This window comes from Brachyistius frenatus, unplaced genomic scaffold, assembly GCF_029030835.1.
Source record: "Brachyistius frenatus isolate BFR_SWC_R1_liver_20210118 unplaced genomic scaffold, ASM2903083v1 Contig_44, whole genome shotgun sequence".
Classification (NCBI taxonomy): Eukaryota; Metazoa; Chordata; class Actinopteri; family Embiotocidae; genus Brachyistius; species Brachyistius frenatus.
In genome coordinates, this window is record NW_027210643.1 from 111,667 (window position 1) to 172,614 (window position 60,948).

The window sequence follows — 60,948 nt, forward strand, 5'->3', positions numbered from 1 at the left end:
GACTGACTTCATAAACACGGCAATGAGTTGAGTGAAAGTTAGTGGCCTATTCTGTCTCCAGTTCACCTTTTGGATTTTGTAAAACAGGTGATTGTTAGCTGACCAATCTGCAGAAATAATGTGATTCAATCATGCCAACATGGAGCAGAATCTTAAAAATGGTTCCCAAAAATGTTGTGGAATCCATGACAATAAATTTGCAAAGTCAACTATGATCTTAAACAGCCTCATTTCAGCCTCAGGCATTATTACACCTTATTTAATAAATTTTGTTTGCACATTAGTCAGTTCAAAAGGGGGTCAAGACAAGTTTACTTTTAATTCAAAATATCTGGCCTCAACACTGAAATGGTTTTGGGGGTGAAGACATAAAAAAGAAATGGAAGCCATTTGTTAGCTCTTCTTTTATGGATCAAAATTCATATTTGTACATTCAAATATGCAAACTATTTCCTACAGTTGTCGCATTTTAGGGAGGTTCACCGTTATACCTCCAGGCCGGTGACAGCTATAGAAATGTGTTCCTCTCATGACGGAAACCATCAATGCTGCTACTGAGGAGATTTACGGAACACATAATAATAAAAGCAGCAGAGCTAAACTTTGCGGTCATGCCTGGAGGATAAAGCTGCTGAAATATGGCTGTAGTTTAACACCCTGTATTGACTGGGGAACTGTGGGGTACAGTGTATTAGTATCACTCCCTCTGTACCACTTAGGAAGCTTTGACAAAGCCATTGAACCCTTAACTGCTCCAGTGTGTTCAATGTGGCTTCTGAACCAGTGAAGCTTGATGGTTAGTTGACGTTCAAAAGATAATTGATGGAAGATGGCCATGATGGTGCTGTGGATGAGGGTGGAGATGGGTGGAGCAGGCTTTGGAGGTGGCTGGTGAGATGGTGGAGGTTTTGGCTGCAGAGCAGGGAGAAAGGTGAGGGGAAGCAAGATGAGGAGCTGGCCGTTATGAATGTGCGAGTTCGAAATTTGGCTGGCGACATCTTGCTAGTTCAGAGCGGTTTGGAGCCAGAAGTGAGCATATTTGGACGAGCTGGTGGGGGTGGGGTGATCTGACTCAATCTGACTGGAAACGATACTACATCCCGCCCACCTGTAGATGTAACCTGATTGCACCACAGGCCTGTCAATCAAACCACGCATGCCCCCAAAAGCACAGCTTTTTTAAGCTAATTTTCTAATTAATGATGGGATTATTTTCAGATGGACCACTAAGAAAACTAATAAGAAGGAGCGACTTTAACTATGGGCAGGTGATAGAAAAGTGTTTGGTGTGTATTTCAGCACAACTCAAGGGCATGTATTAATCAGATCAGAATCACATCAGGAGAGATGACTGCTCTTATTGTGCTGAGAAGGAGACGCAGGGGAAACCAAATAATACGCAGATAATGTGGTTTTACAGCTGTTTTTTCTGTTCTTTTTGTTTTTTCCCACAGCAATTTCTGATAATCTCCCATATAGATTTTCCTTTTCTTATATTTATATTTATTTACTAAACAATGTGCTTATTGGCCTCCTCTACTTAAAACAATGGGATCAAATTTCCATTTGTTTTTGCGGCTGTTCTGTTTCATTCATGGCCGGAATCACTTTAAAACAGGCACACATCTCATTTAAATAGAGCAATTTGCACCTGATATCAATACTAATTAGTAAATCACCAAAAAAAATGGGTGAAAAATAAATGTGCAAACTTTTGAAAGAAAAACACAATTCAGTGACCTTTAGTTGAGATCTTAGTAAATCAGGCCCAAAAAGCATTAAAGTGTTGACTGACTGAAGCTGAGGCTTTGATCCTATAGGATTGTCGTGATGAGAGTTAAGTATTTGTAGAGGGCTGGAGCCCGGGGAGGAGGCGCAGCTGACTTCACCACAGCTGCAATCAGGCAATCACAGACACAGTGAGACAGAGGCAGAGAGAGCCACAGGGGAAGTGACACAAAAGGAGGCGTGGAGGGAGTGTCAGGGGAGGCTGCTGAGGCAGATGTGACACAGTGGAGTCACCCAGTAGCTGATAATGAAGCTGTAGCTGTACTGGTGAGTTTGCAGGTAGACAATCCGAGTGAATACCAGGAAGTGAATGCTTGGAATGAAGAAAAGATTTATTTTTAATTCTGTCTGTGACCCCCTCTTTAAACAGTTCAGAATGGAGCAGCCACACAGCAGACCAATTACAAAGGACGGACTGACAGACTGGAGTGTGGTGCAAAAATGGGTGGTCACGCTGACAGACTGTTGCTCTGGAGGTGATTCATGGTGTGTCAGCACAAATGTGAGGAGGAAAAGGTGACAAGGATTCCACTCATGGCTGCCAGCACAACTGCTCCTCACCTCCACAGAACAGAAGGAGAGGACGAACAGGGTGTGTGACACCAGTTATGTTTTATCAAGTTGAAAATCCTCCCTGCACGTACTGTATCTGCTACCTGCTTAGTCCCCCTCTCATAAAGACACTGCTCAGTGCTTTCTGTTTCTCCCTGCAGGTACAGGGACATGATGTAAGAGAGCGGCAGTGAAGCTGGGAGGCCAGAGACATGCCAACTTTGTACAGGATTTCCTCCATCCCCCACACAGCAGCGGTCGACTTCTATCATCTACCTCCTACTTTTTCTCCACTCCTTTGCTCTGCAGCTCAGTCTCTGAGGAATAAAAGCTCTTTTCATGTGGGTGAGTGGTGGAAGAAACCCAGAAGGATATCTCTAGCCTTCTCTCTCTCTCTCTCTCTCTCTCTCTCTCTCTCTCTCTCTCTCTCTCTCTCTCTCTCTCTCTCTCTCTCTCTCTCTCTCTCTCTCTCCAACACAACTTTAAATCCAGTCCCCCAGGGGATTGTTGTACATTGCATCTGCATCGTTCTTAAGTGTGAGCACTGCTGCATGTTCATATGGCTCCTACATGAATTATTAACACCAAGCATTTGTGTTTCTACAGTTCTATTCTGAATGGCAACAAGAGGAGAGTGAAGAAAGAAACAAACACATGCTTGAGCATTCAAAAGACACATCAGAAAACAACAAAACCATGGAAAATAAGACTTGTGTTTAGCTGCTGCTTCTAGTACAGTAAAAATAGATTGGGCAGTTTCATGCTAGCAATCCTCTTACAAATACATTTAAAACATTTCTTGTACTTATTTCTCCTCAAAGATGTGATAGGAGCTGCCTTAAATATACAATTCATGCTTCAAAGACTAGCAAATATTATCTTATTGAATATATTGCGTGTGTATTGTGCTGTATTTGTTTGTGTATTGTATTGTATCTCTATGCTGTCCTTTTCTTGCTCTTTCCATGCTGTTCTTTGTTCTCGTCTCTCACCCCAGCCGGTTTAGGCAGATGGCTGCCCACCTCTGAGCCTGATTCTATCTGATGTTGTTCCTTCCAGCTGTCGCTAATAGGAACTGTTGAATTATTAGGTTCCTCTCCAAAGGTTCTAAGAAGGTTCTGTTGTAGGGAAAGTGCCATGAGATTACATATGTTGTGATTTGATGGTATATAAATGAAAAATGAATTGCTTCATTTGCTCATTTATAGAACTCCTTTTTTTAAATGTAAACACCCATTTTGACACAAGTGTCATGATCTGCTGTATTAAGTTTGTCTTTCAATGTAAAAATGTGCTATAGTTCCTCATTCACTCACTCAACTTGTAGATGCTATAGAAAGACATGTAAAGCAGCTTCTTGCACCTCTGCGAAATTTCAAGTGAATTGGAGTACATGTACATGTATGAATACCTTCCTTCACCATGGTGAGCATCTGTTTTTCATTATTATGAGTAACTTGATCTTGCTCACCTGTTTTCATCACCTTTTTTCATTTTTCCCATTGTCAGTTTGTCCTTTCCTGTTGCCATGTTTGTGGATCTCTGTCAAGTTCTTTTACATTCAGCCCCTTATTTGTGCTTGGATTTCATTGCATCTCCATGTGTTTCTGTTAGTGGGAACTTTCAACCTCTTTGCCAGCTCGTCAGTTTTGATTTTGGACTTTGATTTGGATTCAGTCCCATTTGAACTTGCTTTACTTTTGTTATATTTCAACTCCTGTTTAGTTAAATTAAACATTTTACTATTAATATCACTTGGAGACTCCTGGTTTCCCATGTTTGGGTCCTCTATTTTTGTAAAAAAGCATAATATCCATGGGTCCAACTAGCTCTGAAGTGTACCCATAGAAAACCTACCTAAATATGACAGGCAAGTCATTTTCCAAAAAGATAGATCTGATTCGAGGGGCACCCAAACGCAGCCACATTCAATTCAAACAAGTCTGATAGACTCGACTGGACTGGGTAGAATTTGGCTCTGGTCTCACTTTGGCACCAAGTTGGGTCTTTGAATGGAGCTGTTAAGGCTTACCCGGTAATCACCTTCACACTTGTGAGTTGTTATGTGACCCCTGCCTTAACCTGATGTCCAGCCTCTGGCTCCATTCTTAATGCACGGACCTGAAATTTAGAGAAGATATTTTTAATCTCAGACTCAAAGTTGAAGGACATAGGTGTACTTCAGGAAAATGTGACAGAAGTGCATCAGAAAGATGTCCAAACAAGATGCCTGTCAATGCTATATGGAGTTCATTGTCGTAGACGAGGGATGATTAGTTGAGGAGAGCAGGGTATGATGGTCAGTTAATGACACCTAAGTTAGGTTAAGTGGGCTTCACTATGAACAGTAGAGAACTCATTAGAGTCCAGCCTGTGAGGAACAGTACAGTACAAGAAGAATCAGTCAGTGACATCCACTACTGAACCCTCATTAACCAAACCTTGTGGATTTTTTTTTCACCAAGTCATATTATTAGCCAGATGAAAAAGTTTTATCTCAAGATTTCTGGAGAATAAATTGCCTTGAAGGCTGCTAAATTTAGCTAACGCTGGACGATTGTGCAGATTAATGGTCATTAGGGGAAAAGCTGAAGTGAATAAGAAACAGGAATTCAGTGACATAAGGTCTGTTTGTTCTTGGCATAATTGGGTGGAGTATGTGGGTCTGTGTGCATTTTCTGGGGAATCAATGAATAACAAAATGACAGCACAAGCTGCGTACATCAGGCAGTGCTGCTTTGTCTGGATTCAGCAGCTTTAATGTGGGCAGGAAGGGGCAATCATTAACTGTCACTATTCCCTCATGTTATTGATAAAGCAGGGATAGAAATAGAATCATAAAGCCTCATTATTTGTAGGTATTTTGGGATCCGAGTGACACTTCTATGACATCCTTTGTGCTTACTGTGAGCTATTTTCAGGCATACAGATGTTTGTTTTTTTTAGTTTCAGTATCGGGCGCTTTTATGTATCAAATACAATGAATCAGCAATGTACAATACAAGCTGACATTGAAGATTAAACAAGAGAAAATAAGTGCAGTGCAAAGTTCTGTACTGCCAAAAAAATACATCTCAATCAAAATCGGGGCATATTATGTCAATGCAGCTTCAGTTGACCTAAAGAGCAACTAAATACACTTTCCAATATTCGGCCTCTCAGTGACAGTGATAGATTTGGGCCGGGATAAAGGAGGTCGAGAGATGAGATGAAGGGGGTCATGGATAATAAGATGGAAACTTACCATAAGGATGTAAGACCGAGGTTTGGAGCGCATCTAACAAAAAGTTATATAAAAACAGCCTCAAAAGGTGAGATTGAAATGAGTTTTAATTAGTAACTGTAGATGTAACAATGGTAAGTTTGTAATGACTAATGGTTGCGGGTTTTGTCTGTGTTATGAGGTATTCCATGCCTACGTCCAATTCAGAGGGAGTGATCAGAGTAGCATTCTGCTGTAATCTCTGAGTTGGCTGACGTCTGTCAACGATTGGTGGAACCAGAGGCGTGCTTCCATAGGACGTAACTGAGGAAGCTCGGTAGACTGATCTAGCGTTTACGTGTTTTTATATTTTCCAAAGAGGTCAGATATGTGCCTAGATGGAGGAGCAAATATGTTGGGTGATTTCATCTTCCTAATCCCCGTTGCCAACTCTTCATAAAACGTTTAGGTCTTGGCCTTAAATGTCCTGGGATAAGTAATGTGGCTTTTTGATGTGGTTATGTAAATAAAATTGAATTGAATTCATCAAAGGACTATGAAAAGCAGTACCCCAGCTTGCTCCAAAAGGCTTACCCCTGACTTCAGATCCCCTCATTTGCTGCATTTAAAACCTTTGTGTAGCTAGTGAGGAAATGTCCCTCCTGGGCTGCTGTAGGTTCAGGCAGGCCTTGGCACCCCCTACGTCCTGGGTCACCCATTAAGCAGGGTATAAAAGCTGCACCAAATGAGCTGCTGTCAGGCTGCTTTTCCCATCTGGTGTCTGAATACTAAATAAATTGAGATTTGCAATGATCTGGTAGGTGTTTTTAAGATTCAGTCTTGAAGTAAAGCTTGGCTGCTGTTAATTACCTTTTGTTTGTTTGTACTCCAGACCCAGCTCCTCAGGGAGGCCCAAACCAGGTGTTAGCCTGCTTTGATGAAGGAGGCATGATGTTCAGGTCAGAAATGAAAGCCACTGCTGTTTTGTTTTGCTACAGTTTTGTGTTTCTTTATTTCTGTGGTATTGTTTAGGTAGGACTTTTGTTGGTGTTAGTTTCCTGTTGTTGTTTTTTTTAACTAAACTGCTTTTGGTATTTTCCCCCACAAATTTAAATCCCATAATATTGCACTTGAGTTCAGTTTGATTTTATTTTTCCTTTTAGGAGTGTTTGAGGATGGCAATAGCGTGGCTGTCCAGACGGGGGTGGGTTTGGTGACTGGGCCTCTTGCCTGCTCCTCATATTCTCAGTTGTGTGGTTGGTGGTATTTTGTTTTTGTACAGCCTACCAGTATTTGCATGCTTTTGTTATAATTTTGTATTGTTTGATGTGTGTAGAGCACAGAAGCTGGTGAAGGCCCTGTCTCAGAGCCTGCCCGCCTGTAATCTTGGGGGAATTTGTTTTCTCAGTCCATTAGTTTTATCCAAAATCTAAAAAGAAATAACCTACCCTGCAGTGGCGGTGGCCACATTCACATAGGCTACCATTTTCCTTCCATCAACTCGCAGGGAGGCACGGTGGTGCAGTGGTTAGCATTATAGCCTCACAGCAAAAAGGTTCCGGGTTCGAATCTGGTCCTGGGCCTTTCTGTGCGGAGTTTACATGTTCTCCCTGTGCTTGCGTGGGTTCTCTCCGGGTTCTCCGGCTTCCTCCCATCACCCAAAAACATGCACCTCAGGTCAGGTTACCTGGCGCCGTGCTAGTGGCAGCCTGTTGCAGCAGCTCCCCCCTGAGAGCCCCCCTGCTGTAGCGAAGAAATTTCCCCTCGGGGATTAATAAAGTGAAATTAAAATTTAAAAAAAAAAAAACTCGACACAAAAGTGGTTCTTAATCCAAGTTCAGTTAAACCAGGGAGGCTGGAATGCAACACAAAATGCACTGGACTGTGTGTAACTAATACAAAACAAAGATTATATACCAGGGTATTTAAAAATAAGCATCCAGCCTTAAAGGGTAATGGCAATCTAAATCCAGCTAATAGGCTAGAAAGTTCCTTTAGTGGAAAAGAAGTAATAGTTACCTTATGAGACTCTTTGACCACATTTCTCTGCCATTTTTCTTTAATCAGTGCAGCTTTCTGTCACTGGGGTCATGATTAATTTATACATAATTGCATCTCAACAACTTTTCCATTACAGTATAATATGAGCTAATTTACAACCAGGTGTTTGCAGAGTCTGGGCACTACTGGTACATTGCCCCGCTTTCTTGAAACCCCTTGATTCCTGTGTGAAACTATAGAGGAGCTGTTATGCTGAGGTAAGCTAACTAAGATGTGGGAAGTGTATTGATCTTTTTTAATAACTGTTGGCGAGAAAAGTATTCCCAGTGTGTCAAATAATAACGTTCCCATTGTGTCAAATACTGACATTTTATCCAAACCATTTAGGTCTCACATGGACAAACAATGTGCCATGGCCTTATGTTTAGGTGCCAAAGACAATGTGGTTATGGTTACAGAAAGAGTATGGTTTTGGTTATATGCATGAAATGAACACTGGTCTCTTGGGTTCAATTCCAAGGTTCATTCCATCCAACTAGACCTCCTCCCCTTTCTACTTCATCACATGACCTTTTTCAACCTGTCATAACACATAAGGTACCATGTGCATATGTCTTAAATGCCAAAGGGCACCTTGTGCATATCTCCCTGACATCAATGGCTGTGACAAAATTGCAATATTGTACACCTGGGGGAATGAGACCAGTCTGTCGCTGCCAACAACACAACAACTTATGTGTTTTCCAGCCAACATCACATTTACCTGACAAGCACAACTAATACAAATCAGCTACACCCAATAAGCTTTTCACATGTCAAATCAAGTTCTGGATTGTGTCAATAATTCATACGGAAGTATTAGTGTCAGTTGAAAACAATAAACTATACTTTTCTTTCTAAATAATGTTCTTTCTAAATATGTCTTGCTAAAAGACAATATGAATTTGGAATTGATTCATGAGCACAAGCTATGTTGCCACTCAGAAAAACCCTGCAAATCCTACCACACCAATGAAATTCCGTTAGCCTGCAGAAAATTCTAACTTTGTTTTCTTATATTATATTTACATTTGTATTACTATCTATATTTTGACAAGAGTATTTTGTTACAACTCTAGTTTCCTCATTAGTTGGAGTGTGTTCTATGGGGAAACAATTATTTTATCTGCCAGAGGACACAAGACTCCACCAGAGTCCTTGGTATGTGGGTGTGATCATCAAGCATTTGTGGATTTGTTCCCGGAAAACTGTCTTTATTAGTGCGCATGCATGCAGGCATTTGTCATTGTGTTTCTGTGCATACTGTTGCATTTGAGCTTCCGCGTGCAAGAGCTGTCAAATGTGCAGAATGTGTGTGCAAGTATTTGTGGAGGTGCTGATGAATGACTCTGATTAGCAGTGAGGACGACACCAGTGCCATCGGAAGAACCTGTAGGATTATGGGACATCGCCGGCATTTGGGAAACAAGCACTCAGGCAGAAAATCACTCTCATAAAGTTACACAGATACAAACACACACGCAAGCCAGTACAGACAATACGGACATACTGAAGCCACCTCGCCCGGATCAGGCTAACCGGGGCACCCTCCCGGAGCCAGACCCAAGAGGGGAGCTCTCCGGCGAGCGTCTGGTGGCTGGGCCTTCGCCCATGGGGCCCCGTCGGGCACAGCCCAAACAAACATCATGGAGCAGCCACCCTGTCGACCCACCACCCGCAGGGACAAGCATCGGGGTCAGGTGCATTGCATACAGGCCGGGCCAGGGGCCCGGGAGAACCAATCACCGGCAGCATAGACTAGGTCTAGGGACGTGGAACGTCACCTTGCTAGCGGGGAAAGAGCCAGAGGATATATAGGTGCAGCCGGGGGGAGGAGCACGTCGGGTTTGGGGGTCTCCGGATCGCATCTCTGCTGTTTGCAGATGATGTGGTCCTGTTGACTTCTTCAGACCGCGACCTCCAGCACTCACTAGGGCGGTTTGCAGCCGAGTGTGAAGCGGCGGGGATGAGGGTTAGCACCTCCAAATCTGAGGCCATGGTTCTCTGCCGGAAACCGGTGGATTGCTCCCTCCAGGTGTGGATGGAGTGCCTGCCTCAAGCGAAGGAGTTTAAGTATCTCAGGGTCTTGTTCACGAGTGAGGGGAGGATGGAGCGGGAGATCTACCACCGGATCAGTGCGGCTGCAGCAGTACAACAGGCGCTGCACTGGACCGTGCTGGTGAAAAGGGAGCTCAAGCCGGAAGGCGAAGCTCTCAGTTTACCGGGCGATCTACATTCCGACTCTCACCCATGGTCAAGCTTTGGGTTGTGACCGAAAGAACGAGGTTGCGGCTACAAGCGGCCGAAATGAGTTTCCTCCATAGGGTAGCTGGGCTCAGCCTTAGGAACTTGGGGTTGAGGCACTACTCCTTCGTGTTGAAAGGAGTCAGCTGAGGTGGTTTGGGCATCTGATTAAGGTGGTTTGGGCATCTGATTAAGATGCCTCCTGGGCGCCTCCCTCTGGAGGTTTTCCGGGCACAACTGGCAGGAGACCCTGGGGAAGACCCAGGACACACTGGAGGGATTATATCTCCCGGCTGGCCTGGGAACGCCTCAGGATGCCCCAGCATAAGCTGGAAAATGTTGCGGGGCAGAGGGAAGTCTGGGTCAGCTTGCTTGGCCTGCTGCCACCCCGACCCGACCCCGGATAAGGGGAAAATGATGGATGGATGGATGGATGAAACTGGTTTTGAAAATCATTGATTTTGTAGCATTCATCACAACAAAAGAGTGCACAATTTAGTACTATAGATTAAAATTGCAACAGGTAATTCATCAGTGATTTGTGTTTTTATATAACCGCTAACCACCATTGGTTGGTTGCATTCTTGGCAGCCATCCACTTTATTTAGATGAACTTGTTGTTCTGTGGTTTGGCATGGAACCAGAACCATGAAAACTTTATGGATATAACCTCGATAACAGTATTCCCTTTTAATTACAGTAAAAAAACATGCTTGTACACAGTGGTTTACTGCAGGACACTATCATCATGCTACATCAGGTTACCAACAGCGACCCTCTACCCACTGACCAGAGTTTCTGGTTTCTAAAGGAAAGCACTTGGCATCCGATCAGAGGCTAAATGGAACGTGGTAAGTGTGTGGCCTTTAATTAAGTCCTTCCAGAGGGGAGAATTTACTGCTCTGGAAGGAGAAGAGAAGGAGTACCCAGTATTTTGTCAGCCATTTAGGCCACTAAGTCATAAAGCATTTGTCATAGCAAACTGTGTGTACAGATGAAGAACTCTGCCTTAGTGATGCTATCGACAGCGCTATTATAGTGCAGTGTATGTGCAATGGCATATCACTGAATAGCTGGACCGGAAAAGACCTTCTCTCAGAGGGTAAAGCATTAACATTTGATATAACACCAGAATGCCTTGTGCCCCATTTCTGTCTCTCATGGCACTGCATGGTCTTTGCCAACCATGAGCTCTTTGATACCAGTGTTTTGCGCTTTTGTAAAAGCTACTCCAAGCTCCGCTGATAGTATACCACAATAGGAGGTTGTTTATCTCATGTCCTCAGCAACGGATGCTGCAATGAAGAATGAGTTTTTGGACTTGGATTTTGCTGAAATTCTAAGGGAAGATTTATTCAACAAAAGTGCTCGGACATGAACTGCGCGGCGGTCTAATGAGCAGCGTCGCAGTTCTGTCGTTTAAATTGGCAAATACATCCAAACAGCTCCTGACAGTCAAAGAAAGCAAATAAGAACAAATGAGGCTGCTGCCGTCTTTAGCTCAGGAGGGCTTTTTGGCAGACTGTTGAATGAGATATCACTCATGCCAAGAAATTATTCAGGTGCTGAGGTAGAGACTGTACATGCCCTACTTTTTATGCTACTTCTCCACCGCTGTTTCTACAATCGAAAGAGGCACCGTTTTGAAAACCAGGCTCTGCTAAGGCAGGATTAAGTTCTGGGTCAACAATGACAGTCTCCGACACTTGAGATTACACTTTGACTCCCTTTGTATAGAGACTAGGAAGGGGCTTCGACAATGATTACCAATGTAAACTCAAGAGTATACAAATGGTATTTAAAGTGTAACAGGCATGTGTTAATCCTAATCCTGAGTGTTAATTCATTTTCCAGTGATGAGCTGTTCACTTGGAGATGTTGGACTAGGACGAGGTTTAATCCTTGTCTATGAAACTGGTCAACAAGCAGAAAGCTACGTGAGTGGGCCAAACACTGCACCTACTGTTGTTGTTGGTGCATAAATTAATACTGTACAAGGTTCCATTTAGTCAGTACATTTTAGCTGAACAGTAACATGAACAAATTCAATTCATTCTTTCCATCAAAGCAGAATTTGGTACCAAAATTTTTAAACCCAAAATGTCAATCAGTCCATAATTTTGTATGCACTTTTGTGCTTTTCTTTATATTATCTAACATTATACTGAACATCTTTGGGGCTTAGAATTTTTGGTTGGACTAAAATTATTTGATGACATCAGTGTGATGCTCCAGCACACGCTTGTAAAAATGTAGTTTGGCTTGTGATCATTACATGAAAACCTCATCCTGATCAGGACTGCTGTATCTAGATGGCTATCTGATGGAAGCTAGAGATTTCAGTTCCTCAGGTGTCAATCAGATTAGTACCAAGAAAGAATGATGAAAATATGTCCAAATGGATGTGTTGTGTATCATTCAATACCTGTCGCACACAACAATAGTAGACAGTGGTTTACATGATGACGTTGACGCCATCGAGATGATGCTGGTGTGTGGGCTTGCACAGAAAACAATGGTTGCGTCTGTTTAGACACAAGTTAAAACGTTTGCTATGCACAGAAGACTCTTGTAAAAATGCATATAAAGTATTAAAAAAAAAAAGTGTGATGTTATAGCAGACCATCAAAGCCCATATGGACAGAGGGTCAAGATGAATAAATGGGTAACTAATTTTCAGACTTGGAAATCAGTGTTGGGTATTTTAAACTCTAACAATGAAGAAACTTTCATACTTAAATCCAACCAGACCATAACTACAGCTGCATCAAAAACTACAACTGTATTGTACAAATCCTCCAACTAGAAAAATCCTATTTGTCCAAGAGACATGACATAAATAAACTGTTAAAATATATAACTAAATATTTTATGATGTCTTAATTCTCTTGTAAAGGTTTGATTTGGTCTATTCACAAAAACATTTTAATTAGGTTTTGGAAAAGATCCCGTTTTGAGTAGAGATAATGACTTTGTTTAAAGTAGGATTTTTTTATGTCATGGTTACACTAATGAAGTTAATAATGTCAATATTACCTTAATAATGTTACGGTTGTGGAATGGCCCTAGTTAAAAGTACTAAAGGCACCCTGATAACTGATCCTTCTGCCTGAAATGCGATTTCAAAACAAAATTGTTCTCAATAATATTGGTAAAGCTGTGATACTTCTAAAATAGTCAGGCCGAGACCTACCATGATAAGGAAGTGTCCCTCTAGACAGCTTTAAAATGTATATATATATATTTATTTATTTTTGCATGTTTGTCACACTTAAATGTTTCAGATCATCAAACAAATTGAAATATTAGTCAAAGATAACACAAGTAAATACAAAATGCAGTTTTTAAATGAAGGTTTTTATTATTAAGGGAGAAATAAAATCCAAACCCGCATGGCCCTGTGTGAAAAAGTGTTTGCCCCCTAAACCTAATAACTGGTTGGGCCACCCTTAGCAGCAACAACTGCAATCAAGCGTTTGCGGTAACTTGCAATGAGTCTTTTACAGCGCTGTGGAGGAATTTTGGCCCACTCATCTTTGCAGAGTTGTTGTAATTCAGCCACATTGGAGGGTTGTCCAGCACCAACCGCCTTTTTAAGGTCATGCTGCAGCATCTCAATAGGATTCAGGTCAGGACTTCATTTTTACAGCTGCCTATTTTGTAGTTGGTATGTATTCTTTGGTAAAAAAAAATAAAAAAAAATCTGCTGCTGATTTTATTCTTTTGTTTGTGATGCTCTATTGATGATAGTGTTCCCTTAACATTAACCATTAATGTTCAGGAAATTCTCCATTCAAGATATTTACCAGAAATAAAATACATTTAAAATGTAGATGGCCTTCAGCACATCTCTTAAGAGTTTACCAGTCTTGCTTCAAACAGTGAATCGCACTGTTGGAGTCAGCAAATATATATTTCCAGTGTTGTTGTGGCCTGTGTTGGTGAAGTACAAAGATATATTTTTTTCACAGGGCCCAGAATCCTGGCTGTGCCCCTGGCATGAAGGGCAACAGGAGATGGGTTATCCCCATTCATGAAGCCAACAGTGACTCATTCCTGCAAGTGCTGCTGGTCATTCAGCCACCTGCAGGAACATTTTTACAACTCTCATGTTGCCTGTTGCCTCCACTGTTCCCAAAATAACCAGGCATAACCCCCCCCCTCCCCGCTCTCCTCCACTTTCTCTTCTCTTCAACCCAGCCACATGGTTACAGTTAAGTACATAAATCAGGCGCCACCGCTGGTGTGAGAGCTGTAGAGGCAGACAGGAGGCACACATGCACATCGTACCGCCGCGGCTCATCGCTGCTACTGCAGCCGGTGCAGCAGCGAAGGAGACTTACGGCTTTCTCTCCGTCACACGGAGGCGGAATGGCTTGAGAGCAGACACGGACTCGTCTCGATTTCCTGCTGCACGATGATTTTTTGACTGTCTGCCTGTCAATGTGTGTCCGCCCGTCTTGCCGCGAATTGCTGCAGTGCTGTTTTTCCAGGTGTTGTGTGTGTGTGTGTGTCTGAGTGAGTGAGTGAGTGAGTGTGTGTATGTGTGTGTGCATGCGTGCGTGTGTAAACGTGTGTACAAGCTGGTGGTGTTGTAGCTTGGTGTAATTCTCTAACGAATTTTACTAAACCGGGGAACGGAGTCTGATGTCACATGTGCTTCATCGGAGGACACGGGGCATCTGCAAGCTGGATTTTGTGGAGGATGCTGCGGCAAGTGATACACAGAGGGCTCAAGGCTTCGTTCTACTGGCTGGGCTTATTCGTTAGCAGGCACCCCGTTTTCTTCCTCACTGTCCCCGCGGTCCTCACCATCATTTTCGGATCTACCGTGCTGAGCCGCTTCAAGCCGGAGACGAACCTGGAGGTGCTGGTCGCCCCGACTCACAGCCTCGCTAAGATCGAGCGGAGTCTCGCCAACAGCCTGTTTCCCATCGACCAATCGAAGCACAAGCTGTACTCGGATTTGCACACCCCGGGCAGATATGGCAGGCTGATCCTTCTGGCCAAGTCCGGGGGAAACATCCTGGAGCTGGCCGACCAGGTCCTGCAGGTCCACAAGCAGGTGTTGGATTTGCGCGTCAATTACAAGGGATTCAATTACACGTTCGCGCACCTCTGCGTTTTGAGCCACAGGGACAAGCGCTGCCTGTTGGATGATATCATCACCATCTTCGAAGATATCAGACAGGCTGTGCTTTCCAACAGCACTTTCCATAAGGTGCCCGTGAGCTATCCAAACACCACATTAAAGGTGAGATTTTATTGCCAGGCCCGCGCACACATATCTACCCCCCCAAAAAAATATGTCCATCAGAGCCGTGGTGACAGTGCAGCAGCAGTCCGCATGTGAATAGCTGTGGCGGGCTGGCCCTGGGAGCTTGCAATAATTTCTGAATGAACGCAGTGGTATTGTATTCGCTCAGGCTGCGATGTGGGGCTGCAGATTGCAACATATATCAGCAGGGGAGGGAATCCTCTCCATAACACAGACAGCTGGCGTTTCAGTTTTCAACCTCCCTTATTGGTGCAGGTGAATTGATTGGCTGCATGTAGCCCCTGACTGCTCTGCTCTGTTCCTTCACACACACACACACACACACACACACACACACACACACACACACACACACACACACACACACACACACACACACACACACACACACACAGGGATATCCTGTGTCTTTTTTTGTGTATCCCTCTTTCCTTCTCCTTGTTGCACATAGCTCCAGCAGATAATAGACTCAGGCATCCTGCTTGCCTGTATCTTCCTCCGTGTTGCTTGGCGGCGGGATCTGACTGCACACATGCAGCTGTATCAATCACACACAGCCCTCTAGCAGCATTACAACACATGTCAAGATGCTGCGTGTAGACACACAGCTGCACATTCACATTCAGAGGTGCAGATGTGCCATGCAGATGGAGCTGGAAACATTTGATCAAGTGTTCATGTGGGTCTTTTAGGTTAAGAATCTGCTGCACACATGCATGATTTGCACACATTTTCCAAGCTGTATTTTCATCACTGCCACACCACAAAGCAAGTGCAATTGCAGGTTATGGCTGCTGGCTCCATGATATGTGCTTTTTGTAATTGTATAAGCCTTTTCTGTTGTAGTGCTTTGACAGAACATAGTCACTGTATCATTTAACACAGGGAGATTTAGATTGTGAGGTTCAGTCCATGCCGTCCTACACAATTTTTTTTTCTCTGTCTGCCTCAAATGCCGTATGGGCTCAGACTAGCACAAGCACAAATTCAGAGTATCATCTGCCTGTTCTACAGCATTGTCAGGCTGTAACTTCCACTGAGAGCTGCTACAGCAGTGTGAGCTATCTGTGCAGCATCAGTGTCTGAACAAAGTGCTGAGGCTATCCATCGTCCTGTTGCAGACTGTTCAGCTCCTCATAATCAGTTAAAGTTAAATGTGTTGTCTATGTCATGCTTTTTTTCTTTTAAATGTTGGGTGGGATTACAGAGTTTTTATTTTTTATTTTATTGCTTTCCCTTCTGGAAGCCAGTTGTTGTTTTTTTAATTGTAACACTCCTTCTCTGAAAGGAGTGAAAGGTTAAAATAATGTACATTCAAGTATGGCCCTGAGGGGGAGGGGAGTTTAAACAGGCCTGTTTTTCTGTAAAATGTTTTTTGGACATTAATCAGAATTCAATGTCATCTCTTCTCAGTGTCATAATACACAGAAAGCTGAGCAATCACTTAGTTAGGTTAAAGAAAAGATCATGGTTTCAGTTAAGATGAGTACTTTGATGAAGTTTGAGGACTTTTATCATAATAGTTGCAATTATAAACACATGGTTAATGTTATGAAACTGTCAAGGTTAAAGGGTACTGAAAGTATAATGTGTTGATCCTCGAAACTAGGAGTGCAATATGGTTGTCCCTGTTAAAGTGTAATGATTTGTTGACCCATCCATCCACCCCGAACCTCCTCCTAGTGTTGACTTTGTGGCTCTATAATACTGTAATGCCGTTTGACTTCGTTCTTTTCTTGTGTTTCCAATACAATGGCCACTTGATGGCGCTCTTACCTGCCTTTCCTGAAATTACTATTGCTTAATCAAAATAATGAAGTTTCACAAATCTTAAAACAGAACTGGTTTTATTTAAAAAGTTGGCCTTTTGCATTTGGCAATCATCAAATGTGTATGGCTTTACTTAATAACTGCTCATCTATAAATTATCTATTCATAGCAGTTTTATTAGAATAGAGATTCGACATTCGAATGAGTCACTTCACTGTCACTTCAAACTTGGGAGAGTTAAGTGGTTTAGTATCCATCATCGATACCTGCTGTATCCTGAACAGGGTCACGGGGGGGGGGGCTGGAGCCTATCCCAGCTATCTTTGGGCGCAGGCAGGGTACACCCTGGACAAATCGCCAGTCTATCACAGGGCCAACAAATAGAGATAGACGGTAACAAAGACCATTCACGCTCTCATTCACACCTAAGGGCGATTTTTCCATAATCACCAATTAAGCTGAGATGCATGTTTTTGGATAGTGGGAGAAAGCCAAAGTGCAGGCAGAGGGAGAACATGCAAACTCCACACTGAAAGGCTCCAGGCCGGGGTTCGAACCCAGAACCCTCTTGCTGTGAGGGGACAGTGATAACCACTGCATCACTATACTATAATATACCACAATAATATCTAATTGTTTCTTGTTACAGTCTTCCTTATATTATCATCTGCCACATTGTATCTCCTCAGATCAACTCAAAAATATGAATAGATATATTCCTATTTAGGAATGTAGTCAGTTGTAGACATTTCTGTGCAGTTCAGGTGAATGTGGCAAGTTTTTGAGATTTCATAGGGACTATTCTTCGGTGCAAAATAGTGCCTCTGAGTCTCCATCTTATTTGATTCTTTTGTGCATCCCTTTCATCGCCAAGTGTCAGTGTGCCCCAAATTACAAAAAGGCATTTTCTCACTTCTGGGGCTGCTTCTAGACACCTTTGCGTGCACAATTTGAGGAGAATGGGATTTTGATCACGGTACTGAGTCTTTGCAGAATCACTGGAAGTAGTTCCAAAGTTCTTCACACTGATGGCTGTGATTTAACGTAAATAGGACATTATTACACATGGTGTTGGAAAGAGAAGTTGCTTTTGAGTTTTGTGAATGGGCTTTTTCAACATTTCGAGCACCACACAGTGAATTCAGATCAGCTTCACTTTACTGGGTTAATGACAGAGGCTGCTGCTTTATGCATTGACATACTTTTTTTTTTTTTTTTTCCCTGTAGAGGCAGTCCTCATCTTTTCAATCTATTTGATTTTGATACCTAAACATTAGCATATAATGTGCAACAACAATTCATAATTCATCTGCCGCTTTTGATAAGTTTAATTTTGAGAGCAAACACTTTACTGGTTCGAGCTTCTTATATGAATTGTTATATCACGTATGATAGTAAACTTGAATGTATGGGTTTGAACACTGTTAATCAAGCTTTATGAATACATCGCCTTGAGATGTGAGACACTCTAATGGGAAGTTTTTACTTTTTTCAGACATTTTATTAACCAAGGGATCAATCAAGAAAATAATTAATAGATTAATATAATAAAAGTAAGCGTAATTGTTAGTCTCAGACCTAAACTCGACCAATACCCCTTATTTCTCACCTCGGACATACAATTGCCATAATTGCCATCAGCCTTGTCTTTCTGAATGAACATGCTGACTCGTGTCTCCCTGTTTAAATAATGTGAAAACATCCCTTGGAACAACTTTTTCCATATGTTATACAATATGTTCTTGCATGTTCTTAAGCACACTCACATCAGTGAATTTTCTCCAGCATTAAGCGCAGAATTTTGAAGGTTGACGTGACCTCCTTCCTCTCCGGCTCTCCTCACGCTGTATCAGTCACTCTGCACTCTCCATGTTCCTGAATCCTCCTTCTCTCTGTCTTTCTGGCTGATGAGTTGTCTGGGCTAATTCATTTGCCTGACTTCTTATGCCTCATCCTGCTCTTTGATGTCACAACTGGGGTTTATTTCTGGGCTTGTTATACAGACGTAATCTTTGGAAGAAAAAAAAAGTCCCACTTTTTGCTGAGCTAAACTTTTGCTCTATTCCCAGGAGAAAATGCTTAAAATATATTCTTTGTTTTTCCCTGTCTCCTGCATTCTCAGTTCTGTAATCTTTTGAAGCTGTCAGGTAAATAAAATATTTTAGAAAATACTCAAGAATAAGATGAAATACAGTAAATGGAGCTGTTGCAACATGACAACAGTATTAAGGGGAAATGTATGTAACATATACGCTAATGTAGATTTAAGCAATATCTAGAAGGGTAATGAGCAATGTGGAATATTCATACCCTCCAGCATTCATACTAATGTCCAATGGGTAATTAGAGCTTGTTGATTGCTAATTAAATTCCAAAGTTGTTGCAGCAACAGATTCAACATATGGCAACGCCGGTGAGGAGTCTGCTGATAGCCAACATGGCACAGACATTTGCGTTCACCTGACAGTTTGTCTCAGGTCATACAAATTTGAACTGCTGTTATCCTGCTGCTAAAATGTTATAGATTCATATGTGATCAATGGATATCCAAATTCAGAGAGGCCATGGTTTTCACACCTAATATCCTAAAATCACAAATTGGGTATCTGATGATTTTGACATAACAATTCTCACTTTAAGATCAACAATGACTTCATGTTGCCCAAAGTTTAAGCACATGATTGGACTTCAATATTGTGACTTGCATTGATACAATTTATTACCTAAGACCATAAATGCAACAACTAATATAATATTGTTTGATAAAAGGAGACCTCGAAAAAAGCAAACTGCTTCGGGCTTCCATATATCAAAGCTTAGATGTTATAACTGATTGTTGTAGAATGATACAGGTGCACCGTTTCTGCATCACATTTATTCCAACACTAAAACTCTTGTGTTTTGAAAAGATCGCGCTTCCTGTCATATTCATGCGAGGACACTGAAATTGAGTGCTGGACGGAATTAATTAGTTGGTAGTTTGGGTTATATGCTTCATGGCAATGTCAAGCTTAGGTCTGTGTTTATTGTACAACCCCCCTATTCTCTTTGATAAATCATAAAACCAGAGGTGAGAGCAGCAGCAGGAACACAGCTGACATGCAGAAGGGGGTCTGTGACAGTTTAAGTGCTTCATAAGGGCCGATGTGATTGGAGGAGAGGAGAAGCAGTGAAGCACAGGAATTGGCTGATGAGGTTCAGTATATATGTCAATAATTGGCTTAGTGTGGGGTGCGTTTAGATACACGACAACGAAAACTGTCAATAGATTCCTCTTAATGCATTAACTAAAACCTTTAATTCAGAATTTTCAGTTTAAAATGCATTGATACAGTATGTAGTTAGATAGATTGATAGTAGGACAGGGTTATACCACTGAAATCAGTATTTATGCTTTCAAAATCACAGTTGTGTATCTATATTAACCAAATTTGGAATCATTCATTTTGACAGTAGAATTTTGTATACTAAAAAAACGCACATTGATAATTTTCCTCATGATTGACTGCTGGATGGATAGATGCACATAGCTCGGCTACTGCAATCTTAATGGTCTTGGACTGTCGTGAACGCTTGCTGTATTCTACTGGTTAAAACATTAGTTTGCCAGCTATAAAATTATTATTAATGTAATTAAGGTGGTCTTCAAAACCCAGAGTTAACTTAATGAAAATAAACTGCAAAGTTCGCTTAAAATATCTGTTTGTAAAAACGATAAACGGCACTAAGGAAATATCCTTTGACATTCGTATGTACAATCGCTGAACAGATACATCAACGTGATAGGAAGTACTTAATATGACAAGACCATACTTGTAAAACATATATTTTAGGTGTTTTTTGACTGTGATTGGCTAACTTGGAAGGGCTGAGGTTTAGGAACTATTCTGCACCACAGGTGTGCACAATGTTAAACTGTGGCTTGTGTCTAAGGTTGTGTAACCACTGTAGAAGCAGGTTTACATACAATAGTCAATAACGTAGCTCAGATATTTGAATTGCTTTTAGTGAATAAATTCAATAAGATAATTATAGTATTTTCAACAGTTGCCTAAGATTACTCATCTAAAGTGTGATTGTCCAATTTCAAACACAACAAGTTACTTCAAATGTTTCATAATAAAAGCCTTGCTAAGAAATAGTTTGTTTCTTTCCACTGAAACTCTTGAGGGCTTTTAATTTGAAAAATATACAGGAAGTGCTGTGTTTGTAATAACACACAATGCATTGTTTTAATACAGCAAACGGTGGCAAACGAGTCTTTAAGTTGACATCGTGAGCCACTTTATGTCAAAATGACAAGTTTATTGGATGACGTATGCTTTAGAGATGAATGGATCTTCAACCACATTTAAAACAAATGTAAATTAATTTCAACTGGATCAAAAGAACATTTGTTCCCTCACCTAGAGAAAAAAAAGTGTCAGTACATTGTTCCATTTAGCACAATGCCTTTGGTCTCAAGGTCTGATGTAGTTACTGTTTCGAAAAGAAGTACGTCACTCATGGAGTGTGTGTAGGCTCCAAAGCTAACTGCTGAACATGAATCATGAATGCTCCTTTTGACCCACGCTCCAAAAAAACCCAGAGATCCTACAATTTCCATAATACGACAGTGTTTGTAACATACTTTTCTCATACAAAGCCACAGAATCACATTTCACTTTTGACGTAGAATTTGTGGTGTGTTCTTCTAACCACAGATGTTCATTAAAAAAAACAAAAAAAAAAAAAAAAACAGTTTTTTGAACTGACTGGTTTTATAGAAGATCTATGGTGCTTCTTTCTTCACCTCTCCCACCAGTCACCTTAATATCTCCTCAGAAAGCTTGAGAAGTGTCACTTGCCCCGTTTTCACATATCACTCAACACAGATATCACATATAGTCACAATTGTGTGGTGCCCCCTACCATCACTTACTCTCTGTCTCCCACACAATGAGAACTGTATCTTATGTTTTTAAAGGTGGCCACTAAAAAAAAGCTGAAGACACATTTCTGCAGATACAGAAATTGTTGCCCCGATTCTTTCTAATTATTCACTGTTAGAGATTGAAAAGGACGTTTGTATGTATTGTCTCAGTGTGGTATGAAAATGTTCATGCATAAGTGTCTCGTAATTGTTGAGATTGATGTGAAATGCTTTAGTGAAGCTGGACTGTCAATGCAGCAGATTCATTTGAGCTTTGTGAAATTACTCGAGTGAAATTGGAGCTAAAGATTTGTGAGTTCCCTCAGCAATTACTGAGTGATTACATTACATAAACACACTAGCACACAGTCATGCAATGACAAATTTGAAGCACTGAGTTGGATTGATTTAGAGAATCATGATTGAATATAAAAATAACATGCACATTTTGCCTTATTATCCATCCATCCATTATCTATACCCTCTTTTGACGTAGAATTTGTGGTGTGTTCTTCTAACCACAGGTGTACCCTGCCTTCTCCCAATGTGAGCTGGGATAGGTTCCAGCCCCCCCCCCCCGTAACCCTGTTCAGGTCGCCAGTCTATCACAGGGCAATCTTGCCTTATGAATTGATGTATTTGAGGCAGTCAGTTTTCAATTCTCTGACTTTGACGGGAAACCTGGCTGTTGACTTATGAATGGGCTCGCTAATGTGACTTCAAGGTGCAGTGTCCACCAGCATTAAATTGCCCTGCTACCCACGGAATGCCAGAAAGGAATAACTCATCCAATTTTTTTTACCTCACTGAAGTAAATTGTTTACAGAAATTGATGCAAACAGTCACAGGGATTTATTTATCGAGAAGCATGAGATTTATATCAACCTCCCTGCTGTGAAACAGCACATGGTGGCTGTTTGATTGTGCTGGATTATTGTGTTCATAACAAGATAAATCATAACTACAATAAGCTGCAAATTAAAGCTGAAATTGTTCTGGTTGCAGCAACAAAACAGTGTCGTGCAGGGGTTCAGTGTTGGGTGTTTCTCTTGTTTTCCAGATTAAATAGACTAAAGAAATATTTATTATGTCATCATTTTTTCCATTATTCAGTTAAATCTGGTGAGTAATGGAACTAAAAGTTAAACAACATACACTAGTATGTGTTAAGTACATTAACTAATTCATCTTTCAACCCTTAAGTTAACTGCTTCAGAGCTTCTGAGAAAGCTCCATTTTCAATTTAGCCCTGACATACACTATCTTATACTTATGCTGGTTAATAATGTACTCAATACTGAAGTTAGTGAAATCCAAGTAAAGTAGTGGATATTTGTTCATATTCTAAAGGAAGTTCTTTGAATTTATATTATGTTATTTAATCGTAATTATATAGGTTAAATCGAGCCAAAACATTGCTGTTTTTTTACAACAGTAGTTTGTATTTAATCCAAACAATGGCCTAATTCAGAGCTAAAAGCAAGTTGAAAGGTACAACTTATTTGACTATGGCAATGACGACACCACAAGCTCTCATCGTCTTTTGATTGATGGTTTAAATATACAATTCAATTTTATTCACTTGTTTACATAGCGCCAAATCACACCACATGTTTAACATAATAAAGTTATTTTAACATTATAGAGGGAAACCTAACAATTTAAGAATTCCCACAAGTGACAGCTGGGGGGAAATAAAACGACCCTTGAACAGGCAGAAAACCTCCCCAGGGCCAAATACCTGAAAAAAAGCACTGCTTTAATGTGAGGAATCGCATTAAGAGACAACAAACAATAAACAAAATATTTAGCTAAAAGATGGGGGGAAAGCTGGGGAAGCTAAAGGCATTAGGAAAACTGTTATTAATATCAATAATGGTTTATAACTATAAAGTAATAATGTTTGATATAGATAGCTAAATCTAACAGATAAATGTCTGACATTGCGAGCTAAAAGGATTGGAACAATGGTTAAAATGGTAAAAATAATGGATAATTGATAGCTAAAAGTACTTATCAAATTGTTGATAAGGATAGATAAAATTAACCTATTAATGGTTGGTTTAAGTAACTAACAGCAACAGATAAACATTTCAAACAGGTAGATCAAAGTATTGGAAACTGTTAAAAAGGTAAAAAATTTAAACTGTTAAAACAGTGTAACTAATCTACATTGTATAATAGTTCATATAGATAGCTAAATGTGACATACAGTATATACTTCAATTCTGAACTTGTATACAGCATTGCAGATTATTATTAAATGCAGCACCTTATTGCCACAATATTACGAATAGCGTTGGGAGTACAAATGATGTCCTCATGGAAGCTAGCATAGATACAGATAACAAATGTGTTCTCCGTGTATTTAATTAATTTAATTAATGACCAACATTGAGCTCGATGGCAACAAGTAATAATCCTTTGCAACATCCCATGGGTGAATCTACATGCAGTTTATATTGTTTTAAGGTTGCGACAGACCTTTCACACAACATCCTTTGGTCACCTCCTGCCTCAGCTGGACTAAACTGCTGTAACTTCTGGCATCGTGTATATCTGCACTGCTACCTTGGCCATATTTTCATCTTAAACATGACAAGTTCTGCCAACAATAACCTCATGTTCCTATTATATTCAGATTTTTTTCCTGACAGATTAATGCGACCCACTTTTATTGTCGCAGCTGCTTTATTAAACTCCTTGCAGCTCTGCACAATTCTTATTATATAATCACATTATTGTCAAACTGTTATCACTATGATGTCTTGCATGTAGTGTATAATTTGATGAATTAAAAAATTGCTATAAAGCGGCACATCGAGCTTGACAATACATCACCAGCTCCTTCCACAGCGGTAACGATACATCAAACATGGAGCAACTGCTCTCTGTAGGTTGAAGCTGCTCTTCATGTACGGGTGTCAAAGAAAATGTTGCCATTGGGAGTGTCGCCCTTTTCATGAAAATGGTCCGCAGAACTAATGTCATATATCTTTGTATTCCCTGCAGGATGGCCGTGTGTCCTTCATCGGACACCAGCTGGGCGGTGTGTCCTTCTCGCCGAACAGCCGCGACCAGCAGGTCAAGTTCGCCCGCGCCGTCCAGATCACCTACTACCTCCGTAACCACGGACCCAAGGTGCAGGATGCCATCGCAGAGCGTTGGGAGAACGAGTTCTGCGCTCTGGTCAGCCGGCTGTCCACTGCCGAGGTGCCGCATGTGCCCGACCAGCTGCACATCCAGTCGCTCACCTCCTTCAGCCTGTGGCGTGACTTCCACCAGACGGGCGTGCTGGCCAAGGGGGAGGTGCTGGTCAGCCTGGTGCTAGTGCTCCTGGCCGCCACCATCTCCAGTTCCATGCGGGACTGCCTGAGGGGGAAACCCTTCCTGGGCCTCCTGGGTGTGATGACCATCTGCATCGCCAACGTGACCGCTGCAGGGATCTTCTTCATATCGGACGGGAAGTTCAACTCCACACTGCTGGGGATCCCATTCTTCGCCATGGGTAAGTGTATGGCAGAATTGTAATGGGATTTTTCTTGGATGGGTTGCCAGCAGTTCATTGAAGCTTGTGCTACAGAACACAAGAGTAGCATGTGTTTGTGTGTGAGCTCTGCATTTTTGCAACACATTCTTTCGTTAAGCAGTTTTTTGGTGTTTTTTTTCCTGGAGATTTTGGGCATTTAAAACCCATTAAATTGTTGGGTAGATATTGATTCGACCTTCAAGCGATGCTATCATTGTACTGAATTTGATAATAAACTATCTCACATTATACCTAACACGGGAGGCAACACTGAATGGATGCTATGGGATTCTTTTGCGATTCACCATGAAGCCAAATTCATATTTCACACTTTCATCATTTGATTCTTTGCAGAAACAACTATTCAAGAAGCACATAATAGGAATGGGTGCGTTATCATGAACTGATAAACTGACTTGGAAAGTTACAAAGCAAACGAAAGTATACTGTCCAAACAAGAATTACTGCCCTGCGGTTGTATGTTAACCAGTCAAGTGGCAGTTTACACCCAGGCTCATCCAGACGTAGTGAAGACTTTGAAGGGATCCGTATGTGTTTACAAGCTGATTCTAAGATAACACCAAGCTGTAGCCATGACGGTGCTACAAATTCAAAAACATGGACATGTCACACACACCTTCAACCCACAGCACAGAAGAGCTACACAATAATCACAGTTTCAAGGTAGATGCCCAAGATGAGTGTCACCAATTCAGTATCCAACTAGAGGTGAAATGAGGTCACAATCTTCCAATACTGTTCCTGAGTCATGGCATCGCCTTTATAAGAATGGGACAAACGTGAGGTCTCAATGAACTTGACCTTAGGACATCTTTGAGTCCATGTGAACATCTGTGAAACATTTTAAGATATCCCTCACAAAAGAGTTGAGATATCTAATTAATGAGAACAGGACGGATGTACATCCTGAAAACATGATCCGTCTGGCAATGGCTATCACTGGAGCTGTGGCATAAAAGAGGTCACTCTTCCTTACGTTTCCTAAGAACGTGGTTCTTTTAAGGAAACATATCTGAATTTACAGAATGAATGTTTTATTTCTCAACATAAACACCTAAAAATGACTTGTTAACTGTATATGATAAACTCTGCATGTATTAAAAAACCCAAATTCTTAGAAACAGGTACAAAGCACCAAACCTCAGTAGTTTCCAATGGTTGCTATAGGTTAACTATGAAGGTTGAAATACAGAAAAAACTGTACCGAAAAAACACTAAACCTTTTTCAGGTTTCTGAGAAAAAAAATAAACCAATGAAAATCCTCAGACATGCTAACGACATTTGACTCTGCACTAAGAACTAATCCTTTATAAATAAATCAGCAATGTGATATATTGTATTTTCTCTATCTCCCATTCTGCACGCTCTGTTATCGTCACTCCCTTCCCCTTCTCCGCTCTCCCTTCTCTTCCTCTCTTTACCTCTTCAGCTATACCTTGTTCATTTACTCTACAGTATATCTTGCATTTCCTTCCTATGCACTCCCAAGGTCACCGGATCCCTGGGGCTTTGGTACAGCTCCGCTGCAGGCTTGCTGACATAACTTAAGTTTAAGTAAGAGTCAGGAACAGGAGGCTAGATCAGCTCCGTCTGACCTAGAGGCAGGGGAGGAGGAAGAGGAGAGGGCTGGAGGCGTGATGGGGTGGTGAGAGACGCTAAGAAGCAAAGTCAAGGAGAAAAGAGAAAAGAGAAAAACATATGTGATGTATTGGAAAGAAAAAAAGGGAGGGAGCATAGGAAGAGTCTGGCCTGGGCTTTGAACTGAGATAGATAACGTGGTAAAGGAGAGGGGAAGATGGAGAGGAAGACACATAGAGAGGGAGGAGGTGGAAAAGACTTGATTAAGTCTGTAATTTCATGTGACAGGACCTCAAAGACAGCAGATGTCCACCCTCCTCTTCGGAGGTCCTGGCTGAGACACACGCCTATCACTATATCAACGCCACATCAGGGCAGACACTAGGAACTGAAATAGAAACTGATACCCAATCTGTCATGGCAGTGTAGCGCCCCCTGCTGAGACATATTACCACTGCTTAGATGTTGTTGTTTTTTTTTTTTCTAACTGAATTGACGCTTTAGGTTGAATAGAATTATGAGTTGAAATCTTTAATATATGATTTAATCATTTTGGTTTTGTTTATAAGGATTTTAAAAACCATCAACAGCAGAGAAAAAACATGTTTCGGCTTCAACACATTGTGTGACATTCAAAACTCAAAATAAAACCCCCACACACAAAATGGTGCTTAACTGAATCATAAAATGTGTGTATTTGTGATAATGAAATATGTGGTCGAGATGAAAAAAAAAAGTAGGAATTCTGCAATCTAAAAATACTCCATTTCAAGTAAAAGGTACATATTGTAAATGTCAGCAACATTTGTTCAAAGTATCTCTTAATTCAGATGATTATTGTAAGTCGCTTTGGATAAAAGCGTCAGCTAAATGAGATGTAATGTAATGTATTGATTGCCCCTTGAGTTATGTTTTATATTATTATGTTTTACTACTGAATCAAGACATGCATAAACAACATTATTATTGTAAGTGGTGCAGAGACATGCAGCTCCATGGCGGGACATCTGCAAAAGAAAGAAGAGAAACTACGCGAGTGAGGGAACTGAATGGAGACAACAGATAATAAGCAAAAACTATGGGAGAGAAAAAGATGGTGAGGTATGAGTCAGTTAAAGAGTCTCCTGTTTTTAGCCTGCGTCTGGTTTGTTAAAGAACAAATAAGGTTGTGTGTGTGTTGAGTTTAGTATTATGCCTGACAATGCCACATATAACGATGGCAAACAGATCCTTGCTCATTAGTTTTTGTTCTAATGCTGTGTTCAAATGGCGTCATATTTACCGTGTAGCCTATACAAGAATAGTCTAAATCAATTCACAAAGCCAGAACTTGAAATTTTCTATAAGCCTCAAATTGACGAGTTGTGAAGTGTTTGCTGACGTTTACGGAAATGGCAGAGGCCAAAGAAATGTGTTTGTCGTTTGATGATAAGCTAATGTATTGCAATTTTAGACATATAGAGTTTGTCTTCATAACTTAAATAATAACCTACATCTGAGGAAAATGTTGATCTTCCCAACGGCCAACTTTTCCCTCTGTGCCATTGTAAACTACCTTGTGGATACATATTATTGTTGGCTATACTGCCCTATTTACGTTAACCAGCTTAACCAAGTTAATGTGATGCTAACTTAAGCTGGTCTTTAATTCAGTTGAATTTAAACCAAACATCTAAAATTGTTATATAGTGATACTGCAGTAATACGTATTAAGTAATATGTAGTTCAAAAGAGTTTTATTTTACAGTGAGTTTAAACTTTTATATGTTTTGTCCTGCAAATGAGTTAGCCTGCAGCTACCTGTATTTGGCAGCTTAATGCTAACAAACATCTTCCCAGATGCAGAAGTACACAGCCACTCCTGTGCCTGGTTCTGCTCAGTCCCATGATTCATCTGTGATGGTGATACACCGTAGACCTAATTATGTGATCTAAATATAGTCCCACGGCTTCTTAGTTGGTCCAGGCTCCTGTCATCTCCTCTATGGAGACTGCAACAACACTTGGGATCTGTGTATAGAATTATTATCTTCACAGAATACTATTCTAGTGGTTGAGATTTTGTCTTGTCTTTGTGTGCCCCCTGTGTTTGGACTCTACCTCAGGGAGGTGCCAGAGTCTGAAATGTCTGCTGTAGTACTAGCTGCGATGTTAAGATCCAACTATAATCACAAATAGTCATCCCTTTTTGCAATCAAAAATAATATCTGAGAAAAGTACAGTATTGTACATATTTATCATATAAGTTTACTTTTCTCTCTCATTGGGCTGAGAGAATGGTGCTGGAAGTGTAAACGAGTTCTCCATCATCTCAATGCACAAATAAGGCTTTAACCAGAAAACCAGAAGGGTATTAACTACATTGTTTAGGGTACTGCGTTTTCTTATAGGTGACTTACATTGGAGGTATGTAAATTAAGCTGTTGTGAAAAAGAAACCATGGCACTGGACATACAGTACATGTAACCACTTGCAATTACCAACCCAGCTATATGTTGTTGCATGCTTCGTATGGTCACGCAAAACCTGTATCTTGGTCTTGAATAGTGTTGTAAAAGCTATGGGAACTATTTTTATTAATATAAATATATAGCCTACAGTATACAGTAAAACAGTGTGGCAGATGTTTGCATTAATCTTCAAATATGTCTAGTAATCTGAAACTTAATTTTAATCTGTATTAATCAATAATTTGGGCAGCAGAGCATGATACGATCATATCATTATAATAACCTGCCACTAGTCACCAATTAAATAAAATTCATTATTGGAAATTCCTGATCAGTATTAATGTTGCTGGGAATTATTGTGGGAAATGTGTTATACATACTTTCCACATCTACAGAGTATTTGGTCATGAAAACTGGTTTGAAGTCGTGGAAATCAATTGGCCAATGTTTATGAACCCGGTCCATGTGAGAAGAAATCCCCAGAAAGTTGAAAAAAAAATGCACAAGTAGTGGGAGTTGCCAGGAGCAGACTGGGCCTCATCACTGGGAAGTGAAAGAGGTTTGGAATAACCACAACATCCAGCCATTTCTTTCTTTCTTCGCCGACTGGGTCGTGGCGGTAAAGCGGCCAAATGAAAGCCACTCCTGAATAAAAGCCAAAAATCTCTCAATCCATCTGATGGGATGGAAATTGATAACTGACCCACAGTAAAGGCAGAGTTCTATGTGTGGTGAGGTACCACTCATCACTGGGAGATGTTGGGATTGTGCAGTCATGCTATGAGGAAACTGCAGGCAGGATTATAAAACTGGTCAGGATGTAAGGGATGATGACTGAGAGCCAAATAAAAACTACATAAAACCCTAACCATGGCAATATTTTATATATATATATATATATATATATAACTATATGCAGGTCGCAAGTATTTCCCCCTTTACTTTCAACAGTAATGTGGGTTTTGTGCCAGATCATTTTGAACAGGGAACTGAGCCGAGCAGCAAAGCTTTCAATGTACCAATCGATCTATGTTCCAACTTTCACCCACGGTCATGAATTACAGTAATCACTGATAACCTTCGTTGGGTAGCTGGGCTTACACTTAATGAAAGGGTGAGGAGCTCAGATCTCAGACACTGGTGTGGAGTTGTTACCCCCATACATTGAAAGGAACCAGTTGCTTCCATTGGAGGTGTTCTAAGCACGGAACTAGAGTCTAAGATAGACTCAGAACACAGTGCATAGTTTATATCTTATCTGGCATTGGAACACCTTGACACCCCCCAACCCCCAAAAAGAGCTGGAGTTACTGGATGAGGGGACGGATGGACTACCTTTCTTATCGTGCTGCTACAGTGAACTGTGGGTGATTGGCACAACATGGATGGACAGTTAAATCAAGAGCTGTGTCATCAGAAAATAAATAATTGACTAGCAAGTGCTGAGGTTGCACGTGCAGCCCAATTGAACTTCACATACAGTAAATGTAGCACTCAAAGAGCAAACAACGTTTTTATGATATTGGTGGTCATGTGTAGCATGTATGATCCTGTGGCTTTGAGCAAAGATAACGTTGCCAAAGTAAGTAGGCACAATTCATACTGGCAGAGTAGACTGGATTCGGTGGTAAAGGAACGATGTTGGTGGTCATGAATAGGAGGGATGGGACGAGTACTGAGCTGAAATGAGTGTGCACTAGCTTTTGACGAGTTTGAGTGTCATCCGAGTAAATGTGTCAATATCCATGCTGTTGAAGGAATCAACAGATGCTAGCTAGGTGCACACAGCTACACACAGAGACCTGCCTCCTGCTGACAGTCTGCCGCTCTCTCTGCTGAGACACAGTCGCTGAGACACGCTCTGTCAGTGTCCAGCGTCTACAGGAAATAATAACAACTGGTTAATCTCTGGCATCGGCTCGTTTCAATCAGGTTCGTCTGAAATATCTTCAGCCGAGAACTTTGCTTTTACCGGACAAGTCGCAAGTTAGAGCTTGTGACTCTGCTTCTGCCGGTTTATTCTCCGTCTTTGACTCGCTCCTACCTCGTTAAGATATATTCACTGAGCTGACCGCCCTCAGTCAGAATATAATGTAATTCTGAATGCATATTTCAATGTACGCATAAATCATCCAGCTTCCCACCATCAGTTTACGTAATAAAATAATAAAACCAGGCTAACGATCTACCCCCTCCTCCACACACACACACACACACACACACACACACACACACACACACACACACACACACACACACACACACACACACACACACACACACACACACACACACACACACACACACACACACACATAGTATTTGCTGAACAAAATACAAAGTATTGTTTATATGACCAGCTGGATATTTCTTTTCACTATAAAAAAGAAAAACGTGTTTATGTAAATAGTTCTCCTACTCTTATGATCAAAAACACTTCTCTGAAGCTCAATTCTGGGGTTGTTCTGTAATAGTTTTCTAATAAATAATACATTTAGCAATTTCTGATCAATCCATATCAATTTCAGGTTTAAATCAACAACGTCTGGTTACTCCCCACCCACTTCCGGATTAAGCCCCGCCCCATCCGAGTACGGCTACGGATACAGATCATTTAGTTAGTTTAACAGATACAGACACGTGATAATGGTGTACTCGCTCGCCCCTATCGAATAGCAGGTATGATGTTGTGGCTTTGAGCATGCATTAACAAAGTATGTAGGCACAAGTCATACTAGGTTAGATGTAAGAGCAGGGGGTGGAGGTGTGAGTATTGAGGGGAGTAGGTTCTGGGACACCAGGACTACTGTTGAGTCTTCCAAAGAACTCGACAAAAACACCTGTGAAGGGAGGTGCCCATTTGAGAATCCAAGTGAAATACTGCACCACTCTCATGTTGTTGCTAAGGCTTTTATATTGGTGGTTTATCCTTTGGTGCACGATAATAGCATGCATACGTGTTAGATATTGAGTCAGTTGACCCTTGCAGTGTTGTTCTGCAATAATTTGGCACCTTGTGTATTGTAAAACCCCCAAACTTTTTTCAACATTGTGACCACTCTTATTAAACCCAAGTACTTCAAGAAGCTGTATTTGGCTCGTTAAGTGTTAAGCTTCAAAACCTCCCCTTATCCGTAGTAACACTAATCCATTATTCTCTCTTAAGAATCTAACTAATGTCGTATCTCTGGCCTTTGAATCATGTCAAGGAAGCAGCTCTGCACGGGGCAGGTACCGCCACATATCTTTGGGCCTTTCTTTAATATGGAGCAGCTTTTCCTCCTGTGTCTCTCCCTTGCCTCTATCTGCCTTGTCATCTGTGAGGTGGCCAATTACTGCTGAGCTGAGCTTGTCACTTCCTTCTCTCCCTGGATATGTGATGGCTTTTAGAAGTGTAAAAACGGCCAGGGAGAGGGGGAGAGGAAAGAAAGCAGAGCCGGACTCATGAAACACATATACTGGGATGTTGCAAAGGAAGTGGTGAATGCCTGTCTGCCTTTGAATATACTGGCTATGAAGTCAGTTTATTGACCTTCCAGAACTCTGTTTTATTTACAACTGTACATCCCACTGAAACATGATGGTGCTCTACACTAATATGCTGTAATCCTATCTCTTTTTTCTTCAGCCAAGTTTGAATCACAGATATTAATTATTACAAATTTATACCCTCATAAACAAAGAGAGCATGGGTGTTTTCTCTTTGGTCAAAAAATAAAATGCTCCCCAGCAACATCAGTCACAAACTTTATTATTTTCATAATCTGAGTAGTAATTTAATTTTAGCATGAAATAATATATAATGGAGGCACACTGCGAGGTAATATCCCCACCTGAGATTGTAGTAATTTAGGCTTCAATTTAAATTTTTAACCTTAATGACACATACAATAACTGTGGTAAATATTCTCAGAACAATTAAGATCCACCCACATGTTCTTAAGTTTTGTTGTAAGGACTTTACCATTTTAAGTGCACGGAAATAACTTGTGTTGTGATTTGGCGCTATATGAATAAAATTGTATTAAAACAAAATTGAATCGTATAGCTATTCCTAGATCTTAAATTACGCTCACTGAAGATAGGATAAAATATAAAGTTGTTGGAGTACCTACAAGTAGACTTTGCATAGCAGAAGTCTGTTTGCAGTGGGAGGGCTGGTAACATGAACACTTTGTTGTTGGCCCCAATTCAAAATCTAAAACAAAAATCCTTTTTTGATACTTTAAAATGTCTTTTTAAATGTATTAGTATTCAAAATTACATTGATGCTTATGCTGTAGTGATTGGAGTTGTGGAGATGTGGTATCAATGTCCCGGCTCCTGCCCGGCCCAAATATGGGCTTTCCCGCCTTGAACTTTATGTTGCCCCTGCCGCCGCCTTGACAGTCTGGGACTAAAACCCCCAGATCCCTCAGAATATGTTAGTAAGGTTCAAGGTTAATTTATTTGTCAATCCGACCATATCCAGATTAATACAGTGGAATGAGGTTAAATTTCTCCGGACCAGGGTGCAAAGATAATTATCAAAAAAATCCCTGAACACACAATTAAAATGTGTACCTACAAACACAAGTAAAACATACCTAACACGCAGAATTAAAAGAGAATAGCAGAACAGCAGAAACCAGCTGAAAAGCTAAAAAGTGCATCAAGTAATCAACAAAAATTTTAAACCAAAAAACAGTAAAAGTTGCCATCCCAGTCGTCTAGTTTAAGTCAGTGTAAAGTGATGTTTTCATAAAACATTCTCTCCTTCTTGCGCTCGGCCACATCAATCTGAGCCCGTTATGTTCTTGTCAGTGCTGCTGCATTATTAACAAGCAATTTTTTTTTTTTTTTTCATTCGTCCCTTGATGTTTTTTTTGGACTGATATTTTCATCTCCTGCCAGGGCAAGATAGATAGTGACACTCAACATTCACAGCCAGCCATGAGCCGTGGTCATCTCTGCTGACGTTGAAAAGCTTTGTGGGAATTCCTGCCTGTTTCTGAGGGCTGTAAAACCAATGATCGATCAGTGGACGTGGTTGCCGTGAGTGGCTCTGGATTGATGGTGGGATGACAGTTTAAGGGTTGTAATTAAGGCCTGCAAAGAGGAATCATAAACCCGGTATATACATCAATTAATAGAGCTCTATTACGATGCGGCCCTATCAGGGAAAATAATGCTAGGTCCTATTCCCAGTATCATGTTCTAGTACTGATTTTATTTAGCTTCTTCACTCCTTTACAAATTCAGTATTCAGTATCTCTGCACTGCTGAGACACATGGCACAGATAAATTTGCAATTTGCAGTATTTGGAGTACAAGAAGCCTGCATGTTTCTTGCAGGTAAAGCTTAATGCGATGGCAGTAAGGAAAAGTCACAGCGTAATCAAAGTAGACCACAATGAAACTAACACAATTTGTAACTACGGCATCTAGCCGTGTTGTCACGTTTATAATTTTCGTATAGTGCAGGTGTTTGAGCAATAGGCATGGCATTTGATATCATTTTATCTAATCTGAATGTAGTTCCAAATGCACTTGTCATTTTTTTTTTTTTTACAGTTTGTTTGTACAACCTTGTGTGTAAAGTTTTGCTGTGTAAAATTAAAAAAAATTGAACATAAGGCAGAATGTAATAATTTGCAAATCATATGAACCCGCAAAATTAAAAAGGACATAATATCAAACATTGAACCTGACAAATGTTACTGTTTTATGGAAAATATATTCTTAATTTGAATTTGATGCCAGCAACTTTTAACAGCACTCTGTAAACATTTGGGAACTGAGGGAATCAGTTACTGGGGTTTTGAAAGTGAAATGCTTTCCCAATCTTGTTTAATATAGGATTTCAGCTTCTCAACAGTTTAGGGTCTCCTTTGTTCTAATTTTTGTTTTATGATGTGCCAAAATGGGTGACAGGTCTGCTCTGTAGGCAGGCCAGTTTAGCACCCAGACTCTTCTTACTATCGAATAGTGCTGCTGTAATATGTGCAACAAAACAATTTGGCATTGTTTTGCTGAAATTAGCAAGACCTTCCCTGGAAAAGATGTTGGCTCAATGGCAGCATATGTTGCTCCAAAACCTGTATAGATTGTTCAGCAATAATGGTTCCTCCCTAGATGTACCAAGATACCCATGCCAAGTACACTAATTAACCCTCCTACCATCACCGAGGCTGGCTTTTGAACTGTGAGCTGGTAATAGGCTGGATTGTCCCGCTCTTCTTCAGCCCCGAAGGATTGGACTGATTTCCAATTTTTTTTTCAAATTTAAATTAATTACACCACAAGACAGTTTTACACTTTGTGTCATTGCATTTTAAATGGGTCAGGATACAAGTATACAGAATTGCATTTGTTTTCAATGGAGTTTTTAACTGAAGGCCTGGAGATCACAGCTATCCAATATTGGTTTTCAGTCCATTGTGTAGAGATTTCTCCAGATTCTCTAACTTTTTGCCAGAGTTTATGTACAGTCTGTGATGAAGTGCCTAAATCGCTTGTAATTTTAAATTGATGAATGTTAAAAGCAATCTAAAAGTAACATCGAAAAAGGGGGGAAGATGGGGAGAGTCTGCCTCTGAGATGCTCTTTTTTATACCCAATCATTGTTACTGACCTGTTATGGATTAACTTAATTTGTTGTGTTCCACGTGTTTTTTTTTTTTTTAGCAGTACAAACCATTTCCACTCTTTATTGCCCCTGTACCAAAAATGTTTAAACATGTTGCTGGCATCAAATTCAAATGAGCATATATTTTTCAAAAAATGATAACATTTCTTAGTTTCAGCATTTGATACGTTTTCTTTATTTTCTTTTTGATTCATTTTATACAGTGTCCCAACTATTTTGAAAATGGGGTTTTACTTTCCAGATATAACTGGATATTTAAGAATCTACCTTCTTCCAGACATGATGATCATACAATTAGTCATTTTAATTGTGATTTAAGGACCAACAAGCATGATCCTGACACTAATCGAAATTGTGGTATTTAATGAATGTAAGCCATTGACATTATGCTGTACTCTATGGTTATGGGGGTGTCACCACATATTTGATCATTGCTCCGAGACATTCATGTATTAACCCTGTCCTGACTCATTTTTCATCATTTGTTCTTAATTGATCGGTTGCATGATTGTTGGAGAAGGTAAAGTAAAAATAATGATAAAAATCAAATTAATTCTACTCGACAGTTAAATACATGGTTGATGTTTTTTTATGCATCATGCCCTCCCTGAAGCTAACCCTGTTGTTGTTCTGCTACAAGTCACAGAATCTGGCACGATGTAACATCAACAGGCCGAGCAGTCGTCTGTATCAAAAGTTCTTACTTTAACATGTTGGATAGTAGATGTTTAACAATGGACTTGTTCCCCCCTTTGTAATGAGTACCTTTCCTTAATTACCACATTTTGTAGTTGAAAGAAACAATAGAAATAGAGAACATGAATGAAATATTCAATCTAGGATTAGCTGTCCAAAGATCCCAACAAATCCTAGTATTCCATCAATATAGGCAGTAAAATGGATCGGAACCCATCACTAGGAAGCTTCTTTTTTTTTTTTTTTTTTTTTAATTTATGACAAACGTTAGATAAAGAGGCTCCAATCTTATATATTCCAGAAATACTTAAAGTAAATGTGTTTTGTTTCTGGCTCTCACTGTATCATTACTGATTTGATAATTGTAAATGTTGAAAAGATACAAGGATGCCTTTTGTTGCTCGACATAAATACAAAATATATACTGTATTTTATGAAAAAAAACTGTCAATTGAGGGGTCAGGTTTCTGCCACTGAACAGTAACTGGGATGACTGAGAACTGCTACAATATTCTGAATCAAATTTGATAAACTGTTTGAAAGCACAATGCCTCACAATTCAAACAGTGTAAGCCATTAATACCACAGCAGCAATAGTTCTTTAATTTGTAAGAACCTTCTCTGTCATCTATAGGAGTGCATAGTTGTTGAATCACTGTGTGCTGTGCTCTTTTTTTTACCATAAGAGTTACACAAACTAAATGTTTCTTTGCTTTTAGTCATTTTTAGTGAAAAAGGGGGCAGATGCCCATCCCATTTGTTGTGAGCACTCTCCTGCAAGAATAGCATTTTGCAGTTGTGTCGTCGACTTCAGAATATTTAACGGATTTGTCCCAAACCCGTCTCAACCTAATCCCTTTTGGTCTTTTGTGAAGATGATTTAAATTAAGAATTAACTCTTTAAAATCACATCATAACAAGTATACAAGGCGACTCACTTGCAAGCTGACGAGAATCAAATACAGAATCTCAGACCTACTGAGAACCCATTCAGGTCCCGTCTGGTTTAAGTAGCATCATTGTAATTGTACAGAAAAAACAAAACAAAACAACATTTTCTTCCTCTACATTATTTAGTGAATTGTGTCTCCCCCCAACTCTCCATCCACCCATCCAATCAAAAGAGGGCCAAAGTTTTGACTGTTTCTTCCCAAGCTTCAGACGTTTCCTTTGATCACACTTTATTCCTTAACTCATCCATCTTTAGAAAATCTTAAGATGAACACAAATTCCCTGCAGAGGTGCTGATTCCAGCATCCGCCACACAAATAAGTAGACACACCAGATAATCTGCTTCACAGCCTCATTGTCATCCCTTTTGCGTTACAGGAGAGTCACGTGTATTCCCAACCACCACACTGCTACCTATCTCGACTCAGATTACCCAGCTCTGTTGTTTGTATGTGAGCATGTGTGTCTTCTCCCATGCTTGAAAATACAGTGCATGGGAAAGAATTTGTGTGGTCAGACTCAGGGTGTCTGAATGGCTGGAATAAATGAAAGGCCTTGAACACGTGTGTTCGTGTGTGCGCAGCGATATACACGTGCCGTATAGATGTTCGTGGTCATGACAAACAAGCAGGCAGGTGAGAGATACGAGTAGACACATGCAGCATCGCCTCATATACCGTCATACTCTTCAAAGAGATTGGTGCATCTCAGAGCTAATGCTGCTGACATATTTAAATTCAGAGCAGAGTATAATATATGGTTTAACTTAGATTTACACCTGCATGCAGAAAAAATATGAGAGAATTCTAATCAACACTCGGGGTAACCTGAGTTTCTCATCACATATCCCTCAAACATATTACATGAGATTAATAAGGTAGCTGTATGATTCCTCATTGATGTGTTATGGGGTTTAATTGGGATTTGATGCTGCTGCTGGAGGCTTCTGGTCTGTATTTTGCTAGATCAGCATCCTCATGTTTGGGCTTTAGAGTAGAAGAGAGATGATATGGAGGTACTTTTGTGTCTTTTTTACGCAAGTATAAAAATAGTTTTGGGAAGTTATTTCTCACACTAGGTTTGTAAGAAAAAAAAATCTAAGAACTGAAAATTACATTTTTTGGAGTCCAAACAAATTCTCGCAAAATCTTTTGTTGGTTGGGTTGGATGTGATGGGCAACCAGCACTAGTCTCTGGTAAGCTTAAAAAAAATAAAATGATGTCTACATCAATCATTTTAAATGTTTGCTTAAAGGTTTGTTTTCAAGACCAACAAGTAAACACAGAAATTAGCTGCCTCAAAAAGTCATTTGGTAAACTGCAGACTTGTCGGTTGACTTTGTCACCTTGCAAATTCACAGGTAGAAGAGATAAAATGGTTTGTGTATGCTCTGTTCCGTCAAAGAAAACAATATACACATGAACCTTTAATGGCTGCATGATGAAGAGACTACAGGTTTTGCAAGTTACTCTGCAGCTGGCAAAATGACTGTTCTAGGCAGCTATTTTCCATGTTTACTGTCAGTTCAATTTGAAAATAAAATTGTATTCATACAAAAATCACATCTTTGAAAAACTCCAGGGAGTTTGCCCGAGGCGCCATAATATACACTTTTGTGCATGTCGTCGTTTATGAGAATCTCTTCAACGGAGGTGGAGAGTGCAAAGTCAGGATGAAACAGAGCCGCATAGCCTTTAGGTTCAATACGCTAGATAGATATATACAGACAGAGATTTGTTTTCAAACCAACAAATCATGATTGAATGATACGTGCACTGTTTTAATAATTTACAATTCCCAATAAAGTAAAACAGTAATTGATGAGAACATGCCCAATTGTGTTACCTTCTTTATTTCAGCCTCTCATTAGCGCTGCCAATTGTTTGAATGTGTGAATGTTGACTGGGAGGAGAGGTACTTGTACCGATGAGAGTCGATGAGCAGGTGTGTATAGGAGGGGGTAATCCATTTTTAATGGAACCTTCAGCAGGAAGTGGGGTCTCAAACGGGCCCCTCTTAACAGCTCTAAATATAGCATCAAAGAGCTGTGAGGTCTTTCATTTTTAATGGATCAATAAAAAAAGGTAAAAGTTTTGTGAACCGTGTTTTTCCTTTGACTGTGTTTTAGTCTTTTATGGTATTTTTGTGCACTGGAAGTCAGAAATTGCTTGTGAAGCTGTTTGCATCAAAGATGAGAGAATGACAGCAATGTTTTTCTGTTATGTTATTCCAGAAGTCGTGTTGACAGATGTAGGTTTTCTGTGACAGTCACGGCAAATAATAATCACTTGGGGAAAATTTCAAAACATTAAAAGGCATTTGATCAGATCAGAGGCTGAATCTAATGAGAAATGGTCCCTGCACTCTCTTTACTGTTATGATGTGGCAGAGGCACTGCAAAACACTTTCTTCTTCAGTTTAAGCATCCTCGAGCCTTTTTTCCACCACATTCCATTCTTTATTCAGAATTTTGTTGAAAACCATAAGACCTCTGCAAAAACTCAATAAACTGCTGTTCAGCAAAAAAAACTGACACTTACATGTATTATTACAAATCAGGATCTCCAGTGATTTAATTAACTTTCTGATGTAACAGACCTTTGTGCGAGAGTCAACAGGAAAACACAGAAACATGATTCTGCACAGACGCTTGACTTCAACATATTTGACATAGATACAGTATATGATAGTATGTGAGATTAAATATATCCACGTATGGAATTGGCAGCAGTGGCTCTGTACAAAGAGTTTGTTTCTTGCATATTTCTACTTATTTGAAGTGGATCCTTGAAAAGTGTTATAGCTTAGGTGAAATTATAGAGGTGTTTAGATCTTAGCATGATGCTACCATACACTTCAACATCAAGGAGAATAGCACACCGTCACTGTTACAAGTTTAATTAAGACAGATTCTACCTGTTCCTTACTAAGGAGTGTCTAATCATTAACACCTAATCTGAAACCCCTGACTCTACCTTTACAGATTTAAAAGGCAAGATAAATCTAGGGAATCATAATTTTTCCCATGCGATTGATCTGTCTTTTTTTTAATTTATTTTTTTTAATAATTATTACTTACCAAAATACTGCAGATTTAATGTCTAAAACACGTAGCTGTTTTCTTATTAAAATATGTTGAAAAAGTCAAACATTTCAATTGGTAGTAAGCAGAAGTATTTTTATTTTACATGGCTGTGTTTAATAAGTCTACACACACAAATGCCGACAGCTCACTCACCTAAAAATAAATTTAATCATGCAGCCTAGTTCTAACACTGCTCCTCTTCAACAGACAGTGAAGCTGCCTTATTAGATTGTTATAACATTAAATCCATGCCGCTGGAGAAAGGCAAAGGAAGACTTAAACATACAGTATGAACACTGTAGTGTGACATGACACTGGCACTTTTATTGTAACTACATCATCCATGTACCTAATAATAAAGTATGATCTTTTGAAAGATATATTTGCTGCAGAAAAGCAGTAGCAACATACTTTGCAGGCTTTCTTCTAGAGGGAGAGGGATTGAAAAATGCAAATGACCAGATTTGTTGCTTCACACCTCAGGGCAATTCCAGAAAATGTGTTTCAAGCCCTGCCAGACTCCTACTCAAATTCCCGGATAATGTTGCCGCTGATTTGTAGTATCGTAGCTCTAAACCCTTCAGCATTCACCCCCCTACTAAAAAAGAATAAAAGCATGGAAGCATTTTGTTTGTTGGACTCTGACAGTGAAAACAGTGCACAGCACATAGCAATTAAACAAGTCTATATAGAGGATAAAAAAAAGGTAAGAAACAGCCATTTTGCTGTGTATGCACTTAATACAATATTATGATACGGTGATTGGTGCTGTGGTATCTTAACCGTAAGGTTTTGTGTTTTCAAACAATTTATAATTTGTCAAATTAGATAAAAATATGGCAAATTGTCACCCGACCTGTATTCAGTTCAGTAAGTTTTCTGTTATGTTATATTATGATACAGGTTTAACCAAGTGAAATGACATTGGTTTTGCAACATGTTACAACAAATCAGATAGTCAGACAAGATAAAAGATAATTCTTCTGTTAAATTGTTTTCATTTAAATTTTTTGCCGTGTAAGTGTTTCAGCTTTAGGAATGGCAATCTCTCAACCAACTGGGTTGGTTGGTCGGCCATTTTGGTCATGACTTAAAGTTTTAGGAGGGATTGAAATCATGTTTGAGACATTCATGGTCCTCGGATAATCAAGCCTACTGGCTAGAGTGATTCCTTGACAGTTGATATTTGTGCTTCCAATTAAAGTATCTTAACTCCATAAACCCAAGACAAGTTTTGGGACTTTTTCCCTGAAGAACTGGAAGGCTCTATGAACACAAAAGACACTTTGAAGAATGATGAAATGTAATCAGCCTCTCTTGAAAATGTTTTGCTTCCATCTAATCAAAATGGTAAATCAGCGGGTAAAGAAAATCCAGTAAGAAAAATGACCGTAACTTATGAAACACCAAAACCTGCAACTGCAGTAAATATTTTACTGAAAATATGAATTTTCTGCACTGCAAGTCCCTCATCTTCTACATTACTGATTTGTAATTGATAAAATTATTTATGAGTAAATTACTAAATATTAGTTATTAAAACCCCTACAATGATGACTTTGATGAGGCTATGCCTTTTCTCCAGTTTTTTTTTTTTTTTTTAATTTATGGACAGGTTGCTGTGAAATTTGGTACACTTTTTACCTGGCTCTAATCTAACTCCCATTTTGGTGAAGGACACACCACCACTTACTATTGTTGGGTATGGACTTAACTCTAACTCTGTGGGTTAAAACATACCTAGAAAAACACATATCTTTCCTACAAAATACCCAAACCAATTTTGGCAGAAAATTTGAAAGTTATGCCGGAGCCTTTTTTTTGTAGTAAGAAGCTCAATGAGAAAACAGTTTTTCAGCACCTTTAAATGTGATTCAACGGCAAAGAAGAATGAGTTCCTGAGCTTGTTAGTTTTCATTAGCTGCAGTTGAATGCTTTGCCTGAGAGCAATAAGTAAGTCTCACCCTGCAGACTGGATAATGATACTGTCTTTCAGGATTCATTACTTCTGTATGTAGCCTCATTGCAGCAGGGTGAAGCTCACCTCCAGCTAAAACAGTGTATAGTAAACAGCTGCAATTAGCCATGTAGGTGGCGCTGTGGAATTGGAAAAATATCCCTTGTGTTTGCAGAAACAATATTGGACTTTATGTGAAGAGTTATCGCCCAAATATTGATTTGGATATTAACATTTTGTTTTGGGCTCCCCATTTTTCATCCTCACTTTCACTCCCCTCATCTATTTGTATTAAGCTTGGATCACTCTCCTGCGGCGAGACCTCCCCCTCGTGTCATTGACTCCTCTGTCATCTCCACCTGTGTGACAAGCTGGCCCGCTTAACAGTCATCCCGATTGGGAAAATCCATGGGGGCGGGAGTGTCTGACATGCTCTACTGCCATGTGATGATATCTTCTGGGGGTGTCCGCGCCCCAGAAGTTATAGAGCAGTAATTTAGTATAATGACTTAGTGGCTTTTTGATGTGGGACAGAGGAGGAGAGAGGGGCATTTGGAGCCGTGGTCTCCGTCATAGGAAGCCTGTGTTTAGACTGTGAGACTGCCCCTCCCACACCCCCGCCTACTCTTCTCTGAAGAAAATAGCCTGCTGGACAGTCGGTGACAAACTGCCCTCTTACAATCCAGTCAGGGTTGTACCTGCATCTGGGAGAGGCTTGATAGGAAACACGACATGCCTCTTCATCCTTTCCTCCTGAGCTATATCATCTCATCTTTCTCACTGTCCTTATACATCACTGAATCCTGACTCACTGCTACAGTGATTGGCAGATAGCACAAGCTTCCCCCCAGTAGACAGAAGAGTGGACAGGTGAGTCAGTAAAAAGGTAGAGAGTACATATAACCGTTGAAGCTGCTGTCTCAGTGCAAAGGTTAATCAAATGTTGTCAGGAAAAACTAACAAATGTCACTTCAAGCCAAACCAGCATTTTGTCCCAGAGATTGACCTGAACAGAACAGCCAGTGCTGTAGCAAAGAGTTTACAAATACTGAGGTCATAAGTCTAAATGCCTGCTATGGCCAGAATAAAGTGCATAACAATAGTCCGGCATGGTGGAGTTAAAAACATGCATGACCTCATCCAGATTGTGACCTGATGTTGGAGATACGCTTCAGCTGGGTAAAACAAGACTGCATTATTTTTGTGACCTGAGCATCACATCAGCGCTCAGTCAAAAAAATTACACCATTACATGCTCCCCATTTAGACAAAGCGCCCAGACTAGACTTTAATACTTTTAACATCTCAGATCTCAGGTACTGAACAGGAGTAGTTCTAATTCTGTTTAATTTACAGTCATTAAAAGATTGTGGAGGACCAAACCCACCCACCTTAGATACTGTTGCTATGTCTGTCACGCTTTCTCAAGCTATTATTAACTCCTTGAGTTGGCAGGAAAATGTGTCTCTGGCTGAATTTTTACCATCTCCAGCAGAATTGTTGGAAAATGAGATGCAATTTACAACTCCGAAGGCAAAAACTCAACATCTTTATCAGCTGATTATTCTTGTAGAAGACATGGAAATTAAGGGCTTGCATTGTCTTTCTGTGGGTGGGTATCCCTTGTATTAAAGTACATTATTATATGAACAGATGGATGAATTGACCGGATGTAATTCTGGTATAACATTCCAAAATCAGAAACACTAATGTTACCCAAAACTCAGTGACAGCAGTTACCAACTAGTGTTGTACCAGATCCCATTAACTCAACCTGTCAATCCAGACTCAGGTGTTTTATAACATCAACCTGTAGTTCCATACATACTTATAATATAGTTAACTGATGATATGCAAACACTTTGTTTAATGCAATGCTAAGTTACTGCTGTAACTAACAAGTTAACCAGGCATGCTAATACGTCAATGACTGCACAGTGTATTATATTGTGTCTTCAGAGGCAGCATGAATGCTAGAGGATAACAAAGGACCTGGGATTGACCCCTGTAGTACACCATGAAAGAGATGTGAGGAGGTGGTTTTTATTCAAATTTGTGTTAATGTTTTAATCTGTGGAGCCAAATTCCTTACTTGTGCTAAAACACACAAATTCCCAGAAAAAAGGGCTAGAAAAAATATTCATGCTGTCATGCTCATGTCATCGTCAAGCGACACTGAGGAAACAGCCAAACCATAAAACTTAAAAAGCCAGTTTTGATGGTTTTGACAGGCTCAAATTGCTGTTAAGAGGCGCTTATTATCCAGACACAATCCCGAGTCAGTACACTCAGCTGTTCACAGATATTACACGCGGACAGCTGCGGTCCATCACTGCAGCTGCCAAGAAGTATGTTATACCACCTGCAGACTCATATATATAGAGGGAAAGGGGAGGTGAAAGAAGGCAGATTTGTTTATTTTGTTGTTGCTCTGTGTGTGCTTGCTCAAGAGTGTGTTTGTGTGTGGGTGTGCGTGTGTGTGGGTGGGTGAAGATGGCGAGAGCAACAGCAAATAAAATTGCGGTTTTCCCTGCAGACTCGCATTCATGGCAGTAAGGTTCTAAGATGTAAGTCATACTGTGTGTGCCATCGTGTAGGTCGTCACTGTGAAACTGGTTTCGTTTTGTCACTGTAATGTTCGTGGCTAACGGCAATGCAATCTGTCGCTCTGCCTCTTGTGTTACCTCACCCCCACTCTTCCTTTGTCAGCCATTCCTATCAACATTCACAGAGGCCCATGTTCAAATTTTGACTTTCAGATTTGGATATATGAGTGCTCAGACAGTGAAAGAATTGTTGGTCTCCTCCAAAGCTGATTAGCATTGAATGGAGGTCTTGCTTCCCTCCACAGCAATCTTCTCCCTCCTGCTTTTTTCACTTTCTCGTTGATTAAAGTTCCTGCACCGTCCACCCTGACCAGGCTTCTTTGGTTGTATTTCTTATTATGGCCACTGAATGAAAGTCTAAACTCCTGGAGTGGTTGAACCAGCTCCATAAATCCTTTCTTACGTTTTTGTTTCATTTCTAAGTTTAGTCAGTACAAGCTAGTTTCCAAATAGTAATTTACCAAATAACATGAAACCTTTGTTACACTGTTAAAGGCAATTAACCGTGTAACGATATACACATCAATGTAGAATTACAAGCTACAACATAGCTACATTTTAGAAGGGAAAATAATTATATAATTATGGTTATAAATTGTATTGTACTTAACTGCCACTATGTAGAAAAATGTGCCTTACTCAGATAAATTACCAATTGAGTTTAGATAATTGAGATTTTCCATCACTTGTGTAACACAATTTAAGTGACATTTTGTAAGTTGAGTTCTATTGTTATTTTTGTGAATATTATAGTATTATAAATCTTTTTAATTTACATTGTTACTAAACTGCACTTTAGTCAAATGTCACTTAGAGTATGTCCGCCATGCTCTATAATTTGATATATTTTACTCCTTACTCTAAATGGGCAATTGATGTTAGCTTTGTCATGTAGCTAAATTAGCCATATACCTATCAGTTAGCTGGTTTAAATATTTAGCAATGAATTGATACATAGGAACAAATTTATGTGGCGTGACTTGTATGAATCTAGCGAAGCGTTAATATTTACTCAGTTAGGACTTTTGTTGTAACTAGTCTGAGCTTTCAAACAGCGGATGTGACAGGTTTGAGGAAGTCAGAGTAGCATTCCAAGAATATAGGATACCTTCCAAGAATCATACTTTTTATGGTTTCAAACACAAAGCTGAACTGTTGTCTTTGTAAATAAGTTTTACTGTGTTTCATTTTTACATAAGTAGAGGGGGTGGGATCGTTTGTGTATACAGGATGAGATCCTTGGTTCAGTACACCCTTTGATCCAAAGAGTTATTGTCTGAAAAGTTAATCTCTGGATCAGTTTTGTCCGGTGACAATTCTGATAAAGTTAATTTCAACAAAGTGTCCTCTTGGACAGAATGGTGGTATACTGTATATGTGTGCATTTTAAAAGCCTAAATTTCACTGGTGGCTTTAGTGGTTCATTTTTGTTTAATATAGATATGTTGCACTTGTCATAACGGACATACTTTAAATTTGATCCTATAATAATGTGATTTACAGTTTATACAAGGCAAAGTTTTGCAATTACGCATAACTACATATATTTTTGTTTTTAAAAGACAAAAACATATGCATTTATTTTGTTTCCCTGCATACCAAACAGCAAAGTTTGTGTACTATGGAGTCAGTAGTAATTATGAAGTTTAGAATGAATGGGGAATATAGAATTATGCAAACTCAAGTCTAATATTTTAATTTGAGATATATTATGTTATTGTTATTGGTGTGAAAAGTTGGCATCATTGTTAAACAGTGTTTGTGTCTCACCAGATATACTGTATCTTTCTACAACTGTATTATCTTTTTTTAATAATATGTATATATTTCTACCGCTTAGCTCATTTAGCTTATTGTCACGTGGCTGTTGCAGGACGCAAATATGTAGTGAGAACAAGTCTCTAGGTTAGAACAAGTTTGTATGGTGCAAATTATTTAAATCAAGTGATGCACTGATTTCTTCTTTGGAAACATTAGGTTAAGTTGGAAAAAATATTCAACAATCTGCTAAACCATGCGCATAAAGGCGGGGGCTTTATTTCCCAAAGATTTGTATGTAGTGATGTCACTCTTATTACAATAGTCCTTATTTAGGGAAATATGTCAGAAAGCAACATTTTGGCATTCACTTAACATGAAGATATGCAATCTTCTCTCTCTGCTGCTCAGTTCAAAACATGTTTGCCCAATGGAGCATCTATCTTTGTTTGGCATGGGTGTGAATACATATCACCCCAGTGTTCATGTCGCTGTTTTTGATTTGTTTTTTTCCTTGCACTCTTTCAATTCCCTCTCATCCCTTCTGATTGAGATTCTTCTCACTCTGGAGCCACAAGACAAAGGTAGTTTCACAGGGAAACATGACAGGTGTACATTCTCCCTGGTATTTGCCAGTGCTGAAATGAGTTCAGCTCTTACTAGAGAGCAGACTTCATCAACACACTACCACAAATACTGCCTCTGTGTTTCTGAAGTGTGATCTGTTTAGAGGGTCTTACATTACATTGGTATGCTGTTAGATTGATATATCAAACAGATATATTCATTTCTTACATCTGTTGGTATCAGATCATTTCCATTTTGGCATGAAACACAAAACATGAACATTCAGACAACAACATCCAGAGATCAGGTTGCAAACTTCTTTCTGCTGTTGTTGCTTCTCTGGTTTATATGTATTGTTTTACTTGCGTGTTTTTGTACTGATTTGGATTGATAAGTTGACTTTGTGTTGTGTGTGTAAATTTTAAACGTCTGGGCTTAGAAAAAGGAATTCAAATGTTTCATATTTGGGTTCAGGAAGCATGACATTTGTCATGGCAACGTGACATTTTGTAGACTATACAACAGATTTAATGTCCACACCAGGGCTGGGCGGATGGACAACGGCATCATTCATTGTCAATGGCTGACAATTTTTCTTACAATCCAACAGTGAGGTGTGCCTAAATGTGTGTGCAGACATTCCCCTATGTACAAATACTCTAAACATGTTTTCTGACCTCCTCTGAATGTAGAATTATTGGATTGAAGCAAATTACCACACAGCTCAGAGTTTTGGGGTATTTTTAGTGTCATAAGTCAATGTAAAATCACCTCTGGGGACAGTGCTTTGGTTCAGCAGACAGAGAGAGAGACATAGAGCTGGTCGTGACTTGGAATGTGTTTGACAGGCAGCAGCCAGCAGCTGAGCTGCAGCCCAGGCGAACAGGCTATGTTAAGCTAGCAGAGTGAGTGAGTGGGCAAGCAAGAGTGAGGGAGCAGCAGTGTCACTGCAATCAGGGATATTATTGCAGCCTTACTTTGAATTAACATAAGTTTGTATTGAAAACAAGATGTGATGTATGCTACTATGGAGGAAGCTTCTTTAAGGTCATACTCTAGTGAAACATATAGAAATCCATCTAGAAGGCAGTAAAAAAAACCTGCATGCTTTGAAAAGTGTTAGCAGTAATATACAGTATGTATAATTGAATAAGAGGGTTAAATATGTCAAAAAATGGATGCAGCCTTTAACATCATTCTAACAGCATAGCATGTCATTTTATTTTACTATTCAATTACAGTGAGGTGCCAGACATTTGTATCACATCTGTGCATCTTTATCAAATACATTTTTGCTATGTTTATTTATTTTTTTATTTAGCCCACAAACTTTTTCTGTATTTGCAGAAAATAGATCGACAACCTTTTTTTAAACCAATAAATGGTCCATTACTGGTTCCAGTTTATTAAATGTGAGCCTATGTTGCTCTTCTCCATTCAAAGTATTTGTAAATTGAGAATCTTTTTTGATTCGATTGTTGATTGTACAAAAACAGGAATTTGAAGAAACATTGCCAGTCTTTGGGAGGTTTTAAACTTTATTTCTGTATCAGCTGCCATTAGTCATTTAAATTCCCAGGATGTCCTGGTGGCCAAGTGTCCAGTCCTCTTGTCATCTCTGGTTTTGTTCCAAACAGGGTAGCCTGACTCGTCCCAACTATTGAGACGATAAAATGTTCACTGTGATTATAGTCTGGAAACCTTGTTCGCATGAAAGTTTTCTCAGCCTTTCTGAAGGGGGGACCAATCAGCAACCAGTGGGGATGACTAAGAGCGATAACTTTGAAGTCAAGTGTTTGTTTCTAAATATAGTTTCAACAGTGTCGGCAGTGGTTGCCATTTGGTTAAAGGCTGCTACACCCATTAGGTTGCAACAACTGGCTACAATCCATGGTGGAGTGTAGCCAGACCTATATCATCATGCTTTGAATTTGGGTCTGGTAATATCACGCTTCAGCAAGGGGCTCTTTCAAAAAATTTGCAATAACTACAAGCATATATAACAAATGGTGCATCCTGCTTTACAAAATAATTGGACGTTGCAAATTGAAAATTAATTTGAAAGACCCACAGTCCTCTTGCATGCTGTTGAGTAAGTTGTTATTACTTTTGATGAGTAATAAATATAATCTTAAAAAAATCAACATGCTAACTGATAATAATTGCTAATGTCTTTTTAAATGTTTTACTGAACCTGAAAGCTGTGGTGGAGGAAGTATTCAAATCATTTAGGAATGCCACCATGTTAAAAAAAAAAAGAAGAAGCCTGCAGCATTTCACTGTTGAAGATGGTTGAGGTGAAACTTAATAGTAACTATTTTGTACACAGCTGCAACTGATGATTACTTTCATCATGATCTATTCTGCTGATTATTTTCTAAATTAAACTGATACAAATTATTAATTGATAATATAGTTTTATAGTTTTTGTCGCAGTCGTTCTTGGCTAAAGCAAAAGAATAGCAAACCGATAGAACTAAGCAATAAAATGTAATTATCAAAATAGTTGCAAGGGAAAGCAAATATATATGTATACAGTAAAGCATACCTCAAATTTGCATTCAATTACAGTAACCTACTATAGTAAATATACATAATTCTATTCGACCCCTGAAAGTACAAAATATCAAAGGCCTTTATTCATACAAATACAGTTACATCAATTTTGTACAGCAAGCGAAATTGAATGTAGCCCAGGTTAAAAATTGATAAACAAAAGTGCTAGTTTCCGCAGTTATGAAAATATCTTCGTTTATCTGTTCTTTCTTAGTGGTGTTAGTACTGATGCTAACCAGGGACACTTTACCAGATGGGATCATTGTTATTATCCTCCTCCACCTGCCAGCAATCAATCAATCAAGTCTAGAAAATGACATGCTATTTAACATCCTATTTGGTAACTGGTGAAGGTAAACGCATGTGAACACCCCTGGTTTTTGCAGTATTACATCAGGGGTGTGAATTATTCTCTCTCTCCACACCGTCTAAACCAACTGACACTAACTAATTGACTTGCAGCACAGCTTAATAAAACTAAAAGCAGGAAGAGACATCTAGCCGACTCATTACATAGGCCTAATCCTTTATAGTTAATTAACTTTTTTCCTCTTGTGTCAAACAGGGGGAAATGGATAATACTGTCAAAGGTAGAAATCTCCCTCACGTCCCTGTCCACCTGCTCGATTGGAAAGGAATATTGTAAAACTGATGTTTGAACAGAAACATACAGATATTTCAGTACCAATGTTCTCTGGTACTGAAATATTTACATAGTGGAGGAACATTAAATTGATTCAAGGGTTCAGAAATTCATAACACATTGACTCGTGGCAACCTGGCTCAAGCATTTAACAAATAAATGAACAGTGTGCGTGGGTGGGAGGATGTTCCAATGATGGTGGTTTTGCGCTATGGCTTTGAATGTTGTGTATTCATGTCTATATTTTTGACTGGTGAAAATCCCACAAATTTGACTCGCATGAATGGTGCTGCTGGAGACAGATTTGGATGCTGTTTACTGAAGCATGGTAGAGAGGGCAATTCTATCTCATAAATGAAGAGAAATAGAAAGCCTGTCTCTATTAAATGAGTCAAGCCGAGGATGTTATAACATTTGAATTACATTTTTAATCTCGCTTGTCCCACTGGAATCCCTAAACAGTCTTACCACCGCTGGTAAAATACTAAAATCACCAGTACATTGTTTGATATCTTTGTATTTAAGGGCTTATTGAACATGGAAGGCTCCAGGGGTCCCAAATTGAGCCTTAGCATCAGGGATGCACTTATATATTTACTACTTTTGTTGACAATATCCAGTGAATTGTGATACCAACTGGTTGATCACACTCTTTACAAAAATTATATCATACAAAAACAATATACACCATGTAATATTAAAATGTAGAGTCCTGGAATAACTGATAATTGAACATCATAGCACTTGAGAAGTTAACTGCAGTGTATTTGCCAACGAGGTTATAGCATAGTTACTAGAGTGGGAACTTGAGGCAAGGGGTATATGTTTTGTGGAAAAGGAATAATATCACCACTAGACGGCAGAAAATGTTGGCTAATTCAAGGATTAATTATTTTATACTGAAATAGAACTTGGGAATTACAGTTAATTGCTCTACTGTGGCTTTGATGTTTAGTTATAGAACCACAGTTGTCTTTTGAAATGCACCAAATGTCGTCTATGCAGAAAATGAAAACAAATAAATAAGTAAGCCTTGCAGGCCACATTAATAGTTGGTAACAGTTCTTATTCTGAATTTCCTAGCCTGGTATTGCTAAACTAAAATGCACTGCATGAATACATATACGTGTCTGGCTAGATTTCATTGAGGATTGTTTCCAATTGTTGCAAACTAATGGACAGAAACCGTGAGTTATTTTGAACATATTGGAGCAGTCATTAAACAATGGTTACCATCCACCATATACTTTATGTTGCGTATCGAAACTCTACTACTGCCACCATCGTTGACACAGATTCAACATCATCGTAGTTAGCTACTCCGACTGCTCGTTAACCATGTCTAAGGAACGATTATATCATGCAAATACAACGATTGTCTAGACCTTATTATTTTCATGTACACAAGTTGACACATCTCTCTCTCTCTTGTCCTCTAGGACATGGTACCAAAGGGGTGTTTGAGCTGCTGGCAGGCTGGAGACGAACAAGGGAAAACCTGCCTTTCAAGGAGCGAGTGGCAGACGCTTTTGCTGACGTGATGGTGTGCTACACCATGACCAGCTCCCTCTACATCATCACCTTCGGCATGGGAGCTAGCCCTTTTACCAACATCGAGTCGGTGAAAATCTTCTGCCAGAGCATGTGTGTGGCTATCCTCGTCAACTACTTCTACGTCTTTTCTTTCTACGGCTCCTGCCTGGTGTTTGCCGGACAGCTTGAGCAGAACCGCTATCACAGTGTTTTCTGTTGTAAAATTCCCTCAGTGGAGTACCTGGACCGCCAGCCCACATGGTTTAAAACCATGATGAGTGATGGCCACGACCTTTCCACACACCACGACAGTGTACCGTACCAGAATCATTTTATCCAGCACTTCCTGCGAGAGCACTACACAGAGTGGATTACCAACACCTACGTCAAACCCTTTGTGGTCATTCTGTATCTCATCTACGCTTCTTTCTCATTCATGGGATGTTTACAAATTAGTGATGGATCAAATATTGTGAACCTGCTGGCAAGTAACTCCCCAAGTGTTTCGTACGCTCTGACCCAGCAGAAATACTTCAGTAACTATAGTCCTGTAATTGGGTTTTATATTTATGAGCCCATAGAGTACTGGAACTCCACGGTGCAGGAGCATCTGAAGACTCTGAGTCACGGCTTCAACAAGATCTCCTGGATGGACAACTTTTTTCACTACCTGCGGGTGGTGAATGTGAGCGCATCAACCAAGAGTGACTTCATCACCATCCTCAAGGGTTCCTTCCTGCGCAGCCCGGAGTATCAGCACTTCACAGAGGACATCATATTCTCCAAGAACCGCGAGACTGACGAATATGACATTATTGCCTCACGGATGTACTTGGTAGCACGGACCACAGAGAAGAAGCGTGAGGAGGTGGTGGAGCTTTTGGAAAAGCTTCGTCCCTTGATGCTGATAAACAGTATCAAATTCATTGCCTTCAATCCCACGTTTGTGTTCATGGACCGCTACAGCTCCTCCGTCATCTCGCCCATCCTGACCTCAGGCTTCAGCGTACTCACCATACTCATCCTCACTTTCTTCCTGGTCATCAACCCCTTGGGGAACTTCTGGCTCATCCTCACGGTTACATCCGTGGAGCTGGGCGTCTTGGGTTTGATGACCCTCTGGAACGTCGGCATGGACAGCATTTCAATCCTGTGCCTTATTTATACCCTTAACTTCGCCATGGATCACTGTGTACCACACCTGTACACTTTTGTGCTGGCCACCGAGCACACAAGGACGCAGTGCATCAAGCTGGCACTGGAGGAGCACGGGGCAGCCATTTTGCAGAACACATCCTGCTTTGTGATTGGGATCATGCCCCTGGTGTTTGTGCCTTCCAATCTGACCTACACACTGTTTAAGTGCTCACTCCTCACTGCGGGATGTACCGTGCTGCACTGCTTCGTCATCCTGCCTGTCTTCCTGACCTTCTTCCCGCCGTCCAAAAAGAGACACAAGAAAAAGAAACGGGCCAAGCGGAAAGAGCGGGAGCGGGAAAGGGAGCGGGAAAGAGAAAGGGAACGAGAAAGGGAGGAGATAGAGTGCATTGAAGTCAGGGAGAATCCTGATCATGTGACAAATGTCTGAGTAGTTTGTACGTTTAGCAGTCACAACCCATCAGTTGTTGGTGGATTAGAAGTGTTCTCCGATGCTGAGGCGCCTCTCGAGGTGCAGGGGATTCTGAGATGTCCCGTGAGGAGTGGACACTCATCACTCCCAACAAACAGCAGCTTATGGTGGCCAGAGTTGAGTGCAGCCCAACTGGTCGGTCTTTCAGTCCTTCAATCTGGACAGTGTACGTCATTTGCACAAATTGAAACATGCTCATGGTTCTGAAGCTCTTTCCCAACTATTTGGTAAATAAAAACAGTTACCAGAACACATGCTTGCTAAATCTGTAAGTAAATCCTAAACACACAGTCCATTTAAATATTCTGTGTTAATTCTCTGCAGCCCTCACCTCCAAAGAAGTGTGATGAGCATAGCAGTCTGCTAAGCCAAGGACAAGTAGGCAAGTTAGTGAAAGCAGTAGGGACAAAGTGTACAAATTAAAACTGTACAAAAGACAGCTATGCACGCACCTTACTCCTCACACCTTGATAACAGCTGAAAGAAACAAAACCAAATTGTGTGGAAAGAAAAAAACAGTGGGCCGAAAGCACACTGTAATATTAAAAATAGCTGAACAGCTGAACTGGGCAGATGGCATACACTGTGTCCATTATGAAGAATTATCTTGCACATTGCATCATATGAATAGAAATGTTTATATAAGCAGGAGGCAAACATTTCTGCTGTATTTCAGAGGTCATATAAGGTCTTAGGCAATGGCAGAAGGGACTGCAGTGGGCTGCGGCACATGAAGAGGAGGTGATAAGTGACTGTCGTGCAGCGGTGTTTGAAAAGGCAGTAAGCCAGAGTATGACTTAAGTAAATCCTAAACTGCTTTTGCACCAGAGCAGTAAAACCAAAAGTGAAGAGTGTTTCTGAGGCTTGACATACTGAACTCTCGAGCAGAATAGATACTAATGGCAAGTTTCAGTGAGTGTATGGAAGTCTCTGTTATTACTTACAAAAGCTTAATGTCATTGAAATTGGAAGGTTTGAATGTGATTTAATATGAGCAGTGGTGCCAAATAGTGTACAGCAACTTTTGACAGATGTCTATCAATACAAAATAGTATCAGTAAGTTTAACCGCTCATTTAAATCAACCATAAATCATGAGTTATTGGAGCTACTTTAATGGATTGCTGTTTTAATGTCGTGCAGGTTTGTGAAGCAGATTATGACACAGGCTTTACATTCAATAGTAAGGCACTAGTTATAAACTGTCAGTGGAAAACTGATAGAGTTAAAGTTAAATGCAGAGCTTCCAGGTTTTGCTCCTGAAGTCAGAAAACACAAAATCAGGAAGGTTTTTCACTCATTCAGAAAGACCAATTTCAAAAACCTTTTGTAAGAGATTAGTTACATTAGTTAATGGAACAGCAACTAGCCCGGAAGTGATGTTAACACTTCGGCTCTCTGTTGGGAAGATTTTTAAAAGTGAAGGTGGAGACCATTACTGCCACCTACCTGGAATTGGTCTTGTCAATGTAGTAACTAAGTATACTTTCCCCTAATACTTCAAATAACATTCCTTCCAAAAAAAATTAGTTGACCTCTGCAAATACCCTTCTTCAACATTCAGTCTTAGAAGTCCAAAAGGGCTGCTGTTTCCCCCAGAAGGTAAACAATATTATCTATGTCTGCCAAGGGCCCGATAAGAATCTCCGTTGCGGTCCCAAAACAAACACACTCAAGGTCAGCAGCCCCAACGATTCCAATCTCACTCTGACCTCTGATAGGCAGGTTTTAGCTGGTGGCATGTGATAAAGAGGCCCCATACGTGAGCAGATGTGGCTGATTACAGGCCAGTCAATACCATCTTAGGGGACTGGCTGGTTCTTACGGGGCTGTCATTGAATGGACACCGCTTACTTGTTTCTTTGTGCTGCCACCACGAAAGTGAGTGTCTCTCACAAAGACCAGCCAATCGGGCAGCTTGGGGGTGGGGGAGTAGAATGTTCATACCGGACCAAATATCAATGTGAAATACGTGTTGATGTTTGTCAAAGGAGTGCATACATTCGTGTGATTAATCACTATATGTCAAAAATGCTATTAAACCCACTTCTTCTGTAAAATAATATCAGCGAACAAATGATAGACAAAGCTAGAAAATAATATTTTACTTGTCACATTCTACAATGAACACATTTTCTGTGGCATTAGAAAGTAACGCTAAATGTTGAATCCTCACTGATATTATAATTGTCATCAACCAGGCGTTGCCCTACTAAGAAATGAGGAGTTTTTTGGCAAGCTACTTCCTGCAGCCGCTGCCATGAACATCACATTATATAAACACCCTGCCATGTGTGTATAGCAAGAAGGCATGAAATGTTTGAAAAACGGGAAAGAAATGCAAATCTTAAATAATTTACTTCCCAAAACGGACTGTGTTTGCATGGCATTGTATTGTATGTATGCATGTATTTATTTTTTCTGTATGAAGTCTGCGTACTTTCTTTTTTAATTATTTTGCCACGCTGTAGTGACTTATGTTTGTTGTTTCGATGCATATTCTGTAATACCATGTGCTGCAAAAGAACAAAATGAGTCATATCTGTTCCAAAACAAAAGCCAGAGGATATTTCATGTGTAAAATAACTGTAAATTAGTCTTTTCTATATTTTCTAAGAAAAAAATATAATATAGTAAGATTTTTAATGAAAGAATTTTCTTAAAAAAAAAGAATAAAAAGGGAAAAAAGTTGAACACAGTAGGCCAGTAATAAATAAAAAGTGGAATGTTACCAGTATACTAGATCTTATTCCTTGCACACTGCATTATCAATGTTTTTTGATGATCCATGTTTTTATATGGAAAACTGTGGCCACCACTTTATTGTTTGTGTGTCTTGACCCTTTATAATCCTTATTTGGCTCTCACATTTAAGGAAATCATACATTACTCAGCAGCCCTTTTCAAACATCACAGTCTATCAGGCTTTATGATGATCACTTTGAAAACAAAACAAAAAAACATAGGTTAGACATTTTCAAAATAAATGAAATAATGTCTTGACAAACATCTATTACATTTTACTATACGGCAGGTCAAGCTTATTAGTAAAGATATCAATACTTATCTTCTTAACTCTTCTGAAATCCCATTCCTAAATATATTTGGTGTCTTCTTACTGTATGAAACCTTCCATTGCTGCCTAGAGAGCTACTGCTGTATTTTAACCACATTAACACAACCACTTCTCAGCTTCCTTACAATTAGCGCAATTTACAACACTGAATGCAATCTCTTTTGGCTATTGTCTACTTAAATAGCATCATGAGAAATTTATAGAAATTAATCTTCTATGACAACATACGCAGTCTTACTAATGGTTATTGAAACAGCATGTGATATCTGATATTTAAATCAGGTCTTAATAGTTCGGTCTTCTTAAAAAACCCATGATGAGCCTAGCATTATTCTACATTTTATACATCTTATTGTCAAGAAATCTGTTGGAAAAGCCAGAACAACAACGTGTTAGTCTGTGACTCAGTACTTCCTGCCTTTTCTGCCCTGGCTTTAGCACTTGGCCCCAAGCTCACTTGTTTCCATTTTCAGTGGCTTGGTTCCCTTTGAACATTTTAATTAAAAAAAAAAAAAAAAAAAAAAACTAGCCCCAGTATATTGTCTCTAAAAGTAAGTAATTGTAATTTTAGCAATCAATTTCTGAAAACTGCTAGACACTAGTTTTTAAACATATGTTACTGAAAAAGAGTACATTCGTCGCTTTTACTTACATCAGCATAATGGTGTATCTGGCATTAACTCAAAATAAACTGAAATGAAGAACATGCCATGAAGCGTAATAGTGCATAAACAGTGCAGCTCAATGGCACCGAAAATATATGAAATATATTAGGCCTGGGACACAATGCAAGTAAACTTGGTAGTATGATCATTGATAGTTCTGGTCTCTTCATGGGTTTTGTTGACAATAAAATGCAGAGCTTTGCTAGCTTTATTCTCTAAAAAATAAACTCGCACAACATACTCTTGAAGCTGAAGCTCACTGTGCTTTAAAAGGTTTCATTCGCTTTTTCTTCTTTTTTTTTTAAATCTGATGTATCAGTGCACAAATAGTTAATTTAGGTATTTTCTATTTTGAGTCGCATTTATTCACCTGCTTTTCAACATGTGAAAACAGTCAGTCCACCTCTTTAACTGGTGTGTATTTTCTGACATTGCACATCAGTTTCATTGGACCCATTTTATAAGCTCGTGCTGTATGGTGTATTTTTGCCCATTTTGTCATCTACGTGATAGTGTCGCATTGGAGCTAAAAACATCTTAATGGGAGATTGGCTTCAAATGGGATCTTAAGTAAGGCTCCCTCAGAATATTTTAATCACAAATGAACTAATGAGTACAAAGCACGATATCCGTACAGGAAGAAGACAATAGAATAAATATGACAACATCTTAGATAGTATTTTGAAGGGAAATGAGTGTACTGTAAGTCTCATGGAATCATTTGACCATACACCGGTACATTTTCAGTTTGTACAGCCAGGGACAGCACAATATTTTAACAATACAAGGCAATACAATTATGCAATCACCACTTTGCTTGTTGAATAATCTACATGGCAAATCTGGTTCAACCACAGCCTCAGAGGACAAATTGCTGTTTTATTGTAACTCATTGACCTTGTATGAGGTAACTATGCCACACAGATAGGTTTGTGTTGCCCCAATTTATGATATGGGTTATTTTATGACTTCTGATTCAACATTTTACGTTAAGTTTCAATATTATGCAGAAGCTCTGATAAAAGTGTGCTTATTTTAGTAACCTCCTTTCCAATGGGAGTTCAATTCCTGTTGCTGAAGCAAGTGTATTCTAGAGTGTTTGCTTCACACACTGTCTACATCTATCTATCAACAATTAAATGATTTCCTTCATTTTCATTCAAAATTGTTCAAATTTGGCAGTACCTATAGGCTTATGTTACTATCAAAAAGCTATTTTGTGCTACTGTTTCCCTGCCCATACCCATAGAGCTGTCTAGGTGAGGGTCTTGTATAACTTGTCTATAACATCTAGAAAAGGGATTGGATACAGATGAATAATGTGTTCATGTAACTCTAGTATGAGTACTCAGTTGTTAAAACTATTATAAATATGTATACGGAGAATTCTGGTTAGTTTTTGCCAAAGTCTGAGCCTTATATACTGTCGTAAAAGGGTATACCACTCAATTTAAGATGGTGCGTTATTCTGTATGGTTTATATGGACAGTCTAGTCAGTCTATTAGTATAGTGAGTGCTCCTTCAATCTCAAAAGTTACATAGCAAATTATTTACAGTTATAGCAAGTAGGTCGGCTAACTTTTTTGGCTTACTTGTTTGGCTTTATTTGTATGCAGCTACATCTGTTAAATTAGGACTAGCTTTACAGAGTAATTGTACATATTCTTGTGGAACTCTTGACTGTAAAGTCAAAGTGAAATGGTATAATCTGTAAAAACAAGAATATGTAACTTTAGCTAAACAGTGACCCACTATGTCTGCAAGTAACAATTAAAAGAAATGCATATGTTCTAAATATAATCTAAAAGTAGAACAGGTATGAAAGATTCTTCAAGTCAGTGAACTGACATTTATGCAGCAATATCTAATGTTTGCCAAAATTAGCTACCAGAAGCTACTGGCCCCATGCCAGAGCAAAAAAAGTTGTTTTGGCAAAACAGTTTTGCTGGCTCATAAGACCTGAGATTAAATGCCAAGCAAAAAACATTTATTGGAACCCATTTGTTTCTTGACATATTTGTCCCTGAGTGATAGAATATGTTGTTATTACAATATTTTTTTTAAAGCAAGAATATGTAATTGTAGCTGAAAATGTGATTATTTTGAGATAATGTCAAATCCTACATTATCATGTAACAGTAGCAGTTTGTTAACAAGAGTGAGCATGAGCCACCAGAAGCTGCAGGCCACACCAAAGCACCCAAGGTTATAGCAGCAAAACCAGAAAGAATTGAATTGGATTTCTTATTTTCTCATTTTCATTTGTCAAAGAACAAGTGGAATGACTTCTTGTTTGAAGTGCACTGTAAAAGATGGAGAAATCCTCAAAGTGAATTCTCCCGATTCACTGTGGAGGTCAAAAGTATCCATGCACACACCATTAATGAACTGCCGTCATCGGTTTTTATAATTATGGATTTAGAACCATCTGGGAGCACGAAATGTTCTTTGAAGGCTGTACAAGACTAAGTTATCACCAGGGAACATTATGACACTTAATGGTTGTAGGGTGATGAAATCAGACGAGGCAACCATTTACCACTTGTTAATTTACACTACACATAATATCCTGAAAATACAGTAACTTCGTTAAAGGAGTGTTCTGGCAGCATGTTTTCAGATTAGAATCCTTAAAATTTCTTAACATGTCTGCAACATTTCTTAGTGGAAGACAATGTGGTTACTATAAAGCAAGAAATATGTAACTTTAGCTCGGCAGCAGTGCAAAATGATTGGCCTGATGTTGAACGCTAAAAAAAAAAAAAGAAACAGTGAATAGAGAAGAGCCATGAAGTCAGTGAACTGACTTAGTCAATGTTATACATGTATTTACTGTACATTTGAAATTACTAACATTAGCCACAAGAAGCTGTTGATCATAACAGAGCAATACAGATCATATTGGCAAAACCCCTGACCAAGTAAATATTTCATTGATTTAATGTATTCACTTTTTCTTTGCAAGAGGATGAATATTAATTTGTTTCAATTAAGTCTTGCATCAGATGTTATAAGCTAATTTAGGAAGAAGGAAACATTCCAGCACAGTAAAGTTAGAAAATTGGTGACCTTTACTTGATGTTTTCATTGTTGTAGTATTAAAAGTCCACCTTTTGGTGGCAAACATTTTCTCAAAACTATGTCTGAAAGTGGATAGTAAGAACAATTGTTTCTTAAACGGGGTGGTATTTCTTTTTTAAGTGTTATTAGCTCCTGTAGCTTCCTAAATCT

The 60,948-nt window shown here is 39.5% G+C and overlaps 1 protein-coding gene across 1 annotated transcript; it reads left to right on the plus strand.

The window, feature by feature from the left end:
* Nucleotides 1-14,092: 14,092 nt before the first annotated feature.
* ptchd4 (patched domain containing 4) lies at nucleotides 14,093-60,523 on the plus strand. Its single transcript, XM_069703063.1, has 3 exons — nucleotides 14,093-15,080; nucleotides 24,799-25,294; nucleotides 52,253-60,523. Exons 1-3 carry the CDS (start codon nucleotides 14,481-14,483, stop codon nucleotides 53,932-53,934), a joined length of 2,778 nt encoding a protein of 925 aa, XP_069559164.1. The 5' UTR covers nucleotides 14,093-14,480; the 3' UTR covers nucleotides 53,935-60,523.
* The last annotated feature ends 425 nt before the right edge of the window (nucleotides 60,524-60,948 follow it).

Coding starts and splice junctions, on each gene's coding strand:
- ptchd4 (XM_069703063.1), top strand. CDS start 14,481: ATGTGCTTCATCGGAGGACACGGGGCATCTGCAAGCTGGATTTTGTGG. Junction 15,081..24,798: donor ATCCAAACACCACATTAAAG/GTGAGATTTTAT, acceptor TATTCCCTGCAG/GATGGCCGTGTGTCCTTCAT. Junction 25,295..52,252: donor GATCCCATTCTTCGCCATGG/GTAAGTGTATGG, acceptor CTTGTCCTCTAG/GACATGGTACCAAAGGGGTG.